At 35.1% G+C, this 72,089-nt stretch overlaps 1 protein-coding gene, 1 long non-coding RNA gene and 1 pseudogene across 5 annotated transcripts; all 3 read right to left on the reverse strand.

Moving 5' to 3' along the window:
• Positions 1-5,503: 5,503 nt before the first annotated feature.
• On the reverse strand, positions 5,504-52,621 carry LOC143236716 (allatostatin-A receptor pseudogene; annotated as a pseudogene). Of its 3 annotated transcripts, none has more exons than XR_013019723.1 (2): positions 52,496-52,621; positions 5,504-8,158 (listed from the first exon to the last, which is right to left on the reverse strand). The product of XR_013019723.1 is annotated as an allatostatin-A receptor pseudogene, transcript variant X1 (transcript). The 3 variants fall into 3 exon arrangements; XR_013019724.1 differs by lacking the exon at positions 5,504-8,158 and adding an exon at positions 21,366-21,804; XR_013019725.1 differs by lacking the exon at positions 5,504-8,158 and adding an exon at positions 47,874-48,211.
• LOC143238179 (uncharacterized) lies at positions 10,358-11,762 on the reverse strand. The gene has a single exon (XM_076478173.1). The coding sequence runs from the start codon at positions 11,573-11,575 to the stop codon at positions 10,943-10,945; it is 633 nt and encodes a 210-aa protein (XP_076334288.1). The 5' UTR covers positions 11,576-11,762; the 3' UTR covers positions 10,358-10,942.
• On the reverse strand, positions 11,757-12,668 carry LOC143238180 (uncharacterized). The gene is made up of 2 exons (XR_013020446.1): positions 12,333-12,668; positions 11,757-11,880 (listed from the first exon to the last, which is right to left on the reverse strand). It is a non-coding gene; the product is annotated as an uncharacterized LOC143238180 (long non-coding RNA).
• Positions 52,622-72,089: the final 19,468 nt, after the last annotated feature.

Here is a 72,089-nt window from a genome sequence, read left to right on the forward strand (position 1 = left end):
TGTTGCGGTTTGGTGGTTGTGCACAGAATCTCCTCTACAGCTTCTTTTTTCATTGCTGAACTGTACGCCAAATCTCTTGCTCTGGATCACATAGAAGCTAAGCAGTACTCAAACTGCACTATTTATACTGACTTGCTTAGTTCTCTACTGGCCCTAGAATCGCTTCACGTTGGTTCACACCCTGTTCTCACCGATATTCAAAACCGACTGGCCCATTTCTCTTTAACATCTACTTCTATCCAGTTTTTCTGGATACCAGGCCATGTTGGTATTCGCGGGAACGAGCTCGCTAACACCGCAGCTAAATCTATCTGCTCTGGCACTCTTACCGCTGTGCCTGTTCCATACATGGACTGTTGTCCTGTATTCAAGGCTCGGTTCCATGCCAGCTGGTAGTCAACTTGGAGCGAGCAACGTGAAAACAAGCTTTTCCAAATAAAACCCTATATTGGACTTTGGCTGTCTTGCTTCTGTAAAGATCGGAAAGAGGAAGTTGTTCTAACTAGACTATGCATTGGTCACAGTTTTTAACTCATCGTTTTATTTTATCCGGAAATGATGCACCAATGTGTAGTCTGTGTGACACTCAAATCACAATAAACTACATACTTTCTTATCGTCATTATGATTCTTAACGACGACACCATTTTAAACATGTTCTTGTCCCAAGGTTTGTCCATAACGTTAGACTGTTATTGGTGATGGTGACACTGTCCACCTTGGTCATGCTTTCAGGTTTTTAAAGGCCGTTCATCTTTTTAATGCCATTTAAGTTCTAAATTTATGAATTAGACATTTTTTTAATGTGATTCCTTTTTAAGAATCACTGTCCATCTAGTTCGATTTGAAATTAGAAAATGGACGTAACATCAAATAACTCAGAACCAGGACTGGAAAGGCCAACTTCAGGTGACTGTCGGTGGTTTTTGAACTTACCTGTTAGTCTTCCTGGCGAGTTATGATAATTAGAGTTATGGTACAGAAAGTCCTTTACAACTTGTATTACCGTAGATTTTTCTCTTGACGTTGTAGACTAGATGTAAACATTGGTTTTATGTAATTTGATTTTCTTAACTTTTTGTTTTATCTTAATTTCCTTTTATGAATTTTACTAAATTAATTTTAACTTTTTACCGGATGTTTGACTCAGATAGCCTAGCTACTTTGTGCCATAAAACACCAAATCAACCAACCAATCTAATACTTTTGTTACTCCATTAAATACTTTATTAACGGTGATACCTCTTTCTTTATATTGTTGTTCCATTAAATACTTTATTAATGGTGATATATATTCTTAGTACTTTGTAGTGCTATTAAGTACTTTAGAAAGATGTATCACCGTTAACACAAGTTTGTTGTTCCATTAAACACTTTTCAATGGTGATACATCTTTCTAGTAGTTTGTTGTTCCATTAAATATTTTACCTACGGTTACACATCTTTCTAATCGTTTCTTGTTACTTTGAATACTTTATTAACGGTGATACATATTTCTAGTATTTGGATGTTCCATTAAATAATTTATTAGCGGTGATGCATATTTCTAATAGTTTGTTGTTCCATTAAATACTTTATTAAACTGGTACATCTTTCTAGTAGTTTGTTGTTCCGTTAAATATTTTATTAATGGTGTTAATATTTCTATTAGTTTTTTCTATTAAGTACTTTATTAACGGTGATACATCTTTCTAGCAGTTTGTTCATTCATTAAATACTTTATTAATGGTGATACATATTTCTAGTAGTTGGATCTTCCATTAAATAATTTATTAATGATGATCCATATTTCTAGTGGTTTGTTGTTGTTTTATTTTCTTTATTAACGGTGATACATATTTTTAGTGGTTTGTTGTTCCATTAAATACTTTATTAATGGCGATACATCTTTCTAGTGGTTTGTATATTTCTGCTCGTTTGTTGTTCCGTGAATTACCATATTAACGATAATGTATTTCAGCTAATTTGTTGTTCCGTTAACTACTTTATTAACTGTAATATATTTGTTCTAGTTTGTTGTTCCGTTAACTACTTTATTAACTGTAATATATTTGTTCTAGTTTGTTGTTCCGTTAACTACTTTATTAACTGTAATATATTTGTTCTAGTTTGTTGTTCCGTTAACTACTTTATTAACTGTAATATATTTGTTCTAGTTTGTTGTTCCGTTAACTACTTTATTAACTGTAATATATTTGTTCTAGTTTGTTGTTCCGTTAACTACTTTATTAACTGTAATATATTTGTTCTAGTTTGTTGTTCCGTTATGTACTTTGTTAACAGTAATATATTTCTGCTAGTAATTGTTCCGTTAAATTCTTATTAAACGGTGATATATTTCTGCTAGTTTGTTCTTCCGTTAACTACCTCATTAAGGGTAATATATTTCAGCTACGTTGTTGTTCAATTAAATACTTTATTAACGGTGGTACATCTTTCTAGTAGTTTGTAGTATCATTAAATACTTTATTAACGGTGATAGATATTTATTGTAGTTTATTGCGCCATTAAATATATTTTTAACAGTGATTCTTTTCTCTAGGTGTTTGTAGTTTCATCGATTGTTAATTAATTTCTTGTTCCACTGAATTCTTTATGAACCGTAATATATATTTCTGCTAGTTTGTTGTTCCGTTAAATACTTTGTTAACGGTGATATACCTTTCTGGCAGGTTGTTGTTGTTCCGTTAAATACTTGTTAACGGTGATATATATTCCTGCTAGTTTATTTCGGCGGCCCGGCAATGATCACGTGGGTTAAGCCGTTCGACTCGTAATCTGAGGGTCGCTGGTTCGAATCCCCGTCGCACCAAACATACTCGCCCTTTCAGCCGTGGGGGCGTTATAATATGACGGTCACTCCCACTATTTGTTGGCAAAAGAGTAGCCCAAGAGTTGGCGGTTGGTGATGATGACTAGCTGCTTTCCCTCCAGTCTTACACTGTTAAATTAGGGACGGCTAGCTTTGCTCGAAATTCAAAAACTTTATTAATGGTGATACATCTTTCTAATAGTTTGTTGTTCCGTTAATTACTTTATTAACGGTCATACATTTTTCAAGTATTTTGTTTTACCATTAAACACTGTATTAACTGTAATGCATATTTCTAGTAGTTTGTTGTTCCATTAAATATTTTTTTTTAACAGCGCTACATCTTTCTAGTAGTTTTTATATTGTTCCGTTAAATAGTTTATTAACGGTGATACATCTTTCTAGTGGTTTGTATATTTCTGCTAGTTTGTTGTTCCGTGAATTACCATATTAACGATAATGTATTTCATCTAATTTATTGTTCTGTTAACTACTTTATTAACGGCAATATATTTGTTCTATTTTGTTGTTCCGTTAAATGTTTTTTTAACGGTGATGCATATTTTTGTTTGTTGCTCCATTAAATATTTTATTAACGGTGATAAATCTTTCTAGTAGTTTGTAGTTCTATTAAATACTTAACTTACGGTTACACATCTTTCTAGTAGTTTGTTGCTCCATTAAATATATTTTTTAACAGTGATTCATTTTTCTAGGTGTTTGTATGTACATCAAATATTACGTAATTTCTTGTTCCACTGAATTCTTTTCAACGGTAACGTAATATATTTCTGATAGTTTGTTGTTGCGTTAACTACCTTATTAATGGTAATACGTCTTTCAAGAAGTTTGTCGTTCTTAATCATTAAAGTCATTTTTTTGTTGCAAGAAATAGTTCCATAGACGTGAAATGTTGAACATCTTATCAAATGTTAATTTTATGTTTTCCCGTAACTACAACCACATAGTATTTCAGATTTAGTTTATCATTCTGAGTCGTAAATGTCGGTTTCTTTAAAAGTCCAGTTTTTTTTGATTTTAAAAAGAAACTTATTTCTTTGTGACGTTTTATTAAATAACGTATGACAGTCAATCTGGTATAAGATGAAACTGAAGAGTTATTTGTTCATTGTTGTCTACTTTCCGAAGTCAAGCGTACAAGTGACAGTGAATAGCTTACAAAATGCAGCCAGTTTTAAAAGACGAACCAAAATGATTTCTTCATGACCTTTGTTTATAGTTCTATACAAGGAGCACAAGCTGTGAATGTTGTTAGAATCGAGCCCTTAATTTTACTGTTATAAGCTGTCAAGGTGACCGTTAAGCTAGTACCGGACGTTTATTAAAAGAATTTATAAATGCAACATTATATTCTAGCTGTATTTGTAACGTTTGTGACTGATCAGCGTTTATTTAGAATACTTATAGAGGGAATAAAAAATGTTTCATAATTATTACTGATGTTTACATGATTGGTAATTAGGGGTGACTGAACCTTGTAGTCATCCCTATTCTAGAACTGTTGACCTTAGAAAGAACAGCCAGCCAGCAACACGACGGGCAACACGACTGTTATTGGCTTAAGAACAAATAGAGCGACAAAGTAATGACACCTTCAAAGCTAAAAATGCTATTTTTTAGCAACATGTCGCTCACCCTCACTTTTAGATCAGCGATAAGTTTAAGGGCCATAACTCTAAAACCAAGGTTTCGGTACCAGTAGTGGGCAAAGCACAGACAGTGCATTTTGTAGATTTGTGCGTAAAAATAAACAAACAGTAGTGTATTGTGGTTCGAAACCTGGAGCATCTGATCTGCTGTCCACACTCTTTCCACTGGGCTACCATATGTTTACAACACTACTAATATAACTAAATATATATTGTTGTTTTTTCCGCTAGTTGTTCACTCCTGTTTCTGTGAAACAAGCAGTAAGTTTTAATGTTGAACAGTATTTTACAAACAGTAATGAAAAATAGTTAGAGTGAAAAACAACAAAAACAAATGAATGTAAGATTGATGTTACGCTTATTTAGATCTAATCAGTTTCAAACTTACAAAAGTTATGCCAACAAAGTAATTTCATTGTATTCAAGAAATAACAACCGTGAAGATTTGTTAAACTGGCCACCAAAATCTATTAAATCAAAAAGATAAGATGGTGTCTTTTACTGGTCAATAATTATCGGTTGATATAATAGTGAATCACTTTGAGAGTAATTAGTAAAAATAATATAATTGGATATGAAAGGAGTAACGAAACGCATGAAATTACACAGTGAACTTTTATTTAAACAAACTCCTTACAAAAACCCACAACGCATGCAAATAACAAGGTACAGAAAACATCTACATGAATATACGTATAGTTCAATACTTCAAGGGTTTTACTACTATCGTTACAAAATTAGATTTCTCTCAGTATCACCTCAGTATATCCCCATACTAACAAGATGGTTATTCTCGTAGTTTCACGTCGGTAAATCCCCATACTAACAAAATAGTGATTCTTGTAGTTTCACTTTAGTAAATCCCCATACTACCAAGATGGTTATTCTCGTAGTTTCACGTCAGTAAATCCCCATACTAACAAAATAGTGATTCTTGTAGTTTCACTTCAGTATATCCCCATACTACCAAGATGGTTATTCTCGTAGTTTCACTTAAGTAAATCCCCAAGTTTCACCCCATGCTACCAAGATGGTGATTCTTGTAGTTTCACTTCAGTAAATCCACATACTAACAAAATAGTAATTCTTGTAGTTTCACTTCAGTAAATCCCCATACTAACAAAATAGTGATTCTTGTAGTTTCACTTTAGTAAATCCCCATACTACCAAGATGGTTATTCTCGTAGTTTCACTTCAGTAAATCCCCATACTAACAAAATAGTGATTCTTGTAGTTTCACTTCAGTAAATCCTCATACTACCAAGATGGTGATTCTTGTAGTTTCACTTCAGTAAATCCCCATACTACCAAGATGGTGATTCTTGTAGTTTCACTTCAGTAAATCCTCATACTACCAAGATGGTGATTCTTGTAGTTTCACTTCAGTAAATCCCCATACTAACAAGATAGTTATTCCCAGATTCCCAGATCTGTCGGCAGGTGAATTGGTTTCCGTCGTAGAGCCCCATTTTCACGAGGAAACCAAGCCAGACCGAACATGTCTGTGCAATGTAGAAAACACAATATTTAACAGTTTTATTCAACAGTGAAATCCTAAAGATATGCCTGTAAAGAACACTACCACCTTTAACACTAACAATATATACATACACACACACACACACACATATTAAGATAACGTAAGATAACAGATTCGCCATCTTTTCATTTCTAGTTTTTCTTGTAGTTTTCGTAATTACACTTGTTTCATTCAAGGAAAAGCCGTTCAGATATTTCCTTGTGCATAACTTTACTTTTCCACGTACGATTTTTAGTTAACCGAAACCGTCTGAACAGAAGAGTCCCTTGTGCAACCAGTTCTTTTTTGTAATCTTTATCTTTAAGCGTATTTTATACATCAAACTTTCGGGTGTTTTATTTGTTGGCATGACTTATAGTTTATTTTCACTGTATTTATCATTGTTAAACGTTGTATAGTATCGTTGTACACACTGAAATAAAACGAATAAAATATACCATTCGTTTTTAGTACACTAAATTTGTTTTCAATCAACAATGTTCTAAGTTTTGTTCTGACACCAACCTGTGGAGAACGTATTATTATCCACTTACGAGTTAAGGTAATTGGCACATTTCAGTCAGTGTCGAACTTTTAATCATTCGTAAAAGAAATGAAACATTGAAGTAAGGGTTACATATTGAATCACGAAGAAATAGTTTTAATTTGTAGCAATCACTCTGGGTGATGAGATGGAATAGAAGCTTTGACGGGTACTAACACGACAAACATTCAACGCTTTGTGAACAGCATGGAACGTTTCTTAAACAATGTCGTTATTTATCTTGGTGGCGAAGGTGTTTCTTGTTCCTGCCGTCTCCTTTTCGGCAAGTTCGTAAGCCTGTCTACTGCTCTTCGACTTTGACTGCTGCTTGGTGGGGACGAACGTAACCACTTTTTGGAAAGCTTTTCGAAAGTTTTCGGACAGGAAGGCGTACAAGATGGGGTTAACACAGGAGTTCATATAAGCTAGAATGTGTGAAGCCACTTGAAAGATAACCCGACTGGGTCGTAACTTCAGTTCGTACTTGTCCAAGCTCTTGAGAAGCAAAACGATCTGGATGGGGCACCAGCACACAGCAAAGATGACCACCACTATCACTACCATCCTGGTGACTCTCTTCTTGGACTTGCGGCTTCTGGCGCTAGACCTGCCCCCTGGAGCCACGTGGAACCACAGTCTGTTCAGCATTACCAGGTACAGGCAGAAGATGAGCACGAGCGGAACCACGTAGGAAGAGAGGAAGAAGGACACCTGGTAAGCAGGATAGCTGTAACCTTCTTGGAGAAACACGCACATGGAGTACTTATGTAACCCCACATCGTAAGACACCTCGCCATGGGCCGGAAGGGCGGGCAAGCAGGCGAGGAGGATCAATGACCACATCACTGTGATGGCAATGCAGGCGTTATTTTCCGTGCGGATGGAGATTGAGCTGACTGGGTGTACGACGGCCATGAAGCGGTCCATAGACATGAGGACGAGGGTATAGATACTAGCGTAAGCACACACAATCACCAGATACTGGACTATGCGACACCAGATGTCTCCGAAAGGCCAGTATGGAAGCGCATAGTCCCAGGCTGTGAATGGCACACAAAAGACGATAAAGAGAAGGTCAGCTACGGCCAAGTTGATGATCAATAGGTTGGTGGTTGATCGCATTGGAGGGTTGAAAATGACCACCACTACCACCAGCAGGTTGCCAATCAATCCAACGATGACTAAGATTCCGAAAAGGATGGGAACCACAATGCTAACAATTCGTTCTAGCTGAGAACTTGGAATACTGGAAAACTCTACACCGGTAACGTTACAGCCAGTAAAATTAACAGTGGTGATGTTACATAGATCAGAGATGATGACTGTTTCCGTTGTAAAATCTATGTCTTCCGTTGGCTGAAGAGTTTCTACTTGTATATCCATGTAATCCATTCTTGATGACGAGAAACCCACTGTTTGTTAACCTAACGGTGACTTAGGAAGGTCGAAACGTTTTTCTCTGCTTCATTAGTAAAAGTGTCGATACCCATACCAGTCGTTCTGAGCTAGATGTAATCCATTGTCATTTCAAGATATAATCAAGTGATAGCAGATCTACAGCGCATGCGCAGTGACTTATCTAGGTTCCACTTCAGTTGAATAACGTCTCAAGCCTATAAAATGCATACAAACAAAAAAGTGTCAATAATCACTTGGAACACTCTTAAAAAGTGTCAGATCTAGAAGCAAATGACCGTGGTTTCATTTGCTTTCAATAAAGAATCTACTGAGAAATACGTGAACAAATAACACAATTCGAATTAAAGGAAGTTACCCTGTAACTAGCACGCTAAGAATAAAAAAAATAACCAAAGTCTCTAGAAATGAAGACGAACTACTCAAAGTGTTGTGATTATAGGAAACAAAAATAAAATCACGAAATGTCGCGTGTTTGTAATTTTGTCCGATGTCACTTACCTTGTGGTGAGACTTCTTCGACTGATTACCAACCTAAACTTTAAATTTGTTTGCTGTTTAGCATGACGTAACTAAAAGGGCACTACAATAAAAAAAAAAGTTTTTCTTTAGGTATCGAATATTAATAGGTTTGGTCGGTGAGTTTGGTTTGTTGTTGTCTTCGGTATTTGCGCATGTCTACTAGTAGGCTGTTTGTATTAGTTGTTTTTAATTTGGAAATAACAGACTAGAAGCAGAGCAGCTATTAACATCACCCATCGTTAAGTCTCTGCCTTTTCTTTCACCAACTAAAAGTTGAATTGTTCGTCGCATAATCATACTTGCACGACTGAAGGGGATAAGTTGTTCAGCGGGGCCTGGCATGGCCAAGCGTGTTAAGGCGTGCGACTCGTAATCTGAGGGTCGCGGGTTCACATCCCCGTCGCGCCAAACATGCTCGCCCTTTCAGCCGTGGGGGCGTTATGATGTTACGGTCAATCCCACTATTCGTTGGTAAGAGAGTAGCCCAAGAGTTGGCGGTGGGTGGTGATGACTAGCTGCCTTCCCTCTAGTCTCACACTGCTAAATTAGGGACGGCTAGCACAGATAGCCCTCGAGTAGCTTTGTGCGAAATTCAAAAACAAACAAACAAATAAAAGTTGTTCAGCGACTTGTTTCGTTTTCGCTACCCACAGACTGCGATCGAGCGCGCTAAGCATGAAGCCATGATTTGCAATTTATTTCTAAATGTCCTTCAGAGGTAAGTGTGCGGACTTGTACTGCTAGAAACCGGGTTTTGAATATCCGTAAGAGGTAGAGCACAGATAGCCCTTTATGTAGCTTTGTGCTTCATTACAAACAACAACATTTTGTAAATAAAAAAATATTGGTTGACGAAATTGTGTTTAGGGCGTTCGACACGTAATCTGAGGGTCTCGAGTTCGGATCCCCGTCACACTAATGTGCTCACCCTTTCAGCCGTGTGGGCGTTATAATGTGACGGTCAATCTCACTATTCGTTGGTAAAAGTGTAGCCCAAGAGTTGGCGGTGGGTGATGATGACTAGCTGCCTTTCCTCTAGTCTTACGCTTCTAAATTAGGGACGGCTAGCGCAGATAGTCCTCGTGTAGCTTTGCGCTAAATTAAGAAAAACAAACAAGTACATGAGAATTTAAACAGTAAACAAGTGTAAGTATTATTTAAACTTCAAAATAATTCGTGTTAAAAACTGAGTATATAAAATAACTTTGCTTGTTGTTTGCTTTAGAGGAAAATCAGATTGGGTTATCTGCTGCGTCCATAACAGATAATAGAACGTTTGATTTTTGTTTTGCAATTCCAAAACCTTACCGGTTTCCCGCTAGGGGCTGATAACTTTGAATTCGAATTTTAATATCAATCTTTATTCCCGTACAACAAAAAACCGAAAATCAACCAGCGCGAGCATGGCTTATTGGTAAACGGTTTTACCTGGACATCTAAGGAATTCATGTTCGAGACGTGTTGCTAGGTGCGTTATAAAATTGACGTTAATATCAGTTAAGACTAGCCTTTTTAGGCGGCGGGTACTGCTAACTGTTTGCCTTCGTTTTAAACCACAGTTTAATACTAGGGATGGTTATACCTGAATTATGGAAATGATTTTTGACATGGAAGTTTAGCCTAATTCGTGGCAAACCTACCACCAGGTTTCTTAATTGAGGGCATAACAATGAAAAATAAAACGGGGCTAAATCTAAAATGAAAGTAAGACATTAGTTTGGAGTAACGACATTTGGGAGATCTGTTCCACTGCTATCACTAGCTCTTTTTTTGTTCACAAAGCGTCGCTCAGACAAAGAAATAAATATCGTGTTTCAAAAATTAAATATTATTCCTTATTAAACCTAGGATCAATATGTGAACTTTCCATATGGTTTCCAGTTATTCATGTCCTCAGCTAGTACAGCGTTAAATCTACGGATTTACAATGCTGAAACCAGGAGTTTAATTCCCCTTTGTGGACTCAGCAGATAGCCCAATGTGGCTTTGACAGAAGAAACACACACATATACTCCACTAAGGTACCGTATTACAGGAACCAGCCATCCTGGTAGAAAGATAATACTAAATCATCAGGACCCTAGTTTGCCTTCTTCCACATCTTAAATTTTATCCTATAGAGATTTTGCGTGAACTTATTAGTGTCACGTGACCACAACAAGGTTTGTAAACATACCGCCATATTGGGTGGCAAGTGTCCCGCATGACTGAACGAGTTAACAACTGCTGTATTCAGTACTATTCACATGTAAATGGCTGTCGCTGGCTTTTCATCACTTGTAGCACACCTGACAGGTGCTGATAAGGCCAGGTATGAGGAAAAAGTGAAGTAACTGGGTGTAGCAGACCCGTATATGCTCCCGCCACGTGTATTTACGCCAGTAATATCCAGCCAAGACAACGTTGCTCAGAGTCAGACTGTTGCCGGAGTCTCCCCCATTTTAATAAATGATTCAATATTATTGTACTACATGTGTACTGACTGTTGAGATAAAAATTATAACTCCTTGCGGAGCAATACCTATGAGGTATTTGGCAGTATTATGGGACTTGTAACTTGAATAGGTGTCTGCTCGTGCCTGGAGGTCTGACGGCCGCTGTATGAATATTTCGAAACAATCAATGATGCAGGCACACTTTGAAAACTTCTCACGAAAACACACGAGCAACGTCATTCTTAGTTCTTCTCTCTTAGGCCAGAAAACAAATGTTGGTACCAGTCGAATATTCACGACACTTATGACCTCCTGAAATATGCGTGATACTGTTGAGGTGTGCAATCCAAATATGTATCCTAAGAGCTGCAGTGGCACATCCAATCGCAGTCTCATGAGTGTCAATATGAATTGTTGAAATTTAGAGACTGACTGTGTATCTCGGAAATATCTGTAAATTTGGTTGAATATGATCATCATCACTGCATATGACGGCAGACCTGTACAGTATTTGACCTTCTCGTCGTCATTTGCAAAAGTAGCATCTTCGAAACAGTTCGCTTTTGCTATAGTTTTATAGTGGAGGACTTCATTCCGCAACTGTTGGCATTCAGATTCAAGTCTAACTAAGTCTGTGAATGATATTTCTGTCTGCATACATGTCTCAGTTGTATATTGTGATGTACACAAGTCACAATTATCACATGTAGCTTCAAGTTCATCAGCAGAATCAGTACAGCTGCTATCAGTGGCAGCAGTGCCAGCAGATTCTATGAAAGCAAGGTCAAGCAGCCCAGCAGCAGCTTCATGTCTCTTTTGTTGTTCTTTTCCCCTTTTGGTCACTTCTTTCCTGTTTTCACATTTACACAATTCAGCAGCTTTCCTTCTCTTCAGGGGAGAACGTGTAAAATGAAATATGGAAGGTACATAGTCAGGTGATAGGGGATCATCACTGTTCGTCCCTGAAACAGAGCACAATAATTGAGTTAAGATATAGATCTACAGGCATCATCAGATAATGTTTATATATATAACAGATACACTGTACACTTTTAACTGAATATATATATATATAACTCAATATGCTGAACATTGTTTAACAACTGAATGTGCAGCCAACAAAGTAATTATTTGCACACTTTTTAACTTGTGCCAGTTGTGGTTTTCTGATGAGTCACTTAAATTGGTTCTTTAAGAGATATTAACATTTTGTCTCAATGTACAAATGGCTATATAACCTATTCATCATGAATGATATTGTTCCTTCAGTAAATTTACTATTGAGTTATTTAAAAGTAAAAGAAAAGTGTGCAAAAACATTTCTTTGACTGGTGCTGCAGTGTGTTCTGCTATACATGTATCATGCATGTAAGTTTCAACTTATTCAGCCTGGCTATAGATGAATTATACATACCTGACACAAAATGTTTACTACAAAGTCTGGTGTGCTCTGTGGGTGTCCAGTTTTTCCTATTGACAGCTGCAATCCATCGTCTTCTTCGGTCGGGATCTTTAGGAAATCTGTAGTATGACACATTTTCCACCTGTCCATGTCGATTTGAACAGTTAAATGCACAACACGAGTGTACCATCGCGCACTTTTAAATATGAATCACCCTTATGTTGGAATATAAACACGCCGAGCGTGCCACCCATCATGGCGGTCAGCAGTAACTAGGTCAAGAGTGACGTCACACGCAAAACCTCTATAGTTCTATTATGTCCAGATTATAACGCAAAATAATCAATATTATATTGTAGTTTCCAATAAGATTACCTCTTACTCTTATCTTTTTAAGAATTTCTTCTGTAAGACAAAGGTAAGTCTAAGGATTTACAACGATAAAATTAGGAGTTCAGTTTCCCTCGCTGGGCTCAGCAGATAACCCGATTTGTCATAAGAAAACACACGTACTTGAATACAAATATTCTTATTTTTTTATTTTATTCCCTCGAAGATTTGGTAAATTTACTTTGTCACAATTATATATGTGTAACTAAAATGCTTTATTTCACGAAGTACAGTTTGCTTTCAAACTACAAGCAATTTATCACGAATTTTCACTACTCTAATATGCTGACAGCTAACTTTATATATGTATATATATTTTTTTCATAAGTTCAAATGTGATAGAAATTTCTGTCGGTAAATTGTATTTATTCGTATCTGAGTATTTATAACTACAAACTGCAAAATTTGTTACGGTTAAAATAGGCTTTGCTCAGGCTTTCTCCTGGATATGTTATATTTCGATGTATAAAATTAAATAAATGACCTTATAGTAAGAAAAATGTGTTATTAATTGATACATGTATTCACAATGCTTGGGCGTGAACAAAATCCATCTTTAACATTCTTGATTGACCAATCAGAAACAACAGCGGGAGAAGAGTTAAATTCTGTTATTTGACAAGCCGACAGATCAATGATCTTATCTGTCGCTAACAGGGAGCTCTTATGTGGTCGCCGACAATCAAGTCTTGTACTCGAAAACACCACGAGAAATAGTTTCAACCGCAAATGGACCCGGGTTTCATTTCCGGTTTTCCAGAAAAAAAACCTTTATGAGAAGGCGAGCACGCCATTCTCACCTCATAGGGAAGATGGAAACCTGCTGGGAACAGATACGGAGATGTACGTTCACACCAAAAATACAAACAAGAAGCGATTATATCGAACTTCCATTCACAGAAAAACATCTAAAACTGGTATTAAACGATGCGGAAAAACAGTAGAATATCCTGGACGGATTCTAAAGATATGTCCAACTGTAAACGGACAGTCAAGATGGAGGATGTCAAATAGGAAAGAAAAAATACAGTTAAAGACAGGAATGTAAGCATCTAAAAAGAGTTAAGCAGCCGTATAATAATGAAACATTGTCATCGAAGAAAGATAAATTACAGAAAAACAGTGCAAGACATAAGGAATGTGTGGAATAAAATAGTAGAAATGCATCAATAATTCTGATTAGGAGATAACATGGAAAAATGGGGTGAGAACATATCTTATTTCATGAATGTTTTCTTTTCTGAATATCAAGGAAGGCTACGCTGTATTATCTGACCCTAATTTAGAAGTAATAGACTAAAGGGAAAACAGCCAACACCACCCAACGCCTACTCTTGGGCAACCCTTTTATTAACGAATAGTAGAATTAATAATCGCAGTATAACTCCTCCAAAAATCAAAGATTTTCATTTGTGACATATTCATTTCCTTGTTATGGAAATAACTCGTGTAAGAGACTCTTTCAGGAAGTAAGTTCTTTGTCATGGACATTTCTCCGGTATAACTCGTGTAGAGACTTTTTCTAGGAGTAACTTCTTTGCCATGGACATTTCTCCGGTATAACTTGTGTAAGAGACTTTTTCTAGGAGTAAGTTCTTTGCCATGGACATCCCCCCTATATAACTCGTGTAAGAGACTCTTTCTAGGAGTAAGTTCTTTGTAATAAACATTTCTCCGGTATAACTCGTGTAAGAGACTCTTTTCTAGGAGTAAGTTCTTTGTCATGGACCTCTCCACGGTATAACTCGTGTGAGAGACTCTCTTTAGAAGTAATTTATTTGTCATGAACATTTCTCCGGTATATCGGTATAACTCGTATAAGAGACTCTTTCTAGGAGTAAGTTCTTCGTAATGAACATTTCCCCGGTATATCGGTATAATTCGTATAAGAGACTCTTTCTATGAGTATGTTTTTTGTAATTAACATTTCTCCGGTATAACTCGTGTAAGAGACTCTTTTTAGGAGTAAGTTCTTTGTCATGGGCATCGCCCCGATATAACTCGTATAAGAGATTCTTTCTAGAAGTAAGTTCTTTGTCATGGATCTCTCCACGGTATAACTCGTGTAAGAGACTTTTTCTAGGAGTAATTTATTTGTCATGAACATCGCCCCGATATAACTCGTACAAGAGATTCTTTCTAGAAGTAAGTTCTTTGTCATGGACATCTCCCCGATATAACTCGTATAAGAGATTCTTTCTAGAAGTAAGTTCTTTGTCATGAATCTCTCCCCGATATAACTCGTATAAGAGATTCTTTCTAGAAGTAAGTTCTTTGTCATGGATCTCTCCACGGTATAACTAGTGTAAGAGACTTTTTCTAGTAGTAATTTATTTGTCATGAACTCTTTCTAGGAGTAACTTTCTAGGAGTAAGTTCTTTGTAATGTTGTTATTATAGGAAACAAAAATAAAATCACGAAAAGACTCGTGTAAGAGACTCTTTTTAGGAGTAAGTTCTTTATCATGGACAATTCCCCGATATAACTCGTATAAGACATTCTTTCTAGAAGTAAGTTCTTTGTCACGGATCTCTCCACGGTATAACTCGTGTAAGAGACATTTTCTAGAAATTTATTTGTCATGAACATTTCCTCTGTATAACTCGTCTAAGAGACTGTTTTGGAGCAGTTCCTAAATTACATCTGCGTGAAATAGCTGGTTTAATAATTTATATCCACGAAGCCTTTTCCTAAAATAAAATTTAAGAGATATTTATTTGGACGAACTCTTTTTAAGATATGTCATTCGGAACAGTTTATGTCCACAAAACAGTTTCTCAATTTTTTTCTAATCTAATAAACTGTGTTTTGGAATACATGTTTTAAGTTGTTTTAGAGAATTTTATCTTGGAAACTTTCTTCATCGCATAATATACAGTAGCTTCACATTTCTTTCCAATCAACTTTAGAGCTGTGTCCGTGTGTTTTTATAATAAACCTTTTTTTTCATTTCAGTCTGTTTTTATTCCTTTTCAGTATAATATTGATAATGTTGTTAATGGAACTATGTGTAAAACCTGACAGAAGGAATTAAATAGTAAACATTTTCAGTCTTACTTTTCCAAAGTAGGTAGGACTTAGAACATTAATGCGTTTTCTCAAATAGAATTATCTAATTGATAAGCAGTACAATATTCAAGTTAGATATGACCAGCATTAAGGAATATTAATCCCATAATAAACAGCAAAGAGGAAGATATATTAAGAAGCAGGAAAAAATAACACGAAAAACAATGACAGGTTGATACTTAGTACAATGGAAGTAAGTTCTATTAACGACTGTGTAAAAACTGTCTTTATATATTAAACGTTCAAGCCACCAGGTGTGACAATTTTGTGGGAAACAGCAGTCGAGGCTTTGTTACTTAAATTCCCGTTTCTAGAATTGTTTCGTTAGTAGTGGTGTGCAGTGCTCGAGGACTGGTGAAGATTTTATTATACTGTTCTAACTAGAAACGTCTAGTATAAAGAGAGTAAAGAGAGATTTAAGTAAAAATACTGTACACGGTTAACATGCTAGGCTGAGGATCAGAAGGTCCAAAGATGGACTCCACGATACACCACTTTTATCAATGGCTACTTTGTAAAAGTGACCAGTTACTTGGCGTAGAGTAGTGGCCAACGGATACTGTTGAATGTTTGCACTTTCTCTGATTATCAATTCTAAATTAGTTACAGTTATGCCTGAATCTTGTGGTCTCTGACCTGATGTGGCTTTTTACACGAGAGACGCTGTATGGTTAAAAAAGTTTAATTTGCTTTAATGCATTCTCTCGCACTAAAACATTTCACTTTTGTGTTACGGTGGGCGGTTCAGATTAAAATATTCTTGAGGTTATGTTGAACTGTACTTCTTCATATTTTGGTATCGAATAATAACCGTTTAATTAACAGATCTGTAACGTATAGCTTAATTTAGCGATATAAAAATAGGAGGAATATTACTGAAATACTAGCAAGTCATATTATCCACTAATAAAATGATGCAAGGCTAGTAGTGTTTGACTTCACCAAAACACTGTCCGAATTGGCTCGTACAGGTTTTAAGTCATAATATTTTTATCAATCCTAAATACAGGTAAGGAAAATGTGTTAATAAATTATTACAGGTGTATTTATGTCTTTGATTTGGCTGTTTTGCATAAATATTTCATACATCATTAACTGATTGCTTAATGCCTACCAAAGCAAACCTATTTGTCTCTAAAATTGATAAAGTAAAAGCCATTAAAGTGTAAAAATTCAAAACATTCTGGTGAGAATAATGATTTTACATCAAGTAAAATATAAAGAAGTTTTATAATAATGATATTCAAAATAACTTGGTGTAATTGTTACTTCATCCTTCGGTCGTGTTTTGTTAGATAACCACATTACTGACCGATAATGCAATGAACGACGAAACCGATCTTAGACCATCCATGAAACATTCTTCATAGAACCCGTATATACTATGTGGACACTGGTTTCCAACACTATATGTAGATTTACCACCATAATATATATTCTATCAAAACTGTACGGAGGAACTTGTGGCTACTTATATATATATATATATATATTATAACACCAAAATTTTATTGCAAAGTAATTTTGTCGTCACACTCTTCAACTGAGGACATTGTTCTGGGTTCACGATGTTAGGAAAACACGTACATTCAAGAAGTCTTGATAAAAATGTACAAAAAATACCAGTTTGTCCCTGAAGAAGAAAGGTCTACCTTTCCTCATTATTCCGGACTCAATAATGTTGCGGTTTCACAGTTCCTACCTTTCTAAAACGTTTTACTATATTAAGTTTCCGGTTTCCTGGAGATGTTTCATCTATGGCTTTAAATCGTTCAGCAGTTTCATTTTACATTCGAAAGCAGCGGGCATCTGCTCCTAAATAGATAATATTTAGATAAAATGTAGAGGGACTAATCACGAAATTTGTAGCGTCACCTTTCGCATCTGCAGCAACACACCATTATTTTAGTACAGCGTATCCCAAACTTTCTCGGTTTACGGCGCTCTTAGTGTCTCAGTGAATTTTCCACTGCCCCCCTAAGCAAAAATAAAAACATAACAGTTCTGTTTATTAAGTAGTTAGGTCCAAATAACTTAATAACTATTTATGTCTTAATAAATTAGTAGCCGTTTCAAAGAAGTCACGTAAATTGAAAGTAAAAACAATATTTTTATTTCATTTTTAAATAACCACAATTACTAATGGATGTGTGCTCCTGTTGGTCACTGCACAACTTCTCAAACCTTGGAATCAGATTGGACACCACTATCCTCATTTCCTGATCCACATTGATTTTCGCGTGGTACTTGCTTTTTATCGCCGAATACCCAGCTTCGCAGAGATATGACGTCACAAATAGAATTATGATTCGCTGAGCTTTAGTTCAGTTAGTTCCATGCTGCCAAATTTTGTTTTTAAGGTCTTATCACACGACAGCTCAATAATATTTTCTTCTTCTGCAGAGGAAAATTCAAATGGGGCCTTAGCTTTGAATTGGTCTTGGATACATGCAAACGACCCCATATTTTTTGGAAAGTAATTTTCAAACCAGTCACTGAGCTGCGTTAGGTTCTCCTCAAAAACAGATTTTAGTTCATGGGTTAAATCAACTTCATTGGATGTAACAAATTGCTGCTACGGAGGAAACATTCTTTGCCACCATCTTTTTTCATTTTTCTTTTCCATAGTAGTAACTTTTTCTGAAGGCTGAAACATTTTCTGCCAGTTTCAGAATGTGCATGTTGCTTTCCCTCAGAGAGAGATTCAACACATTCAATTTTTCGAAGAGATCACACAGATATGTTAATTTTGACAAAAATCAGTATCCAAGATGTTTTTAGCACATTTGTATTCTTCTTCTTTGAGATAAGAGTGTAGTTCCTGTCGTAATTCGAACACATGGGACAATACATTCCTACGGGAGAGCCATCGCGAGCTACAATAGTACAAAAAAGACGTGTGCTCAGATCCCATATCCTCACACATTTTTTTTAAATCTCTCCTTTTGTGGCCGAGTTCTTTTATAAAGTTCACCATTTTGCACACACTTTTCATGACTAGGTTCAGTGAAGAACTGAGGTACTTTGACGCATGGACTTCCTTGTGGATTATGCAGTGGGTCTACAGTGCATCAAGAGCTTTGCTTCGTATGAGTGTCTGCAATCCTTCATAACAGCTGGATATACAGTGACCATCATCGGTACAGACGCCAACGCACTTACTCCAGACTAAGTTGTTTTCACACATAAAAGTGTCTGGGATCTCAAACAAGTCTTGAGCTTTAATTCCTGCAGTAATACTTTTACAAAAGAGAAGGTCTTCCACAATTTTGTCACCATCCACGAAATGTGTGTAGCAAATCAAATGAGCATTCGTGATACTATTAGTTGCCTCATCTAGCTGTAGCCAGAATTCCTTCCCTTTAATTTTTTCAGTTAGCTGATCGTTGAGGTCTTCGGCCTTATGTTGGATTCTACGACTGATAGTATTGCTGGATAAAGGCACCTTTGGAAGCAGTCTTCCTGCAGATTCACCAACTATAACGTTCACCATATCCCACTTCACCTAGTAAAATCAGTTCTTCTGCGATGGTGTGAGGCTTTTTACATTTCACGACTCTATATGCCACCTTGTAGGATGTTGGCAAAGCATTGCTTGGTATTAATGCTTGTTTCACAAATGTTTCTGTTTGTTCTTTCAGTTCTTTTAACTTTCTAATAAAGTAATCACGGGATTTACTACCCATGTTAGGATGATTGGTCTATAAGTATCATTTTTGTTTACATGGAAGCATGCACTCTGGAGTCAAAACATTTAGACATACAACACACTGTAGACACTCTTCGTAATTGACATCTACTGAAGTAAAACCAAAATCTAGATAACTATCGTCATATTTACGTGTCTTCACAACTTTGCCACTGGTCTATGATTCGCTATCCTTTTCTTCACTCCCACACTTCTTAGCAATGTTAAAAAATCTTTCCATTTTTATGAACAAGGACTAAAAATTAACAAAATAATTCACAGAACTTTGCTGGACCTTACAAACACTTGATCACAACACCCTTTAGTAACTTCAGTCACTGACTGACCCAGAGAGTCGACAGGTATTTATATACAAAATATAAGAAACAAGAAAGTTTGAGAAGTTACTGGAGTAACCGAAAATACAAGTAAACAGAAACATGTCTAAAGCATTTGAGAACGTCATCGAAAGGAATGTAGCGCGATCTAATCTTAAAACTGTGAACTACCTCGAGCTAGTAGTTCGAACGGTTTCCGACAGACGTCAATATTCTTCTTCTTTGTGGGTATTTCGGTATGTTGAATTTTTAAATGCCCAGGAGGGTCAAGTGCATAAGACCTCTTCCTCCATCCCTAACTTTCATGTTGGCTACTACTATGTTGTTGTTGTAGTGCTTTTGGGCTTCAGTATCCTACAGTACTCCGGCCCTTTTCAGGGCAAGGTCCATGATTTGTCTTGATTTGCCCCCTTTTTTTAAAAAAACGTCGTTAATGCTGTGTTTCTCTCGAAAATGTGAAATATCCAGCGGTGCCCTGGGGCGCCGAGGCGCACAGTTTGCGAACTACTGCTTTAGTATATGCATATAGTTTCTATAAAGGGTGAATAACTAAGCGTCAGTATGTTAGGTCGTGCTGCGTGTAAGCATTACCCACTTTTAAAGGCAGTAATAAAGCGTGGGCTGAAATATTTGGTTTAAAGATATGAATGTTTACTAATATCGCATATAAAATTAATATGCTCTTCGAGTCCGAGAAAGGAAATATTACGGTGTTATCTGTCAAGGTTTCTCACTGCTAACGCGTGATGCCACATTCCAGTTTTTCAAACTGTCCAAATTACAATGTGGGTTTAGGTTACACACTTGTTGTTTGAATAAAGTTAAGATTCATTCTAGTACAAAATGATATCTGAAATTACTGCTAATAGAAACTATTTTCGTACCTGATAGCACCTTACTTGTTTAACTGGAAACTATTTTTGTAACTGATAGCACCTTACTTATTTAACTGGAAACTATTTTTGTAACTGATAGCACCTTACTTTTTTAACTGGAAACTATTTTTGTACCTGATAGCATCTTAATCTTACTTGTTTAACAAGAAACTACTTTTGTACCTGTTAACACCTTACTTGTGTAACTAGAAACTATTTTTGTACTTGATAGCATCTTACTTGTTTAACTAGAAACTACTTTTCTACTTTATAACACCTTACCTGTTTAACTGGAAACTACTTTTCTACTTTATAACACCTTACTTGTTTAACTAAAAACTATTTCTGTACATCATAACACCTGACTTGTTTAACACGTGAGGAACTTTATTGTTTTAAAGATGAAAGATGACTTAATTCTCTTTCGTTTTAACCTGTTATTGTCTAGTTACCTAGCCGTGGTAACCTTATATTGACGGTATCTCTGCTGTGTTATCTTATGTGTATATTTGGGTACATGCTCGAAACTATTTTAATCGCAAGTCTTACGTTCCACATGTTCTCTGTACAGCAAGTTTATTTTCCTAACTTCAAATTCGAACTTACTGAAGTAAACAGTTAAACTATGTTGAAGTCAACCGTCCAAGAATAAAAGTAAACAATAAGAAAAAGAGACAGAGCCGGTTTTATTTTTGAAATAATCTATAAAACACGGAAAAGAAAATTAAATATGGTCTCAAGACTAAAACCAGCGTCTGTCAGTGGCGATAGGTGTCTCTGTGTACCCTGGTTTCGATCTTTTCTTGCTTACCCTAAATAATCAATAAAAATATATTCCCGGGAGTAATATACTTCGAATAAGATGGTTTTATCCTTTGTGCTGATAACACCGGCCTCCTTGGCGATGTATGTTGTATCCGGAAATGAAGTATGCTCGTACATTACATGTTCTTCAGTTGTTCAGTAAACTTATCATAGGCTGGCCGGATATTACATTAACAAGTCTGTAACGTACACATCGATGAACTCATGGAGAGTTTGTGAGCAACTCATTCTATACTGCTTGATGTTTCAGAAACATATCCTAGTGATCTGTTAGTACAATTTCCGGACACAGCGGATTTCTAAAAAAAAACATTACATAATTTGAGAGATCTTAACACACCAACAGTTTCATTAAAACTGTCATACTCTGTCATTGTATCACTCTTGGAACTGAGGATAGATAATATGATGTTTATCAAGTTCTTCCTACTATAAGATCAACCATGTGATCACTGTACCTAAATAAAGGACCTACCGTGTGATTAGTGTATGTAAACCATGCTCAACCATACGATCGCTGTACATAAACCACGCTTTACTATGTTATTAATGTATGTATGTAAATTTTAATCAACTATGTGATTATTGTACGTAAACCATGTGATCACTACATGTAAACTCAGTTTCAGGTATTCTGCTGTGTTGTATATTACAAGCACTTACACGGTAAAATTCGGAGTTCGATTCTCCGTGACGGACACAGAATGTAGCCTAGTCTGCCTTTGCCATAAAGCAAACAAACAAACAAATAAATTCGAGATATGTAATCAATAACTGCTTGTATAAAAGTGAGGCGAACAAACCAATGTTACGTAGATAAGGGACAACAAAGCCACAGTTATTTAATCATGTGTTTAATATTCTACTTTGTACGATTTTGTTCAAACAACTGTAAAACGTCTGGATCGTATCTTCTGACTTAATACTGTGGTTCGTGTAGTATGTTTCAGCCAAGTGTAAATCACTTGAGACCTCACATTAGACTTGTTATTCCTTTTAAAATTTGTTACACCAGACGATCTATCGTTTAATGTAGGTGAAACTTCTGATATATTCATACATAAACACACACAGACAGACATAGACTACTTAGTAACCGAATTACTGACGTTCAGAAGTATGAAATACGCAAACAATTCAAAAACAAATTATAAGAACAGCAGCGGTAGAGCGAAGAAGCTATACTTTTTTTATATGTTATTTATACATGATGGGGTTGTATACCATGGGAATGATAGACTTTCAAATTTATTATTTCAGTTATTAAGTTTATGTCAGTGTTTGGAGTGAAAGAAATAAAAATATCTCGGCTAGATGAGACTCAGGAAAAATATTTCGTTGTTCCGAGTTTTTTTGTGCTCATTCATAGAATATATCATACTGAATATACATATTGCTGGCACATCTTTCCACCGTAACACATTTATGAGCGATGTCTTGCTACATTTAATTTAAACTGAAGATAATTTATTCAAAAGTAGCGTCCAAACCATATGCCTAATGCTTCGTTAAGCCTCGTACGATGGAAAGAATTTGAAAAAGTTCCATTATTTGAGTGTCGTTTCTCTGGCCGTTTTATGTGGTGTGTATGAAACTCGCCTCACATGTGATCGGAATAAATAAATAGTTTTACTCAGAGATAAATTAGAACGAAATGCATGTTTCCTATATATAAAGAAGTTACATATGTTATTCTTTTACTCCAGAAGTGTCGTTTTATACGTTTATTTCAACGTTTATCGAATCTCTGCAGTATAACTGAACTTGTAGTCTAGCTCGTCAACTGACCAGAGCACTCTACTAGTGCTAGTTATTGACCTTTCTTACCTGATGCTCACCGCTAGTACAATGGTAAGTCTACGGATTTACAACGCTAAAATTGGGGGTTCGATTCCCCTCAATGGGCTCAGCAGATAGCCCGATGTGGCTTTGCTATAAGAAAACACACATTCACACTCTTACCTGATAATCTTGATGTCCATCTGTACGCTCTCCTCTGCTATCAATCCTGGCATTACACGACAAGTTAAGAACAATAATAATATTGGCCAACACGATCTCCAGAAAGAAACCACATCTGTATGTATTTAGGCACATTTTACTTGAAGTTACAAAAATATGAAAACACGTTTAAATCCTCAATAAAATTTGGTATAATTGAAACACCAGAAGATATTGAATGTTTTACAGAATGGAAGAATGGCATTATAAAAATCTCATGCGTTATTTCACACAGGTTTTGGTTTGGTTTGTTTTACACAGGTTATGGTTTGGTTTGTTTTACACAGGTTATGGTTTGGTTTGTTTTACACAGGTTATGGTTTGGTTTGTTTCACACAGGTTATGGTTTGGTTTGTTTCACACAGGTTATGGTTTGGTTTGTTTTACACAGGTTATGGTTTGGTTTGTTTCACACAGGTTATGGTTTGGTTTGTTTCACACAGGTTATGGTTTGGTTTGTTTTACACAAGTTATGGTTTGGTTTGTTTTACACAGGTTATGGTTTGGTTTGTTTCACACAGGTTATGGTTTGGTTTGTTTTACACAGGTTACGGTTTGGTTTGTTTTACACAGGTTATGGTTTGGTTTGTTTTATCAGAGAATTCGATAGAATGTGAAAACAAATGACAGCGTAAAGAAATATCACGGTTTTAATAGTGTGTGACGAAATATGACAGTTATAATAGAAAGTGACGAAACACCTCTGTTTTAATAGAGTGTGACGAAACATTACAGTTTGGACGAGTGTATGACGAACAACAGTTTAAACGTAGTGTAACGAAACACGAAGTCTTCGTGACAGTTTAAACAGGATGTTAGATGTTTAACGTATTTCACACAAAACATCACGGTTCACACAGTGAGTGAAGAAACGTTCGAAGCCTGCTACAGACTGTGGTTTTTGGAATATTCCAGTCGTTTATGGCATTCTTTCTTTCGTCAAGTCCAAAGCACCACCAGCAGCGAGAGTAGCCAATTGATGATCTATGTCAGAGTGGTCATAGAAACTTTTAAGTTGATGTTACTCAAAATCACGACTACATATTCTTGTAATTGTTGCTGTATCATTTACAGCATCCACTTCAGTGTAGTACATAATTTGTATCGAATTATTTTTCTCGATTTTGTGGGTAATACTTTAAACGGATAATGTAAAAACACACCATACAAATGACTTATTGGTATGTCAAACATTTCAATCCTATTGTAACAGTAGAAACAGCTATGGCCAGATATTTTGATTACTTAATCTATTCATCACATTTAATTGTTGTAAGACTTTTTAGTCCTCTTAGGGCATTGACTGAATGAGACACTGAAAGGTCGAGTTAATAGTTAGATAACCCCTTTAAAAATAAAATTATTCAGTAGGTCTTATTCGATCGTATAAAGATTCACACAGAACGTTTTGCCACGTATAATCGTATATTTGTTTTTTTTTATTTCGCGCAAAGCTGCTCGAGGGCTATCTGCGCTAGCCGTTCCTAATTTATCATTGTAAGACTAGAGGGAAGGCAGCTAGTAACCACCACTCACCGCTAACTCTTGGGCTACTCTTTTACCAACGAATAGTGGAATTGACCGTCACATTATAACGCCTCTACGGCTGAAAAGGCGAGTATGCTTGGTAGGACAGGGATTCGAACCCGCGATCCTCAGATTATGAGTCGAACGCCTTAACAAACTTGGCCATGCCGAGCATAATCCTATATGCAAACATGCGTTTCACGAGCAGTCGTTCTTTGGTCGATTGTCGAATTTCTAACCATTCAAAGGCTATCTGCACTACTCATTCCTAACTTAGAAATGGTGGGCGGAAGGAAGGGCAGTTAGTCAACACCATTTACCCCAATTTTTGGGTTACTCTTTACTATCGAAAGGTGGAATTTATCGTCATATTATGACGCTGCCATGGCTGACATGGCGAGCATGTTCAATAATGGGATACAAACCCATGACTGCTGAATTGCAAGCCGAGCAGCCTAACCATACCAAGTTTATTGTAGAAGTAGGTCCTGATATTAAACAGGTTCCATTTTTAATTGCAGAAGTAGACCCTTATTTTAACCAACATATACTGCTTTCCACAATCTTATGGCCAATGAGATTATCCTATATAATAGCTGGTCAAAAGTTTAAGACCATACCAAAAAGATGTCCTAAACAGGGTAGGAAATGCCCAACGAGAGGTACGAGAGGTCTCAGTAGTGAGTTTCACGGCCGTCATTGCGAATAACTGCAATTCGCTTTGGAATAGTCGATACAAGCGTTTGCAGAAGGCTGGCTGGAATGTTATTCCAAGTGGTGAAGATGGCTTCACAAAGATCATGCACTGTTTGGAATTGACGTCAATTTCTATAGACTTCCCTTGCCATCCACCCCCAAACATTTTCAATGGGGTTCAGTTTGGACGAACACGCTGGATGGTCCAAAAGAATCACGTTATTCGCCACGAAAAAGTCCTTTGTCCTGCGGGCATTGTGGATTGCAGCGTTGTCCTGCTGAAAGATCCAGTCATTACCACACAAGCAAGGACCTTCAATCAATAAGGATGCTCTCTCCAACATGCCAATGTAGCTAGCTGCTGTTTGACGCCTCTGTATAACCTGATGCTCCATTGTTCCATGGAAGAAAAAAGCACCCAAGATCACGATGGAACCTCCTCCACTGTGTCGTGTAGAAAATGTCTCCGGTGAGATATCCTTATCGTGCCAGTAACGTTGGAAGCCATCTGGACCATCCAGGTTAAATTTTTTCTCATCAGAGAACAAAACCTTTTTCCACTTTTCTACATCCTATGTTTGGTGCTTCTCAGCAAAGTTTAACCGAGCTGTTTCGTGGTGTGGAAGGAGGCATGACCTTTGAAAACGTTTACGGTTTTTAAAGCCTTTATTTCGTAGATGCCGTCTTATTGTTCTTGAACTGCATTCTGCGTCCAAAAGGGCCTTAATCTGGTTCGACGATCGGCTGGTGTCTTGCCGGACAACCCTTCGAATCCTTCTGCTCAACGCCGGCGAAATTTTCTTGAGCCGACCACTTGAAATTCTTGTTCCGTATCCCTTAGGATGTTTTAAGAAATTGGCAACAGCAGTTTTACTACGTCTAATCTCACCAGCGATGGCACGTTGAGAGAGACCATGCTTTTGCAACTCGACAATTCTGCCACGTTCAAACATTGTCAACTTTTAAGCCTTTACCATGTTTTTACCCAATGTAACACAGGAGATGTTGACAACGCTAATGCTTGAACACAAATGACTTAATTTCGTTAAGTGTTTACCGATTAACGTTTCGTTTCAGTATGGTCTTATAAACTTTTGACCAGCTATTATATTTCAAAGCTCTACTCGAATAAGTGGTTGAGTCTAACAACACGAAATGTATATTTTTTTTTTATGTTCATCGGCCTTAAGATTTTGGCCAGCAGTGTATTTCTATAAGCATAACAAGTTCCATTTCTTAGTTTCCTAGATTTATAACATAAGAGACTGACTTTATTGTTTCTTAGTGGCAAACTTAAGGTTTATAACGTTAAAAATAAGACTTCGATACCCGCGGTAGGCACAGCGCAAATAAGCCAGTAGTGTAGTTTTATGCTTAACATGAAAGAAACAAACCAGTTTTACCGTTGCACAAAAAAAAAAAAAAAAAAAAACACTCAGACTTAACTGTAGCGTTCCTCATACTGCCTGGTAATCTACCAGAGAGAATTTGACGTAAATTGGTGAAGACAAGTTACAAAGACTGGATATGACGGGGCAATGTAACTCAATTTTTTGTATGTACACATTCTCGGTGCAGTTAGCGAGAGAGAAATATAAAATAAATTAACATATATCTTATTTTTGGGACTTCACATTGATTATACAAGGAAATACTGAATATCTCCTAAAGCTAAAATGAAACTTTATTTGAACAGGAACACTGAAAGGTCTTATTGAGTTGAGGTAAAAAAGATTTACTGTTGCTGTTTGTTTGTTTGTTCTTGTTTTTTCTCAGTGTACTACGGTAAGAAAGTACAGAACTTGGGGAGGGGACAGTTGTTATTTTATTGAGTTTTCGCTACTCAAGGGCTATCTGCACATTACTTTTGAAGCAATAGGAAAGAAAGGAGATGGCCAGTCAACACCGCCCTCTACCACCCTTTTGTTTTTAAAATTTGCCAAATGTGCGGTGATGAGATTGTCACATTATTACGCCTTCATTATTGAAAGGGTAAGCATGCTTGGTGACGATTTTTGACCCCATAAGTCAGTGGTTCCCAACCTTTTTTTATGCTCCGCACCCCTAAAAAAATTTAATATGTTCTCACACCCCTCACAGTAATTATTTATTTAAGAATAAAGGTGAAGGTGACCAAAACAAATTTTATCTCGCACCCCTAGTTGGGAACCACTGCCATAAGTCAAGCACTATGAGCAGGCTATACGAGGTCGGCCTGGCACAGTTAAGGCACTCGACTCGTAATCCAAGGGTCGCGTATTCGAATCCCCGTCACACCAAACATGCTCATTCTTTTGGCCTTGGGGTGTTATTATGTTACGGTTAATCCCATTTTTCTTTGGTTAAAGAGTACCACAAGAGTTGGCAGTGATAACTAGCTGCCTTCTCTCTAGTATTACACTGCTAAATTAGGGATGGCTAGCGCAGATAGTCCTCGTGTAGCTTTGCGCGAAATTCAAAACAAACAAAACCAAACTATGCGAGGTTCACGGGAGCAATTATCTAAACCTTTACATTTTAGAAGATCCTAGCAGTGAGGTATCAGATCTCTGAATCTACTTATATTCCACTGACAGGTCACACATGTATTATCCAACTGTGGACCCTGACCTCCAATTATGACCTCCAAGTCCTTCAAATTAAATCCCAGATGACGTTGCTTACAGTATGCTTTGTTTTGTTTTTGAATTTCGCACAAAGTTACTCGAGGGCTATCTGTGCTAGCCGTCCCTAAATTAGCAGTGTAAGATTTGAGGGAAGGCAGCTAGTCATCACCACATACCGCCAACTCTTGGGCTACTCTTTTACCACCGAATAGTAAAATTGACCGTAACACTATGATACCCCTTCGGCTGGAAGGGCGAGCATGTTTGGTGTGACGGGGATTCGAACCCGCGACCCTCAGATTACGAGTCGAGAGCCTTAACCACCTGGCTATGCCGAGCCTTTTACTGTATGTGAATCAAAGTTTGAATTTAAAGCGAAAACAATTGTGTAGTGATTTTACTCTTCAAGAAATATAAATACCGGTTATAAGTTATCAGTATAAAGTGGCTATACGAAAAAAGTCAAAACATGTGGATTCGATAAAATTCTTATAATTAATTAATAATAACACACTGGAATTACAGAAAGTGAAACGTGCTTTCTCAGCTTATATGCAAGGTTGAGTATGTTATATTGAAATAATTTTGAATATGCAAATTATCAAGCCACGTGACAATCACAGTTAGTTAAAGTCACCGAGGAACAGCATACATCAGAACTACGTTTTAATGTTGCTTGGCATTACGTTGGTAGTTTGATGCTACTGGGAACTAACTGCTTTTGGTAAGGGTGTGTAATAGCTTTCTTCATCCCGAAATATTCATACATTCAGATGGGTTCAGGTCGGGGATTGTAATTTCCAAGATTGGAATATCCCTTATATGTAATGACAGTGGAGGAAAAAAAAGGAATGTGGATTAAGTGCGGGTACAAGGACCAACCACAAACAGACTTGAATCAAGTCATTTATCAAGTGTGGTAGGCATCAAGCAGCGTCTTGTAAAAATACGTGAATACAAAGATTAGTGTCAAAACCCGTCCCCAGACAACAGTACGAAATATAATAATGAAGTATTCCCGGCTGAAAATATTTCATTATTATAGGTTTCCAGTTATACCCCTCGTTCAACCGTTGCATACCACAAGCAGTTAAAGAATTAAACATGCAGTCATGCTATGCTATATGAAACATACAGGTGAAATCCCCTATGGATTTCTTTGTGATTGGACTGTTGAAATGATCTCTGGGAGTCATAGCCCTCTTACATTAGATAGATTATGGAAAGCAACAGGGTTAGTGGTGTTGAACTGCTATCAAGATTCACGATATTCAGTACCGGTATTGGTACTGGTTTATAATATATCATATGTTGAGATTTTTCTATCTTCATTTATATTCTTCGATCTTATGTAGCTAAAGAACAATCAATGAAAATTTAGAAACCACTTTCACGCCCAGTTCTGACATGCTCTAATTTACAATTTCTGCTAGATTTCTCTGAGGCCAACTCCCATTAAATTTATAACGAAAAGAAAAAAACTAATTTCACGTGAATCATTTCTATAGTTGTCTTACCACATGAACTCACAGATAATTGGCAGTTTCGTTTGTTCTGGAAAAGGTTCTCCCACGAGAACACACAGGGAAAGGTATTTGAATCTGTTAATTCTCAAGTCACATGATGAGAGACGCTTGAATACAGGAATCGTTAGTACTGCTGCAAACCATGGCAAAACGTGTATCCGAGAAATCAGAAGAGATATGTGGAAGACACTGTACGAAGTAGGTTTGAAATACGGGGTAAGCTAAATAATTCCGATGTCAAGTTTCCATTTGACAGTCGATATATACTGCTCGAAGCTAGCTTGTTTAACTGTAAGCTATAAAAAACACCTAACAAAGATCTGCAACAATGTTATCATAAAACGAGACAAAAGCACGTCATGTAATTATAAAAATCATCAAACAGAGAATGTCTCAAGATTATTAGAAAACACGAAGCAGAACATAGCATTACGTTATAAAAAAACAAACTCGGAAAACATGTCACAGAATTACGAGAAAAGCACACCCAAGAAAAACGTGTCACAACACTCTGAAAAGCCATCAAATAATATAATCTAAGAACATCAAGAAACAGTTAATGCATACAGACCTATTCTCTTGTTACTTATATAGCGTAAAGTCAAGGAAGGTAAGATGAATTGATATTGTCACCATGTACTGTTTGTTTTTGAATTTCGTGCAAAGCTACACGAGGGCTATCTGCGCTAGCCGTCCTTAATTGAGCAGTGTAAAACTAGAAGGAAGGCAGCTAGTCATCACCATCCACCGCTAACTCTTGGGCTACACTTTTACCAATGAATAGTGGGATTGACCGTAACATTATAACGCCCCATAGCTGAAAGGGCGAGCATGTTCGGTGCGACGGGGATTAGAACCCGCGACCTTCAGATAACGTGTCGAACGCCTTAACCCACCTGTTCATGCCGGGCATTACCATGTACTGACGAAACCCAGATATTTATAAAAAACTTTGTCACGAAATTTTGTGGTGAACAATTATTTTTAAATAAACGAATTTCTAACACAGAACAACTTAATTGTTACTTCAAAATAAAACAAAAACAAGAGCTAAACGTTTTGCGGATATTTACGCAATCAAACACCTATCTCAGTTCATTTTTTAGAATAACTGTGTTTGGTTTACTTTGAAAGATTGTTTAGGGAAAGTATTTGTGATGAAACTTTGTAGAATGGACGAAAGACGGAAGACTTTCGAAACGTCGTCCTCTACACTTGTGTCTCCACAGCAGGCAGTTGGCGTCCATTCTACAAATATGTCTGTTTTCTTATAGAAAAGCCACATCGGACTGTCTGTTGTGTTCATTGAAGGGAATCGAACTCATGATTATAGCATTGTAACCCCGAAGACTTCTTATTGCCCGAACGTGGGACTAGAATAACTGACCAGTAAAGTTAGGATTCACTATGTCTTCAAATGCAATTTTATCAAACGGTTTGTTACGTTGGTTTAGCTTGGTGACGTGTCCATTGACCGACTGTTCAGGGCAATAGAGTTCCTTTCATTTCTGATAGCCAGAGCTGTAATGTATTCAGGTACTGTACCGGAGCCCGGCATGGCCAGGTGGGTTAAGGCATTCGACTCGCAATCTGAGGGTCGCGGGTTCGAATCCCGGTCGCACCAAACATACTCCCTTTCAGCCATGGGGCGTTATAATGTGACGGTCAATCCCACTATTCGTTTGTAAAAGAGTTGGCGGTGGGTGATGATGACTAGCTACCTTCCCTCTAGTCTTACACTGCTAAATTATGGACGGCTAGCACAGATAGCCCTCGAGAAGCTTTGTGCGAAATTCAAAAACAAGCAAAAAAAAAAGGTACTGTACCTTTTAATTTGCGGGAACCTGCACTCACTAACTATTCTTGTGTCGATCAGGGAACTGAAACAGTAAATATCTCCAACATATATTAAACACAAGTGTTTACCTTTATAAAATGAATAGAGCAAAGGTCAAATTATCGCAAATACTTTTTATTTTGAAAATATTATGAAAGAACGAAAAAAATGAAAAAAAAGATGACGGAAATCATACTTCAAGCCAACGGTTTTTCTGTAACTGATATTAACTACGGATACCTAAACAAATCAGAATTTAAAACTAGCCAAGTAATTAAATATACTGTCTTTACTTACGTTAATTATAATTTTCGGCCGTAAACCCAAGTTCGGGAGTAATTCCTCAAGAAAAACACACGAGGCAAATCTTAGAAGCGTATGTATATTTATGAACGTCGAATTGCATGTTTTTTGTTCTTTGTTTTTGAAGGTATTTTCCTTCATCAATCGAGAAGTTAGGAAGTTTGTATCAAATAAAGAACAGGTCATATTTCTCAATAAAAGGAAATACTTAAGACAAGAACACTGAAGTTTTGTTTCTAAGTGCACGTGCCGGCGAGAGAGCTCAAAATGGAGTAAAGTTATATACGTGTAATGCATATTTTACTAGACGTAAAGTCAGTTAATGTGTGAAACCAAACATCACGAAAGTAAGTAAACTACGGAAACTGTGTTTCTCCAATTTGTAGACGGAACTGTTTATTAATGCAGTATGTTTATGAAATTAATTTCAAGCTAACAGCTCAAAGATTAGGAAGAGAACCATACAGTACCTAACTATGTACGCGTATACATAATATAAATAAATGTCTTGATAATCCATGTTTGCTATTTACATGTTGTATACTATCATTTTATAACTATATAGAAGTTAGAACTTTATGACCTTTATACCGCTGCCACTTGGACCATGAAAACATGTAAATAATTTTATCACACTACAGTATTCTATGTAAGAGTACGGTGGAGATAAACATATGTAAATAATGTTATCACACTACAATATTCTATGTAAGAGTACGGTGGAGACAAACATATGTTAAATTGGTACTGTGAGGCTCTCTTATATTTATATTATTCTGAATTGATAATACCTTAAAGTTAGTTGTTTTTGATTATTGGTAAATCGAATATTACGGAGAATCGAACCCCGCATTTTAGCGTTTTGTCTTCGTACATTTACAATAATCAAGATTCCAAGAGCCGTTAATGTATTCCAAGCAATAGTATTCAAAAAGTTGTTCTATCTGTAAAAAGAACAAATGGGGTATGGATTGAACAAAATAAGGCTTCCAGTCATACCTTTATTTCAACTGTTGCATACCCTAAGTAACTGAAAAGTTAAATATGTTGTCATGTTATACTATAGGAAGACATACCGGACAGATCGCTTTTGGAAATTTTAGTACACTCACATTAAATGTATTATGGTATGTTTTTGACAAGACAACCATGAAAACTACGCTGTAAAGCATTTACCAAGATTCATGGTCAGATAAAACATGAGAAGGCATAGCGAAAAGGGCTCTAACAACGCCGTGAGGCTCCAAACTAGTTTTAATATAAGGTATTTATCCATATTTATACGAAAGGCCACGCGTTAACTTATTCATAACAAAAAGTTGATTTTGTTTGTTTGGAATTAAGCACAGAGCTACACAATGGGCATCCTGTTCTCTGCCCATCACGGGTATGGAAACCCGGTTCTTTAGCGGTGTGAGTCCCCAGACATACCACTGTGCCACTGGGAGGCGATAAAGAGTTGAAAAATATAACGCAGTAGAACATATGTTCACATGCAGATAAGTGGCTTTAGTTAATTTGCTCGACATATTCTGAGGTGAGACCATAAAATGATAGAGGGAGGAGGAATTTTAAACACAACAGATACATGTTAAAAAACTACAAACTTCTATAAATCTCTAATACAAATTAATGCACAGGTTATTTGAAATGAGACTTTGTGGCTGAGTATTCATTTTCATTTTAAATTTCTCAAACAGTTGAAGTTGGCCTGGCATGGCCAAGCGTGTTAAGGCGTGCGACTCGTAATCTGAGGGTCGTTGGTTCGCATCCCCGTCGCGCCACACATGCTCGCCCCTTCAGCCGTGGGGGCGTTATAATGTTACCGTCAATTCCACTGTTCGTTGGTAAAAGAATAGCTCAAGAGTTGGCGGTGGGTGGTGATGACTATCTGCCTTCCCTCTAGTCTTACACTACTAAATTAGGGACGGATAGCACTGATAGCCCTCGAGTAGCTTTGTGGAAATTCAAAAACAAACAGTTGAAGTTCCTAAGCCATGTAGCTTTACCTATAAAAAATTTGGTGACGATAAAATTACATTTTTCAATCACGGTAGCCCACACGTGGCGGTGGAGTCTGTCAGTTCAAAATTAGGGATGACTAACACAGGTGATTCTTGTGTAGCTTTGACGTGTTTCCAAACAGATCAAGAGTTAGCTATTTTTACCATCAAACACTGATTAATAAAAAGCGTTCCAATGTACTGACCGATGTTTCTTGTTTGGTTAGTTCAGAAGATGAATGTATCGTTGTTGTTCTGAAGTAAGCACAAAGCTACACAATAGGCTATCTGTGCTCTGCCCACCACGGATATCGAAGCCTGAGTTTTAGCGTTGTAAGTCCACAGACATACCGCTGAGCCACTAGGGGGCGAAGATGAAAGTAATCTTATAACATGAACTAATCTGAGTTCGAGATGTCTGCTGTTTTAAGTTATTTTGAGAGAGAAATCTTATTACAGTTTCTGGTTTAGCCAACTCGGAAACAGATGTTATTTCTTCTCTACATCTCATTTAATATTTTCATTTTGGACTAACGTGGAAATTTAAGTTCAAAAATGAATGTTGTAACATGATACAAGTTAAACAACAGATGCTATATCCCTGATATCTCTGTATCTTAAGATACAGACTGCTAATAATTTAGTGAGAGACAAAGGCAAAAAATGACAAATAAGAGAAACTTTTAAGGTAAAAGCAACCCTCGGGATGAAAGTTAGAGCGAGGATTAATTATTCACATTGCTTGGACACTTGCATGATGTACAGCTATAACCTAAGAAACGTGAAAAGCTCCAGCAACTGAATACAAAAGGTATATTTTTCCCTAAAAGTGGGTTTTCTCGTCATCACGGATGAATACAAAAAGCATTACGTAAATTAAACGTCAATATAAGGTAAATCATTTTCCATATAAACAAAAAACAATTACTTTTATTCTATACTTATACATGATTGAACTACTGTGTTAAAATACTTATACTTCGTTGGAGCACTGTATTAAAATACTTATACACGTATTGCCTGATTGGAGGTTTAATAAAATTTAAAAGTGTATTGATATAACAAAACTAAAGTTTTTGCAAACTTCCACAGTAGAACGGTCTTAGTTTAGCAATTTAAAACTTAATTAGAAGACGTATTAGTTACAAGCCAATAAGAGTTTTTGTTCTGTTAAGACGAAGTAGTCTGTTTCGTTGTGTTTGCTACTTTCTTATTCTGTTTTTTTCGGTCTGAAAAAATTGAAATAAAATAACGATAGCTCTTAAGATATGGACAAGTTATTGACAAGCTGAACAAATCCATGTTAATTTCGCTTTCTCCCAATGGCTCAGCAATGTCTGAGGTTTTCACAATATATTAAAATAATTTATAAGTAGAACATTAGTAATATATTTTTATCGTGAAGAGTTTAAGTCATAGTTCGCTATTAGAAGAGCTGTTTAGGACAAACACATTTCAGTGAGATCACATATCACAATAGTTTAAAGTCGTAAGTAATGTAAACATTTAACATGTAGTTTCAATAAAGTGTAGAATGTTAATAAATCCGCTTCCTCAAACGCTATGAAAAACCAAACAGATTAAGGTTCGTTCCAAAGGTAGTGACTTCCAAAGACTCGCTTATGATTAAAACTTGTATAAATTAAATTATTCATAAAACAGCTTATTAACAAGTCTGAAGGTATTAATTAACACAAAACGTGTGGTCTAATCACATAATAAGTGCAGAAAATACACTGTAAATTATTTTATCTCAGTTTGTTCTGTGTAGTGTAGAAACCTAGACAGAGTGTTTCGTTGGGTATAGAGATCTATACAGTTTTCTGTTGGGTGTAAAAACCTAGACAGATTGTTCTATGTGGTTATAAACCGAGACAAATTGTTTTGTTTGGTGTTGTAGAAATCTATAAAGATTGTTTTGTTTGGTGTTGTAGAAATCTAAACAGATTGTTTTGTTTGGTGTTGTAGAAATCTAGACAGGTTGTTTTGTTTGGTGTTGTAGAAACCTAGACAGATTGTTCTGTTCGGTGTATAAAAGTCGACTGATTGTTTTATTGGGTCCGAAATCAACAGATTTAAAGTTCACTGGCATATTTTCAAGATTACAATCAGGATTATTTCAAATTAACCGTCATGGTTAAATGTAGATGATTCTGATGACAGAACTTTCTTTGTACTACAAGGTTAAAAGGTTCTTTAACAGAGATAGAGTTCTAAATAGGGGTTGGTTTTATTTGTAAAATGTAAGTTACATTCTGTTAAAGTTGATGTAAAGTTTTATTTGTAAAATGTGAGTTACATCCTGTTAAAGTTAATGTAAAGTTCTATTTGTAAAATGTGAGTTACATCCTGTTAAAGTTAATGTAAAGTTTTATTTGTAAAATGTGAGTTACATCCTGTTAAAGTTGATGATATCAAAAAAAGTAGGAAGGAAATTGAGTCCATTTGGGTTTTATGTGGTAGTTTGTTACAGATAACTAAGTGATACTGTGGAATTAGTGAGAAACTTTACAATTAGATTAAGGCATATAGATAAGGAAATACTAGAATCAAATCATGATGGAGAAAGGGTTTTTTGAAAACTGTTGAGAATGAATTTATTCAACAATTGGCCAAGGAACCTGCGAGAAATAATGATAATTTAGACTTATTACTAACTTCAACTACAGAAATGATCAAAAGGGTGGAGATCGGGGCTCATTTTTGTGCAAGTGTTCATTGTTCTGTCAGATTCAATGTTTATTCGATGATGAACTAAAGAATAATTATGTTTTGGATACAAATTTCAAACGTTCTGAAAAAGCATTTAATACGATGCCACATAAAATGCATACAACAAACATTATATGTATGAGGGATAAGTTAGCAAGTTGGATAGAAGAGTGGCTGAATGGATGAAAGCAGATGGTTGTTACAGATGGCGTTTAATCAAACTGGATTAATGTCACAAGTGTGGTACCTCAGGGCTCAATCTCAGGACCTGTGCTATTTTTGACTTACATTAATGGCATAGATGAAGGAATGGTCAATAAATTACTTACATTTATAGATGATGTTAAGGTCTTGAGTGTTGTTGGCTGTGAAGAGGATGCTGGTGATTTACAAAAGGATTTAGATCATTTATTGAGTTAGGAAAATAAATGGTAGATGGATTTAATTATAATAAATACAAGATAATGTATGTGGGTTATCATAATTTGAATTATACGTATAATATGGATGTGAATAACCTTAACAATGGTATGAAAGAAAGGAATCTTGGTTGGATGACTTCAGAGACTGGTCAACTATTACACTATAATCCCTTTCTTTCATACCACTTTCATATTCACTTCCATATTATACTTATAATTTAAATTATGATAACCCACATACATTTATTGTAATTAAAACCTATCTGCCTCTTTAGACTTATAACACTATGTAACACAAATTTTGTTCCTTGATTGTATGTGTTATTTCTTAATTGCTTATGTTGTAAGGTACAGAAAATGGCCATTATTCCCTTCAAACTTTGTTTTTGTGGCCTGGATAATGAACTTTAGAAATTAACCTATTTTCTATGTAAAAAACGGGCAAATTTGCACATTTTCATTTACATAATGTCTGAATAAAACAACATATGAATCATGATTTGCATGTATTTATACTAAAGTTACACAAAAACGAACAAAAATGTTTAGAAGTGAGTAGTTTTTCGAGATTTGCGACTATAATGTAAATCACTTTCACGTATCAGCCCCCATGTTTTCATTATACGCTCTCAGGTCACAAAAGCAAAGTTTGAAGAAAAAAATAGGTCTTTTCCATTTACTTTAGGCATAAGCAATTGGGAACTAACACTTTCTGCTCAGGAACAAGAAAAAGTAAAAAAAATTTTACATAGTGTAACCAGTATTTCTGTAGATACAATTTAAAATCTTATTTGTCCTACCAGCACAAATAATAATTTAGGTTGTATCTACAGAAATACTGATTATAAGTCTAAAGAGGTTGTACTTTCATTGTACAGGTTAGGCCACATTTGGAATACTGTGTTAAGTTTTGGACTTCTTATCTTAGGAAGAATATTGTTGAAAAGAGTTCACTAAGAGTTACTAGAATAGTGCCTGGGTTGTTATATGAAGACAGGGTGAAATCTTTCGAATTGTTTTCTCTTCAAAAGAAGAGTGAGAAGAGGTATGATTGAGGTGTTTAATATTATAAAAGGAATAGATAATGTTGATGCACCATCTTTTATAATATTTAACAATGGGATCAGTACAGTTAGGGGACACAAGTATACATTTTGGTAGAGCAGGAGCCATCTTTAGCAAAGACAGATTTATTTTTCTAACAGGATGGTTGGCCTTTAAAATGGGTTGTTGTGGGACAGTAAATTTAAGTTTAAGAGAAAGTGTGATAACTGTACGAATGATAAGGGCGGACTTTCATTGTATTTATTTAATAGGTTTAGTTTCGTTTAGAAAAGCTGAAATGAATCAATAGCTCCCTTGTTGTCCCTAAACATTATGTTATTTTATGATACGTACGTCATTCGGCTGATGGTTTTATTTTAAATTTGCGTGAGTATTTTATGACCATAATCCGAGCTGAAAAAGGATTTCCATAGTTTGTTTTCAAGGCCTGCGTACGTTTTTCTTAAGTTTCTCAACATTTGGTAGTAATTTAGCGAATAAATCTATTTTAACGTCTTAAACCCATGAATAGAGCGACAACAGTTAAAAGACTTGGAGTTGAAAAGTTTAGTTTTTAGACATTTCTATGAAACTCTTCAGGCAAAGAAGCTTATGGAATAAAATCAAACAATTATAGTTTGGAGAAGATTGGGTCTCATCACAAGACCTTATGTGATTATGAAATAAGCTGAATAGTATGTTTAAAAATACGTACTTTTAGCCATCTGCAGGAGCGAGAGGAGGGGACTACAAATGTTAAATTTCATTTGAAATTATAGTGATAAAATTAGAAATATTTCGGAAAAGCAATTTGTTTATATAAATTATTAATCCTATAATCTTGTCTATTCCCATTAGAGACACTGAATACAGTGGAACATTTGGAAAAAAATATCAGCTATTCAAGAACTTTGTCAAATGAAATTAATTACAAACATATATAGATGTGTAGTAATGGACTAAACCAAACAGAATTAACGTAAATTAACTAAACTAGTAACCTGTTACTAGAGTATAATACACTCACCTGACTGACTTCATGCTATGTACTTTCTGAAGTAGTTGTTCCATAAGTTATCACGTGACAAAACTATTTAGGTGGCAGTGTACACAGTCTTTTTTTTTCGTTTGTTTGTTGCATTGGGCTATCTGTGCTATGCCTACCGCGGGTGTCGAACACAGGTTTCTAGTGGTATAAGCTCTTAGGCTAAGATATTATCAGTGAGTCACTTGTAGGAGGGGTCGATATATATTATCACTTTCACAAGCACTTTGAAAGTAAAAAAAAAAAACTAATCAAAATACTTAGTTATTTTGAAACTCTGTCTAATGCTAATATGGCCTGGCATGGCCTAGCTCGTTAAGGCGTGCGCTTCGTAATCTGAGGGTCGCGGGTTCGCGCCCGAGTCGCGCCAAAACATGCTCGCCCTCCCAGCCGTGGGGGCGTTATAATGTGACGGTCAGTCCCACTTTTCGTTGGTAAAAGAGTAGCCCAAGAGTTGGCGGTGGGTGATGATGACTAGCTGCCTTCCCTCTAGTCTTACACTGCTAAATTAGGGACGGCTAGCACAGATAGCCCTCGAGTTGCTTTGTGCGAAATTCCAAAAAAACAAACAAAACAAACTAATGCTAATATACTAAAGAGATAAACTCTAATACAATTAAATTAATATTTTACTCAGAACTAAAAATAAATTGATATTAGATGTTTAAAATCACTGTAACTTTTCATCAGAGTAGGCTACCTACACAGATGAGAAGTACATTAGCCTTCTGATAAAACAGTCACAAGCTACCTACACAGAGCAGAAGTAGGCCAACTTTGTAATAAAACAGTCACAAGCTACCTACATAGATCACAAGTGGACTAGACTTCTGATAAAACAGTCACAAGCTACCTACATAGATCAGAACAAGGCCAGCCTTGTGATAAAACAGTCACAAGCTACCTACATAGATCTATATTATCTGTATAAAGTACACTTTATAGTAGGATGTTTATTGTGTTGAAAGGGGTATATTACATCCTATAGTACAGTCTACATCTACTGGACTTCTGATAAAACAGTTACAAGCTACCTACACAGAGCAGAAGTAGGTCAGCCTTGTGATAAAACAGTCACAAGCTACCTACACAGATCAAAACTAGGCTAGCTTTGTGATAAAACAGTCAAAAGCTACCTACATTGAACAGAAGAAGGCCAGCCTTCTGATAAAACAGTCACAACTACATCATAGGATGTTTACATGTAAGTACACTTTATGTTAGGATGTTTTATTGTATTTAAAGGGTATAGTACATCTTCATAAATGTACACTTTACAGTAGGGTGCTTTATTGTGTTAAAAGGGTATAGTACACCCTCATAGATGTATTCTTTATAGTAGGATGTTTTATTGTGTTTAAAGGGTAGAGTACATACTCATAAATGTACACTTTACACTAGGGTGTTTTATTGTGTTAAAATGGTATAGTACACACTCATATATGTATTCTTTATAGTAGGATGTTTTATTATGTTTAAAGGAGTACAGTACATTCGTAGGAATGCACACTTTACAGTAGAATGTTTCATTGTGTTTAAAGAAGTATAATAGTACATCCTCATCAATGAACACTTTATATTAGGATGTTTTGTTGTCTTTAAAGAATACAGTACATCCTCACAGAAGTACACTTTATAGTAGGATGTTTTATTGTGTTTACAGAGTATATTACATTTTCATGAATGTGCACTTTATAGTCGAACGTTTTATTGTGTTTAAAGGGGTATGGTACAACGTCATGAATGAACACTTTATAGTAGAATATTTAATTCTGTTTAAAGGGTACAGTACATCTTCCTCAATTTCTTTATACCAGGATGTTTTATTGTGTTCAAAGGGGTATAGTACATCCTCATGAATGTACACTTTATGGTAAAATGTTTTATTGTTTTTGAAGGGTACAGTACATCCTCTTGGAACTACTATATTAGAGTGTTTTATTGTGTTTAAAGGGTGTAGTACATCCTCGTGGAAGTACACTTTATAGTAGTGTGTTTTATTATGTTTAAAGGGTATAGTACATCCTCGTGAAAGTACACTTTATTGTAGGATGTTTATTGTGTTCAAAGGGGTATAGTACATCATCATGAATGTACACTTTATTGTAGGACGTTTTATTGTGTTTAAAGGGTATAGTACATTCTCCTAAATGTATACTTTATACCAGGGGGTTTTAGTATTTAAAGGGTATAGTACATCCTCACAGAAGTACAATTTATAGTTGGATGTTTTATTGTGTTTAAAGGGGTATAGTACATCCTCATGAATGTACACTTTATGGTATAATGTTTTATTATTTTGAAAGGTATAGTACATTCTCGTGGAAGTACAGTTTATAGTAGGATGTTTTATTGTGTTTACAGAGTATAGTACATCCTCCTCAATGTATACTTTATATCAGGATGTTTTATTATGTTTGAAGGCTGTAGTATATTCTCGTGGAAGTATACTTTATGATAGGATGTTTCATTGTTTTTGAAGGGTATAGTACATCCTCATGAATGTACGCTTTGTAGTAGGATGTTTTATTGTGTTTGAAGGGTGTAGTACATCTTCGTGGAAGTACTATATTAGGATGTTTTATTGTTTTTAAAGGGTGTAGTACATCCTCATGAATGTACACTTTCTAGTAGGATGTGTATTGTGTTTAAAGGGGTATTGTACATTCTCACAGAAGTACAATTTATGGTAGAATGTTTTATTAATTTTGAAGGGTATAGTACAATCTCGTGGAAGTACACTTTATAGCAAGATGTTTTACTGTGTTTACAGATATAGTACATCCTCATGTATGTACACTTTATGATAGGACGGTTTATTGTGTTCAAAGGGTATAGTACATACTGATGAATGTACGCTTTATAGTAGGGTTTTTGTTGTGTTTGTAGGGTATAGTACATCCTCATGGAAATACACTTTGTAGCAAAATGTTTTGTCGTGTTCAAAGGGGTATAGTACGTCCTCATGGAACTCAATAAACGCATTAAATGCTGAGAATGTTATAATATGGAAGGAATTCATGGTTCCTTAGTGAATTAGCACTCCTTTCAAACAGAGATCTGTTCATTCAAAATAAGCATTAGTTGAAAAGCATTAATATCTAAGATGAGTGGCTTATGGACTAAAGCCTCTTAGTTAGGTTTAGCAGCATAAAATTCCATGTACACAGTTAATGTAATCTCCAGGCTAATGTTCAGTTGTCTTTCTTCTTTTCACTTCATCACTTACACTAGATTTTATGTAAACTAAAATGTTTCAGACATTCGTATAACAACAGCCACTCATCTGTCAGATGTCTTTCAGTCTCTGTCCATCTGTAGTCAATCTGACTGTAAGTGAACCTATAATTATTAATTGAAGAGGTACTGTCCAAATATAATTGTACTTTTTATAAAATAAGAAACAATAGAAAGCCCACTTCGTTGACACATTGTTACAACTTTTTCAATTACTAGCTCTACAAGTTTGCTGAACGACAATTTGCTTACAAATAATAGACGCTAACAGAACAGATTTAGTTACTTTCTACATATGGTTATCAGAATGCGCAGTATTTTCTTATATCCCTATTTCATAAAACGCAAACGTTATATTCACAAACTTGAACTAGGTAGCTGACAGTAACAAACTGACTAAAAACTCGGTAAACAAACATGCACAGTGAAAAATTCGAAAATCAGAAATAATGTGCTCTGGTCTGATTCAAATTTATAAACTATCAAGAACGTTGAAGTTATTTTGCCATTTTTATTAACCTACGTCAAAACTCCCTCTGTCTAAGCAACAACACGTGTCTGAATAACTGGATAAATATTATATATGCACAATTTAATAAGTTCATAAAAACGTGTCATTTCCTTGAACAATGGCTTAACTTTAAGAGTATAAAATATTCAAAACTTATGAAACTGATTAGAAAAACAATACACACTACTTTGTTGTATTAATACAAAAACACATTTTCTCTTGCATATTCCAACACTTATAATTCCTTATCCAAAAAAAAAACTTTGTCAAATAGTAATATGGGCGGGAAGCAGGAATATCCTTTCTAACATTCTCGGCGGCAGGTTCAAAAACTGAAAATGAAAAATTCGGGGTTCGACTTCCTCGAGGGAAGAATCCACTGTGTAACTTATAACAGCGATACATATATTACGACATTACCCATCTCTAGATAACAACATACTCTGTCTGATAGGTTGTGTTACTTTGAGCATTTCTTTTGTACCACGCAAGAAACAACTAATTGACACAAACTACAAATGTACCACGAGATGTATATAGATGTATTCACTAAACATGGTGAGCGTGAAAATAAATTTACACGAAAGAGATATTTATCTATTCTAACTTCATGGAGCTTCGTCAACAACAGATTATAATTACTCGTACATCAATTCCAGGATTCTGATACCTTTACATTACCTGAATTTATATCTTACGGAAAAGTATCCATATTCTAAAACCGAACTTAGTAACAAATATGTACATTATGTCACTGTACTTTATGACAAATATCTACCTTACGTTACTGTGGTTAGTGACAAATATTGACATTATGTTACTCTACCTTATTACAAATATCTACATTATGTCACTGTACTTTGTGACAAATATCTTTATTATGTCACTGTACTTTGTGACAAATATCTACATTATGTTACTGTACTTTGTGACAAATATCTACCTTACATTACTGTGGTTAGTGACAAATATTGACATTATGTTACTCTACCTTATTACAAATATCTACATTATGTCACTGTACTTTGTGACAAATATCTTTATTATGTCACTGTACTTTGTGACAAATATCTTCATTATGTCACTGTACTTTATGACAAATATCTACCTTACGTTACTGTGGTTAGTGACAAATATTGACATTATGTTACTCTACCTTATTACAAATATCTACATTATGTCACTGTACTTTTGTGACAAATATTGACATTATGTTACTCTACCTTATTACAAATATCTACATTATGTCACTGTACTTTGTGACAAATATCTTCATTATGTCACTGTACTTTGTGACAAATATCTTCATTATGTCACTGTGCTTTATGACAAATATCTACCTTACGTTACTGTGGTTAGTGACAAATATTGACATTATGTTACTCTACCTTATTACAAATATCTACATTATGTCACTGTACTTTGTGACAAATATTGACATTATGTTACTCTACCTTATTACAAATATCTACATTATGTCACTGTACTTTGTGACAAATATCTTCATTATGTCACTGTACTTTGTGACAAATATCTTCATTATGTCACTGTGCTTTATGACAAATATCTACCTTACGTTACTGTGGTTAGTGACAAATATTGACATTTTGTTACTCTACCTTATTACAAATATCTACATTATGTCACTGTACTTTGTGACAAATATCTTCATTATGTCACTGTACTTTATGACAAATATCTACCTTACGTTACTGTGGTTAGTGACAAATATTGACATTATGTTACTCTACCTTATTACAAATATCTACATTATGTCACTGTACTTTGTGACAAATATTGACATTATGTTACTCTACCTTATTACAAATATCTACATTATGTTACTCTACCTTATTACAAATATCTACATTATGTCACTGTACTTTGTGACAAATATCTACATTATGTCACTGTACTTTGTGACAAATATCTTCATTATGTCACTGTAGTTAATGACGTAACAGTCCGTATAAACGTAACTTTATACTAGATTCCGAACTACAAATTGGTTTGATATTAGTTTTTAATATATGTTTTTCCAAATTCTTTATTATCATTGATAATACGGTATTCTAAAATTGTTTAATGACAGTTTTGTGTCTGCTTTGTTTTTCTACGTGCCACGGAAGTGTGACTTTTGATGGAAGAAATGTACCCCTCGTAGTCTTTTAAATTACGCTTGCGACGTAGAGGGGGCCAGACCCCGTGTGAGCCGTGAAGGACATTGCAATTCGATCGTCAAGATTGTTTGTGTTTGAATTTCGCGCAAAGCTACTCTATCCGTCCTTAATTTAGCAGTGTAAGACTAGAGGGAAGGCAGCTAGTTATCACCACTCACCGCCAACTGTTGGGCTACTCTTTTACCAACGAATAGTGGGATTGACCGTAACATTATAACGCACCCACGGCTGAGAGGACGAGCATGTTTGGTGCGACGGGGATGCGAACCCGCGACCCTCAGATTACGCGTCGTACGCCTTAACCCACCTGATCATGCCGAGCCCGATCGTCAAGAAACAATACTGTGTGGATATTTGGTTTTACCAAAAGATCCACTTTTTAAAGTGATAAATTGTTTAATCTAAAAGTGTATACTGTTAAGGTTCAGGTTTCGACATCCGTGATGGGCACAGAACAGCTAGCCCATTTTGTATCTTTACAAATTATTCAGACAATTTTGATAACTTATTGGCCAATAGAACAATTTTTAATACGACATCCATTATGGATGTTCCTACTTATTCCGTTCCCTACAGCATTGAGAAATGATAGGGACGTTTGTGGGTAATACGGGTTTAATTAGAACCGAACATGATAAGGTACTTATCGCCACATTGATATACGTACTAAAATAAAATTTAAAAGTACTAAAATAACCTCTTGCTAAGAGAGAAACATTAAAGCATTTATCTGGTTTTCGTCGAACAGTTTTATTATCATAAAAAGTCGATTTGCTTTACAATTTACAAAGCTAGTTGCTATCTCTAAACAACAACCACGGTTAGTACTTACGTCATTGAACTCGCATGATGCGTCGGGAAAGCAGAGTTGCTATGGGAACGATAAGTTTTAACTTTTAAGCCAAGTGGAATTTTTTGTCACAATTGAATAATATGTGGAAGGAAATAAAATACTGGCGAATCCAGAAATTAGGAAAATAGTGTGTAAATGTACACAGGATGCGCATATTAAGTTTACTACAGGTTTTATAACTTTTACATTAATTTTCTCGTGTAATACTGACATAAACTTTCACGTACCAACAGAAATCCTAGTTACATCTTATGTTGTCATCTCTTAACGGTGGTTATACCCGTAATTACTAGTTGCATCTCATGACGTCAAGCGAAGCCAGGTTATTGATTCTTTCATTTATACAAATTAGTTTTGACAGTATATTTAGAATCACCAAATGATGTAAATACAATCATTACTTGAATAAGTAATTAATAATTGTAATACACGAATAAGCTGTGTTCTCGGCTGGATTCTCTACTTATCCATTGCCACAGAAATACTTAGGGATAGTCGACACATTATACAGTCATTATTACGGTGGCACTTTCTTGGTTTGTAAGAATCGTGAATTGAATATTGCTGAAGACAAATACAGCAGGAATTCAGATGGTTTGATTTACAGCTTTCTCTGTCATTTGATATATAGACTCTGTTAATCTCTGTAATATTTTAGTTTCAAACCGTGATGTAACATTTCTGTATGAATTTTATCCTAAACCAGGAGATGTCAAAATGTCTTTACATATCTGTGTGAGGATTCATCAGCGAATCTTTGTTATAAACATCGAACCAAATCGCAATAATTTCGACATTTCGATAAATTAAAAATAGAGTAATAAAGGTATAATTAAAACTGGAACTTCTAGTGTTTCCAGATGTAGAATGTTTTATTTTTTATCTATTTTTATGTGTCGAACTAAGAAGATACACCATTTATTTATATACAGTTGGTGATTTCGGAGATACAATAAGGAGATCTATATAAACAGGATACATTCAGAGGTAGAATTGAGCATTCTTTGGTAACAGACATGAGTTTTCGTGTTGTAGACACCAGTTACTGTTACTCATTACTTAAATCCAGTTGTTAATGAACGTAGGAAACTAGTAACACCTCATGGGTTTGTTCTTCCTCTGATTGTTGCAATTCTATATTTCTTGCTCTTAGCTTGTCATACTAGTAAACGAGTATACTGTAATTATAGCCATGAAATATGTTCCTCATATTTCAAGTACAAATCTTCCATCTAATCTTATGGCTTTCCTAATAGGAATAAATCACTTTTACAACAACGAACTGGTTGCCTCCTTTGGAACAAAGAACTAGCTGCCTTGTTTCCAGCACTGAATGTAGTTGCTTCTTTTACAAGAACGAACTGGTCGCCTCCTTTGAAATAAGGAATCTTATTGTTTCTTGATAATATAGAGAAAATATTGGGTAAATATTCTGTCACATAACCAGAAAGCAGGAACTTGGACGACAGAAATGGCATATTATTAATTAGATATCTTGATTCCAGCATCCAAACGTTGATTCGTATTCAAAATTAAGATGCTAAGTAAGTTTAATTTTGCTTTCAACTAACCTTCTTGATTCTTCAACTTTTAACTTTGTAATCAAGTAAAGAATGAATATATACTATCTTAAACTTCAAATAGTTGAAAAACAACTAATTTTACGTTTTCTGTTTCGTTTTATTTATAAAAAACTAAACATTTCTTTAGATATCCCGAATGTTGTACCTAACGTCGTATTGTTTTTGTTTTCCTTTCATGTGTAAAGAAGAGAAATATTTTGTTCTACTAGATTAAAAACAAATAGCTTTATACTGCAATATATGAGAAATAAAAAACATCTGTAACACATGAGACAATTTTAAACTTATAGTTTAAACAGATACATTCAGATTATTTGAAGACGGACCCATGCAGGATATTACTTAGCAAGTATAAAGGTTTTCATCGCTAATGGGCCTGGCATGGTCAGGTGGACAGAGATTCCACTTCCAAGCTGCGTGTCGCGGGTTCGAATTCCCGCTCCACCAAACATGCTCACCCTTTCAGCCGTGAAGGCATTATAATGTGACGATCAGTCCAACTATTCGTTGGTAAGAGTAGCCCCAGATTTGGCGATGGACGGTGATGACAAGCTGCCTTCCCTCTATTGTTTCACTGCTAAATTAGGAACGGCTAGGGCAGATATCCCACGTTTAGCTTTCTGCGAAATTCAAAACAAACAAACAAACATCGTGAATGTATTCGATTCGTGCCAACGAAAATGCGCATTTAAATCACAAGCTGGACGAGTGAAATTTCAAATGATTGACAAGAATATAACACACAAAAACGAAACTTATAAACACTTTTTGGTATCGTTCAATGAACGTGTGTCAACAGTAAAAGTTTACGAATTAAACGTTATCTGCAAGTGAGGCACAAAAAGCTAAATTATTCTCTCTCAGCATTGACTTAAAATGTATAATATCTAAAATAAATTAGGAAAATATTAAATCGTTTTACAGACGTCTTAGTTTAAACCTATGCAAAAAAGTGATGATTTTTTTTAAAAAATAAAATGGCACCACCTATAAAAAATCACATTTTTTCAAATGACAACTTTGAGTTTATACAAGCGAAAACATTTAGGTACAGAAACAGACAAAAATATATGTTAGTGTCGAAACAAGTTAAAACAGTAAATTGTTGAAAGAATTAAAACTGTATTATTTTTATTTTTAAATACACAATATGTATAAAGATATCTAAAGAATAGGGCAAATTAATTTCGAGGTATAAAAGTCATCGTTAAATTTAAACCTTGAATTTAGTCTTAACATCAAGTTTGTGGTAGACATCTTGTTTTCTCCATTTCTGTCTATCTTCTATCTAACGAATGTTTATTCGTTAAACAAACCTTACACACATTCAAAAGTGTTGGACAGTGGACGATGTGAAAGGTGAACCTGATCAGAGAAGAAGTAGCAGAAAAGTTGATATGATGGTGGGTGATATTAGCTTTCTTCCTTTGTTAGCTTTGTGTGAATATTAGCTATCTTCTCATGTATAGCTTTGTGTAAATGTGATTAGCTGCATTCCTTTGAATATCATTGTGTGAATATAATTATCTGCTTTTCCTTGTATAGGTTTGGGTGAATATGATTAGCTGCATTCCCTTAAATAGCTTTGTGTGAATATATTTATCTGCCTTCTCTTGCATACCTTTGTGTGAATAATAGCTGCCTTCCCTTGTATAGTTTAGTGTAAATATTATTAGATTCCTTCATTTGTATAGGTTTGTGTGAATACCCAAAATAATAATTAATAGGTTAAATTGATAACACAGTGGATAACTGTGAAACTCAGGACCTTAAATGTGACCATAAACTGAAACTGAAATTAATATGGCAAATCACTAATGGTGATTGAAGGAGCGAAAGGGAATAAGTAAATAAGTACGTTACGACACAAACGAAGACATAACAAATAAATATCTTACGTATAAAGTGTAAAGATGCAGGGAATAAAAGAACAGTGGGGTTAATAATAAAACATGTGCGGGCTATTTTTCTTAAAATCTGTTAAATGATCCCGAGTACAAGCACGTGAACTTCAGTTTGTCAAAGTGTTACGTCACGATAACAACGGAATGGCCCAATTGTAAATATTATTTTGTTAGTTCTCTATCGTTAACATAGTTCCTATTTTAATGGTGGACAACAGAGCGGCGGTGACAACAACGTGTTTGTACAATAACAAGTAATTAATTCTTGAAAGTTTCGGAAAAACAAATTCCATTTTCCGCAAGCTATACTGAACATGGTTAATAATTAATTTAGATACAAAAATTTATAGACGTATAATAAGTAATTAAAATAAGATAACTAAAACCCAGACCCACCACCTCGTTTTAATTAATAATTTCAAAGTCATCTCATCTAGATGATCCAATATTGAACTTTTAGTTAAAGAAACTTTCTGTTATTAATGAACTCTCAACATTAAATAATAACAACAGTTAATTATGTTCTAAACACTTGTATAATATTATTGGATATCCTGTTAGTTGTTTATATGGTTGTCTTTTAATCCACTTCATTCTCTTATTCTGTATTTTAAATTTATAAATGTTTGCACTTAATAACTTGCTGGTGATTAAATGTGTAAACTCCGAAACATCTAATAATTAAATGTTTGTAATTGAACGCACACGTGTTAAACATTCGTTATTAAATTCGTTCTGTGTTATTAAAATCTTGTTTCTCGTTCCTGTTTTATAATTAAATACTTATGAAAGTTCATAATGAGATATTATTAGTCTTAAACGTTATTATAACTTATACTGAGGTGCTTTTTATATTTTTAAGAATTCTCAACATTAACAAGTTAACCGTTGTTTCACACCTAACACGCTCACTCCTTCAGTCGTGTTAGTCAATAACACTATTTGTCGATAAACCAGTTGTCCAAGAGTTGGTTGAGATAAATACTGACAAGCTGTCATCCCTCTAGTTTTACACTGTAAAGTAGTGACTGATAGCACTCGTTTAGATTTGCGCAAAATTCAGATCAAATCAAAACAACCGTTGCATTCGTTATGTTTGACATAGATCTGTAGAGATGTGTGTGAAAATATATCAAAATATGTTACATATTTCATCACAGGTAGAGACAGACTTTCATTCTCACCAGCTTAAGATATTGCGAAAAAGAACCTTACACACATTCTCAAGACAAATGTTGGACAGTGGACGATGTGAAAGTTCAATCACACTATTTGATAAGAGCAAAAGTAGCTGGAGGGATGACATAACAGTGGGTCATATTTATTACCTGCCTTCCTTTGTTAGCTTTGTGTGAATACGATAAATTGTTCACCCTTGTTAGCTTTGTGTGATTATTAGCTGTCTTCCTTTGTATTGCTTTGTATGAATATTATTATCTACCTTCCATTATACAGCTTTGTGTGAATATAATTGTCTTTCCTTGTATAGCTCAGTGTGAATATGATTAGCTTCCTTCATTTGTATTGGTTTGTGTGAATACCCAAAATAATAATTAACAGATTAAATTGATAACACAGTGGATAACTGTGAAACTCGGAACCTAAAAGGAAATTAAAAGGGTCCAGAAAGAACTCAGGCTCTTAAAGTAAGTTACATAGGCCATGAGAGAACTCATACCCTTAAAAGAAGCTACCAAGCCCTTAAAGAAACTGCGCAGACCCTGAAATAACTTGGTCCCTTAAAGAAAGCTAAACAGACCATGAAACAACAAGTTCGCTCATTAAAACTTCACAGACTTACAGGAGGAACTCGTGTAAAAGGAAGTTTCACAGGTCTAGAATAGTACCAGAAGCAATAGATGATTTTGAATTAAATCAGAGCTTAGATATTAAAGTTGTTGAAAGAATTGCATTACCCAAGATAACTGATTTTAAATTTAGACAACACAAGAAACAAGCGCAAGAAATATTCTCGTAAAACTGTGACTTCACGTGTTTAGACTGAGACAGGTAGAATAAAAACAACGAAGATTAAATATAATTATTGAACTTTTAAAGTGGTAACACTCAGGTTTTGAAGGAAATGAAATTACAACTAAATTTTAATTTGAGAAAACAATAAATTAATTGTTGATTTTTTAAAATACAATTGCGCCACCTACAAAGAATCACATTTTCTCAAATGACAACTTTCGAGTCCATACCAACGAAAACATAGGTACAGAGGCAGACAAAAATATATGCTAGTGTCGAAACAAGTTAAAACACTAAATTGTTGAAAGAATTAAAACTGTATTATTTTTATTTTTAAATACACAATATATTTATATAAAGATATCTAAAGAGTAGGGAAAATTATTTTCGAGGTATGAAAGTCATCGTTAAATTTAACCCTTGAATTTAGTCTTAACATCAAGTTAGTGGTAGGCATCTTGTTTTCTCCATTTCTATCTATTATCTATCTAACGAATTTTTATCCCAAGTCTATCTACAACAGGTGTTGACTATATATGTGCGCTAGTACACGGTTCATACTTTTAATGTTAAAACAAAGGAAAATTACTGTTGATCAGAGGTAAATTAGATCAGTCTTTCCTGATCATGGGCAATTAATAAATCTGTCTTCTTCAGAATTAAACTAGATATACATTTCTTGATCAGGGATAAACTAAGTAAAACTGGGTACAGCTCTCGTTGAATGAAACTATACTAAATCAATCATTCTTGATCGATAAATAATGATTTTAATTTTCGTCAGTTTTAGTAGTTAATTCGATCGATAAGGCCACAGACATTCGGTATATTAAGTCCGACGTATTTATATTTCTCTACGTTAGACTTACTTACGTTATTACGTCGTTACCCAAACAGATACTTGTTGATAGGTAAACTCTTAACGCACTATTTGTTACAGATCGTTACATTTCAGTATTTAAATCCCTCAGTTTATTAGTAACTAAACTATTATTCGTGACAAAAGTAGTACAAACTTCTACTTACCTGAGATATTCTACCCCTGTCGCTCCGATGAAACAGGACTCATACAAGAAGCGAACCTTCCTCTTTCCTAACGTAAGCTACAAGACACAAATACCTTCAGCTAGCTCCTGGTTAGGTGTACTAGCAGACGATTCTACTTCTCAGCCAACGAAACCCGTCATGCAATGTGTGTGAGATCCAATGAGATTTCTCGTGTATATTCTTCGCTATATGATATGACACGTGCCACAAATATTTTTATACGAGTTATTAAAGATAATAAGCGGGTGTTGAAGGAAAGGAACAAAAAAAGAAAATTAAATCTATGGTTTGAAGAACTGAATCTGTAATCCCTAAAAAGTGTGACGAAACTTATTACAGAAAATGTTGATTCACAAGTGATTTTTGTGTGTGAAACGACTTCTATGTTACATTAGTGTTATATTATAGCAATATTTGTTAGAAGTACCTTTCCATGGTCATCCAAAGCGTTGTGTTTCAAGAATAAACAAAACCAAAACTAATAGTAACAAATATTTTTATTTCTTGCTTTTGAACTTCATATATCAAGTTCTGTTGGAGCCTACAGGAATCATAATTCTTCTCATGATTCATGGCATGCGTACTATTTCCTGACGTCACGACAATACAAATTCCAGCGTTGAACGTTCTTTATGCGATGTCATTTTAGTGGCGTAATTATCCGATAGTACCTGTTAATTACTAAAATAATTACGTAACACCGCCTGTGAAACAATGGTTTAATTATGTGTTAAAAGTTGTAAACTGTATTCACAGACGACATTTACTTATGCCTTTGTTAGAGTTAAACGTGGTTTCTTGTTCCAACATTAAAAATCTGTGTCACGCCGATATCCACCATTATCTGGGTACTGATAATTTGAACGGATATGAAACATGTATGTGTGTAGAAGAGATAAAACATCAGTTAATCGATACATTTCATTGGCTAAAGCTTTTTTGTAGAAAAACAAAATGCATTCCCAATTTGTCGGTTTTTTAGACAGTCCATAAAATTCTAATTGTTTCGGTGCATGCATGATGTTAGAAAGAAACGTAGGTTCACGAAGTCTTGAGAGAAATAAACAAAAATAGTGGAACTCTAGCGCTGTGGAAATATGGACCTTTTGAAAGCGGTTGGATTTTAGGGTTTATATTCGTTTCTACGTTTCACAGTATGTAAACAAAATATTTTAAATTTTTGTTAAAAACCAAGATAAACTTATTTCCCAGTTCCTTTTTGACGGATTCCCAAGTTTTATAAGACAGGTTTTTAATGGACACATATTTCTCCTCACTTTGTACCTTTTTCTTAAGTGTGATATTTTTTAACTCTGAAAGATTTAGAGAAAACAACGGTGTGTTTCTAGCTCCTGTGTTTTTCTCGAGGGCACCTATGTGTTTATAGCTCCCATGTTACACTCATAGGAACTCGGTGTGCTTTTAGCTTTTGTGTTATACCAACAGGAAGCGTGTGTGTTTTTCAATGATAACTATTTATCTCACTTCACAAACTGTTACTGTTGGTGTGTTTATGTACATAATAACCGTCATATTGTTACTGTTGGTATGTTTATGTACATAATAACCGACATATTGTTACTGTTGGTGTGTTTATGTACATAATAACCGACATATTGTTACTGTTGGTATGTTTATGTACATAATAACCGACATATTGTTACTGTTGGTGTGTTTATGTACATAATAACCGACATATTGTTACTGTTGGTGTCTTTGCCTATATTATAACCAGCAGATTGTTACTGTTTGTGTTTTTACCTACATAATAACCGACATATTGTTACTGTTTGTGTGTTTATGTACATAATAACCGACATATTGTTACTGTTGGTGTCTTTGCCTATATTATAACCAGCAGATTGTTACTGTTTGTGTTTTTACCTACATAATAACCGACATATTGTTACTGTTTGTGTCTTTACCTACATAATAACCGACATATTGTTACTGTTGGTGTCTTTACCTACATAATAACCGACATATTGTTACTGTTTGTGTCTTTACCTACATAATAACCGACATATTGTTACTGTTGGTGTCTTTACCTACATAATAACCGACAGATTGTTATTGTTGGTGTGTTTATGTGCGTAGTAACCCGTAGATTGTAACTGTTGGTGTGTTTATGTACATAATAACCCTGAAATTCTTACTGTTTGTGTTTTTATATACCTCATGACCTACAGATTGTTATTGTTAGTCTCTCTATGTAGTATACATAATAACCGATAGATAGTTACTGTTGGTTTTATTATGTACATAATAACCGTAGATAGTTACTGTTGGTGTTTTTATGTACATAATAATTGTCAGGTTGTTATTGTTTTAACTACAGAAGATATTTAAGACGTTACATTTCACGTAACTTAAACTATAACATTTATAAAACAAGTCATTATTAATACAGCCATGGTTTTATCCGACCGGAATGTTTCTTGTCACTTGGACACCATCACGCTTTAATGATATACTAACATGCCCCATCAAACGTTTTTATTGTTTCCACAAAGCGCTATCTGAAAACTGAAAATTATTTTTACTATGTTGTAAGAAAAGGAGTCATTGAAATATTGGTATTATATCCCTGGGTGGAAACTGAAAGCATTAGAAGTAGTGTCTCTTTAGGGAAATAGTACTGTTTAGATATCATATAAAGTTTCTAGAGTATAGACAAAAGCAAATATATATATATATATATATATGTACCTTAAGTAATAAACATAGTAGGGTGAAAAACACAAAATTAAATTACCGACCCTGGTTATTCGTCATTATTCTGAAGTGGCCTGTATGAATTTTGTAAATGTGTCCTACATTAAACATTGGAAGGTGATCTTCATTAAACGTCTATATCTATATAAAACGTGTCCCACACTAAGATAGGAAAGGTTGTTGTTGTTTTGAATTAAGCACAAAGCTACACAATGGGCTATCTGTGCTCTGCCCACTACGGGTATTGAAACCCGGTTTTTAGCGTTGGAAGCCCGCAGACAGACCGCTGAGCCACTGGGGGGCGATAGGAAAGGTGTCCTACATTAAACTTAGAAAGGTGGCTTATATTGAATTTGGAAAAGTGACCTGTATTAAACATGGAAAGGTGTACTACAAAAAACTTGGAAAGTGACCAATATGAAAGTTGGGAAGGTGTACTACATTAATCATGGGAAGGTGATCTATGTTAAATGTCAAAATGTGCCCCACATTAAAATAGAATAGGTTTTTACATTAAATTTGGAAAGGTAGCCTATATTAAGAGTCAAAAGTTGTCCTACCTTAATCGTAGAAATATGCCTACATAAACATGGAAAGGTGACCTACATAAATATGGAAACGTGTCCTACATTAAACTTGGAAAAATGACCTACATAACAAGTTGAAAGGTGACCAATATTAAAATTGAAAAAAAGTGATGTACATTAAACGTGGAGAGGCGTTCGAGATTAAACTTCGAAAGACGTTCTACGTTACACTTGGAAAATGTGACCTACATAACAAGTGGAAATGTAATTAGAATTAAAATTTGCAAAGCTAACCTATATTAAACTTGGAAAGGTGCCCTACATTATTTCTAACATGCGATTTAGGCATTACTAACATATGGTTTTAACAATTCTAACACACGGTTTGAACACGAGTAACATACGGTGTCATCACTACGAACACATTGTTTCAACATTAATACCTCATTGTTTCAAAACTTCTAAGACGTTGTTAGAACACTGCTAACCAATGGTTTCAACACTGGTAATATACGATTTCAACACACTAAACACATGGTTTCAGCACTATAAACATACGGTTTCAACATCCTAACATATAATTTCAGCACTAGTAATACTCGGTTTCAACACTAGTAATGGAAAAGTACCAAACATAAAACTATATTGTATTTCTGTCTTCAAACAAGTGGACGCGAACAGCTTGAAGTTCCATTTTAAACCATGTTCGATCAATTCTTGTTTGTAGTTAATCGTTCAAACAACTGTAGTTGAACTTTTAAAGTGAAAACATTCAGCTTTTGAAAGAAATGAAATTGTAACTAAATTTTAATTTAAGAAAACAATGAATAAATTGTTTGATTTTTTAAAATACCATTGCGCCACCTATAAAGAATCACATTTTCTCAAGTGACAACTTTCGAGTCCATACCAACGAAAACATAGGTACAGAGGCAGATAAAAATATATTTAGTCTTAACATCAAGTTTGTGGTAGACATCTTGTTTTCTCCATTTCTGTCTATTATCTATCTAACGAATGTTTATCCCAAGTCTATCTACAACAGGTGTTGACTATATATGTGCGCTAGTACACGGTTCATACTTTAAACGTCAACAGAAAGGAAAATTACTGTTGATCAGAGGTATATTAGATCAGTCTTTTCTGATCATGGGCAAATTAATAAACCTGTCTTCATCAGAATTGAACTAGACATACATTTCTTAATCAGGGATAAACTAAGTAAAACTGGGTACAGCTCTCGTTGAATGAAACTATATTAAATCAAACATTCTTGATCGATAAATAATTATTTTATTTTTTGTCAGTTTTAGTAGTTAATTCGATCGATAAGGCAACAAACACTCAGTATATTAGGTCAGACGTATTGATATTTCTCTACGTTAGACTTACTTACGTTATTTATGTCGTTACCAAAACAGATACTTGTTGATAGGTAAACTCTTAACGCACTATTTGTTACAGATCGTTACATTTCAATTTCTTTTATGTAAATCCCTCAGTTTATTAGTCACTAAATTATTATTCGTGCCAAAAGTAGTACAAACACGAGACTTCTACTTACCTGAGATATTCTACACCTGTCGCTCAGATGAAACAGGACTCATACAAGAAGCGAACCTTCCTCTTTCCTAACGTAAGCTACAAGACACAAATACCTTCAGCTTGCTCCTGGTTAAATGTACTAGCAGACGATTCTAATTCTCAGCCAACGAAACCCGTCATGCAATGTATGTGAGATCCAATGAGATTTCTGGTGTATAAAACTTCGCTATATGATATGAGACGTGCCACAAATATTTGTAGACGAGTTCTTAAAGATAATAAGCAGATGTTGAAGGAAACGAACGAAGAAAGAAAATTAAATTTATGGTTTAAAGAACTGAATCTGTGATCCCTAAAAGGTGTGACGAAACTTATTACAGAAAATGTTGATTCACAAGAGATTTTCTTTGTGTGAAACGACTTCTATGTTACATTACTGTTATATTCTACCAATATTTATTAGAAGTACCTTTCCAGGGTAATCGAAAGTGTTCTGTTTCAAGAGTAAACAAAACCAAAACTAATAGTAACAAACATTTTTATTTCTTCCTTTTGAAGTTCATATATCAAGTTCTGTTGGAGCCTACAGGATACATAATTCTTCTCATGATTCATGGCATGCGTACTATTTCCTGACGTCACGACAATACAAATTCCAGCGTTGAACGTTCTTTATGCGATGTCATTTTAGTGGCGTAATTATTCGCTAGTACCTGTTAATTACTAAAATAATTACGTGATACCGCCTGCGAAGCAATGGTATAATTATGCGTTAATCGTTCAAAGAACTGTAGTTTACATTTTATAAACCAATAAGATATTCCTGGTAGTAAAACAAAAACTAGACATTTATTTCTTTACACATTTCATAAGTCTTAGTTGTTTCCCACGTGACCATCAACTGAAACTGAAATTAATATGACAAATCACTAATGGTGATTGAAGGAGCGAAAGGGAATAAGTACGTTACGACACAAACGAAGACATAACAGATAAATATCTTACGTATAAAGTGTAAAGATGCAGCGAATAAAAGAACAGTGGGGTTAATAATAAAACATGTGCGGGCTGTTTTTCTTAAAATCTGTTAAATGATCCTGAGTACAAGCACGTGAACTTCAGTTTGTCAAAGTGTTACGTCACAATAACAACGGAATGGCCCAACTGTAAATATTATTTTGTTAGTTCTCTGTCGTTAACATAGTTCCTATTTCAATGGTCCACACAACAGAGCGGCGGTGACAACAACGTGTTTGTACAATAACAAGTAATTAATTCTTGAAAGTTTCGGAAAAACAAATTCCATTTTCCGCAAGCTATACTGAACATGGTTAATAATTAATTTAGGTACAAAAATGTATAGATGTATAATAAGTAATTAAAATAAGATAACTAAAACCCAGACCCACCACCTCGTCTTAATTAATAATTTCAAAGTCATCTCATCTAGATGATCCAATATTGAACTTTTAGTTAAAGAAACTTTCTGTTATTAATGAACTCTCAACATTAAATAATAACAACAGTTAATTCTGTTCTGAATACTTGTATAATATTATTGGATATCCTGTTAGTTGTTTATATGGTTGTCTTTTAATCCACTTCATTCTCTTATTCTGTATTTCAAATTTATAAATGTTTGCACTTAATAACTTGCTGGTGATTAAATGTGTAAACTCCGAAACATCTAATAATTAAATGTTTGTAATTGAACGCACACGTGTTAAACATTCGTTATTAAATTCGTTCTGTGTTATTAAAATCTTGTTTCTCGTTCCTGTTTTATAATTAAATACTTATGAAAGTTCATAATGAGATATTATTAGTCTTAAACGTTATTATAACTTATACTGAGGTGCTTTTTATATTTTTAAGAATTCTCAACATAAACATGTTGACCGTTGTTTCACACCTAACTCGCTCACTCCTTCAGTCGTGTTAGTCAATACCGCTATTCGTCAATAAAACAGTAGTCCAAGATGACTAGCTGCCATCCGTTTCGTTTTACACTGTAAAGTAGCGACTGCTAGCACGGGTAGCACTCGTGTAGCTTTGTGCAAATTTCAGATCAAACCAAAACAACCGTTGCATTCGTTATGTTTGAGATAGATCTACAGGAATATGTGTGGAAATATGTCAAAATTCGTTACATATTTCATCACAAGTAAAGGCCAATCTTCATTCTTACTAGTTTAAGTTTATACGAAAACAAACCTTACACACATTCTTGACACAATTGTTGAACAGTGGACGATGTGAAAGGTGAATCTGATTAGAGAAGAAGTAACAGAAGAGTTGACATGATGGTGGGTAATATTAGCTTCCTTCCCTTGTATAGCTTTGTGTGAATATGATTAGCTGCATTCCCTTAAATAGCTTTGTGTGAATATATTTATTTGCCTTCTCTTGCATACCTTTGAGTGAGAAATAGCTGCCTTCTCTTGTATAGCTTAGTGTGAATATGATTAGCTTCCTTCATTTGTATTGGTTTGTTTGAATACCCCAAATAATAATTGATAGATTAAATTGATAACACAGTGGATAACCGTGAAACTCAGAACCTTAAATGAAACTAAAAGGTTCCAGACAGAACTCAGGCACATAAAGTAACCTTCACAGACCCTGAGAGAACTCATACCCTTAAAAGAAGGTACCAAGCCCTTAGAGAAACTGCGCAGACCCTGAAATAACTAGGACCCTTAAAGAAAGCTAAACAGACCATGAAGCAACAAGTTCGCTCATTAAAACTTCACAGACTTACAGGAGGAACTCGTGTAAAAGGAAGTTTCACAGGTCTAGAATAGTACCAGAAACAATAGATGATTTTGAATTAAATCAGAGCTTAGATATTAAAGTTGTTGAAAAAATTGCATTACCCAAGATAACTGATTTTAAATTTAGACAACACAAGAAACAAGCGCAAGAAATATTCTCGTAAAACTGTGACTTCACGTGTTTAGACTGAGACAGGTAGAATAAAAACAATGAAGATTAAAGATAATTATTGAACTTTTAAAGTGGTAACATACAGGTTTTGAAGGAAATGAAATTATAACTAAATTTGGATTTATGAAAACAATGAATTAATTGTTTGATTTTTTAAAATACAATTGCGCCACCTACAAAGAATCACTTTTCTCAAATGACAACTTTCGAGTCCATACCAACGAAAACATAGGTACAGAGGCAGACAAAAATATATGCTAGTGTCGAAACAAGTTAAAACACTAAATTGTTGAAAGAATTAAAACTGTATTATTTTTATTTTTAAATACACAATATGTATATTAAGATATCTAAAGAGTAGGGGAAATTATTTTTGAGGTATAAAAGTCATCGTTAAATTTAAACCTTGAATTTAGTCTTAACATCAAGTTAGTGGTAGGCATCTTGTTTTCTCCATTTCTGTTTATTTTCTATCTAACGAATGTTTATCCCAAGTCTATCTACAACAGTTGTTGACTATATATGTGCGCTAGTACACGGTTCATACTTTAAACGTCAACACAAAGGAAAATTACTGTTGATCAGAGGTATATCAGATCAGTCTTTTCTGATCATGGGCAAATTAATAAACCTGTCTTCATCAGAATTAAACTAGATATACATTTCTTGATCAGGATAAACTAAGTAAAACTGGGTACAGCTCTCATTGAATGAAACTATATTAAATCAAACATTCTTGATCGATAAATAATTATTTTATTTTTTGTCAGTTTTAGTAGTTAATTCGATCGATAAGGCAACAAACACTCAGTATAATAGGTCAGACGTATTGATATTTCTCTACGTTAGACTTACTTACGTTATTTATGTCGTTACCAAAACAGATACTTGTTGATAGGTAAACTCTTAACGCACTATTTGTTACAGATCGTTACATTTCATCATGTAAATCCCTCAGTTTATTAGTCACTAAACTATTATTCGTGACAAAAGTAGTACAAACTTCTACTTACCTGAGATATTCTACCCCTGTCGCTCCGATGAAACAGGACTCATACAAGAAGCGAACCTTCCTCTTTCCTAACGTAAGCTACAAGACACAAATACCTTCAGCTAGCTCCTGGTTAAGTGTACTAGCAGACGATTCTACTTCTCAGCCAACGAAACCCGTCATGCAATGTGTGTGAGATCCAATGAGATTTCTCGTGTATATTCTTCGCTATATGATATGACACGTGCCACAAATTGTTTTATACGAGTTATTAAAGATAATAAGCGGATGTTGAAGGAAACGAACGAAGAAAGAATATTAAATCTATGGTTTGAAGAACTGAATCTGTGATGCCTAAAAAAGTGTGAAGAAACTTATTACAGAAAATGTTGATTCACAAGTGATTTTTTTTGTGAAACGACTTCTATGTTACATTAGTGTTATATTACACCAATATTTATTAGAAGTACCTTTCCAGGATCATCGAAGGTGTTGTGTTTCAAGAGTAAACAAAACCAAAACTAAGAATAATAAATATTTTTATTTCTTACTTTTGAACTTCATATATCATGTTCTGTTGGAGCCTACAGGATACATAATTCTTATCATGATTCATGGAATGCGTACCATTTACTGACGTCACGACAATATAAATTCTAGCGTTAAACGTTCTTTATGCGATGTCATTTTAGTGGCGTAATTATCCGATAGTACCTGTTAATTACTAAAATAATTACGTAACACCGCCTGTGAAACAATGGTTTAATTATGTGTTAAAAGTTGTAAACTGTATTCATAGACGACATTTACTTATGCCTTTGTTAGAGTTAAACGTGGTTTCTTGTTCCAACATTAAAAATCTATGTCACGCCGACCTCCGCCACTATCTGGGGACTGATAATAAAGCTTTTTTTGTGGAAAAACAAAGTGCATTCCCAATTTGTCGGTTTTTAGAGAGTCCATCAAATTCTAATTGTTTCGGTGCATGCATGATGTTAGAAAAAAACGTAGGTTCACGAAGTCTTGAGAGAAATAAACAAAAAACAGTATTACTCTAGCGCTGTCGAAATGTGGATCCTTTGAAAGCGGTTGGATTATAGGGTTTATATTCGTTTCTAAGTTTCACAGTATAATTTCAATTTCTATCTTAGGTTTTTCGGAGTATGTGAATGAATATGTTCTTAAATGTACCGCAAGTATTTTAAATTTCTTTTAAGAATTCATGAAAACTTTTTTACCACTTCTCTTCTGACGGATTCCCAAGTTTTATAAGACAGGTTTTTAATGGACACGTATTTCTCCTCACTTTGTATCTTTTTCTTAAGCATGATATTTCTTAACTCTGAAAGATTTAGAGAAAACAACGGTGTGTTTATAGCTCCTGTTATTTTCTTGATTACACCGATGTGTTTATTGCTCCCATGTTAAACCTATAGGAACTCTGTGTGTTTGTAGCTTTTGTATTATACCAACAGGAAACCTGCGTGTTTTATTTCTTCTATTATACCAACAGGAGTCTTACGTGGTTTTCAAAGATCACTATTGATCTGATTTCCCAAACTGTTACTGTCAGTGCCCCTATGTACATAATACTCAGTAGATTGCTAGTACTGGTGTCTTCATGAACATAATAACCCGTAGATTGTTACTATTGATGTTTTTATCTCCACTACAACCAGTAGATTGCTCGTACTGGTGTCTTCATGTACATAATAACCCGTAGATTGTTACTGTTGGTGTCTTTATGTACATAATAGCCCGTAAATTGTTATTGTTGGTGTATTTATGTACATAATAGCCGACAGGTCTTTACTGCTGGTGTCTTTACCTACATATTAACCTAGTGATATTCAGAAGGGGACAATATTTTGCAGCATTCATGTTTTTACAATAGGACAATTTGTTAAGTGCAGTGAAACCATATAGAAGGTGTCAGAATATTGACTGCATTGATTTTAAGTTACTTTTGTTTTTACAAGGTCCTCTGACCTTAAACTATTTTACAATAGGCATAAACATAATAATACTTCACCTTCTTTTAATACAACAATGTATATTAGCACCTAACTTGTCTCCCGTCTGAAGGTTTATAACGCAAAAATTTGGTTTCGATACTGGGAGTAGGCAGAGGAGAGATCGCCTATTGTTTATATTTTCACTTACACTGTTCTTATAAAGCGGAATTATCTTCATCACATGAACCAAAAAAATAAACTTGGAATACTGTTGTTATGAAGTGGAATTAACCACAGTACCCAAACTTACATGTGCTGGGAAAGTAATACGGATTTTATTTACTCTATTATAAGTTTGAAATCTTGAAGTAGTAAACGATGCTATCAAATCTATCAATGAATGTAATTAGAAATTTAATCAAAAGATTGAAACTGTTTATTTTGGATATTCTATATGTTGTTGTTGTGCACTGCTAAAGAATTGGCTGTGTCGATGCTGTTACAACAGAACCACATGTAAGTTACCATTCAGGCCCCTTTACAGTAAAAACAAACAAACACACAAAAACAACATATAGTTCTCCGCAGTTTGGGGACGTGGAAACGTTATAAGGGTGACAGATTAGCTAGGAGAGAGATAGTCCATAGTTTTACTTTTTGGGCTACTCTTGTCTGGCAGAATAAGCGGGTTCAACCGTCATTCTTACAACTAAAGTCATTCAACAGTATCGGGATTTAAAAGTGGGACTCGTCAGTCATTGCGCTATGCTCGATAAACATAGCTTTCCAAATATTTTTCTTATATATTTCTCGCTGCTGACTTGGCAGTAGTTCTAATTTAAATATGGCTATGCTTGAACCTTAAGACCTCTGACCTGGCCTTGAAACCCAAGTATCGTATATAAAGTTCCATTCTGGTCGAACACCAGCTTCCAAAATTGTACTCAGTTTCGTTCATTTGTCTGGAGACTCAATAAAGAACGTAAGTTCAAGTGATAAATTCGTCCAGTTTATTTTAAGGAAAGGTTAACTCCACACAAGAATATAGTGGTTTGTAGACTCTGTAATACAGGAATGTTCGGAACGTGATTTTCACTTATCTTGTCCAACTGAACTAAACCTTTCGAATTCCCTTGAAAAGTTTACTATTCTCTTTGTTCTAGTTGTCTTACATTATTCCAGATATCCATGTCATATTCCAACCTGTTTGGTTCAAAAAATTGTGAAATAATACGTAATTCATGTGGATATCTGCCATTGTGAATTAAGCAACTGTGGAGGTGGGGGTTAGAATGAAAAATAATTATTGCTTAGAAGAAAATACATCGTAAATTGTTTTGAAAAGACGCTAAGAATCTTTACTCTCGTTAACCGACGAGAAGAGAAGGCCGTGTTTGGTTAACGTATAAGGTCTCTCGTTTCGTGTTTCGGAGACAATTATCTTAATAACAACCAAAAACAAGACAGCTAAATAGGGATTGCTCTAATTTGTTGTCAGCAAAGAAATTCATGTATAGGATGTCTTTATGAAGAGATTCTAAATACAATAACTGGTTTAATAAGACCTTGAATACAACCCACAACGCAAATGTGAGCTTAATAATACGAAATGATTCGAATAATTAGGTCAAACGAAGGCTGACTTAGTTCTTATATCTCGTACAAAGAAATATAACAAATAACAATAAAATATAGGTAATAACTACTTGTAGGAACCTGGATGTCTAACGTTGTTAAATTATAATAAGTTAGGTAGATAGCACAAGAATAGAAGTTGGATATTTTTAGCTTTCCAAAGGACGTATTGATTCTTTAGACCTCTTATGGAATCAGCTTATATGAAGTTTGCTTATCAAAGTGAATATTAAGTTTCATGCAACCCTTATATATGCATGCAAGAAATCAAATGTGAACGGTACGTGAGATGACGACCACGCAGTAAGTTCTGCCTAATATAATAGCACGCAGTCGTCACCCTCCCAAAAAAATCTAATGAAACAGCTGTATTTAGGTAAATCCAGATGCTAACGCATTACTCGCCACGAGGGAGAGTTTTGTCATTTCAACAGACTAAATTACACTTTTGTGAATTTTGCTTAAGTTTTCTTATTTTCTGTCTCTTGAGGCTAAACACATCTCCAGGCTGGGCTGTGCTGGATCGAAATGCATACATTTTATTTGCCACGTTATTTGCGATGCATAGTTATAAGAAAACGTATTTCATCACTTCTACTCGAAACAAATAAAGTTACGGTACTTCCTTTACTACACCAAAGTACGGAGATTCTTTTGAAACACATTTTTTTAAGACTATAAAAATGATTTATATGAACCTAGGTATTTGTAAGATAAATGACCATGTTAGGCCTGTAAGTTTCGTTTGTTTTCAGTCTTATCCGACGCTACACGAGGGCTATCTGCGTTAACCGTCCATAATTTAGCAGTGTATGCTTAGAGGGAAGGCAGCTACTCATCATCATCTACCGCCAACTCTTGAGCTACTCTTTTTGCTAACAAATAGTAAGATTGACCGCAACATTATAAAGTTGGGACGGTGAAAATGGCAAGCATATTTGGTGTGACAGGGATTCGAACGCGCTACCCTCAAGTTGCGAGTCCAGCTGCTTAACCTCCTGGCCATGCCAGACCCAGACCTGTAAGGTATGCTCTCAGCGGAACAGCGATATGTCTGTGGACTTGCAACCCGAGAAACCGGGTTTCTATACCCGTGGTAGGCAGTGAATAGATAGCCCACTGTGTCGCTTTGTACTTAACTTCAAACTAACAAAAATTGTATAAAGTTCAGAGATGGCTTAAGACTAGTAACCATAACGTGGCCAAATATTCAACAGCACTCGCCGCCTTACGACTACTCTACAATAACAGTTTGATAAACACTAAAACCCTGGTGTAATTATTTTTAAGCTTGATCCACTACTAGGTATTATCCCCTCCCCTCAGTGACACAGTGGTATGTCTGCGTACTACAACACTAAAAACCGTGTTTATTTACCCTTGGTGGGCACAGCACAGATAGCCCATTGTGTAGCTTTGTGCTTAATTCAAAACAACAACAACAACGTTTGTTTTGGAATTTCGCACAAAGCTACTCGAGGGCTATCTGTGCTAGCCGTCCCTAATTTAGCAGTGTAAGACTAGAGGGAAGGCAACTAGTCATCACCACCCACCGCCAACTCTTGGACTACTTTTTTACCAACGAATAGTGGGATTGATCGTAACATTATAACGCCCCCACGGCTGAAAGGGCGAGCATGTTTGGCGCGATCGGGATGCGAACCCGCGACCCTCAGATTACGAATCGCACGCCTTAACACGCTTGGCCATGCCGGGCCAACAACAAAGTTTTGTAGTGTTTGTGCACGTTACACGAATAAACTTAAACTATTGGAGAATTGGGGGGTCGTTCAGTAGATTCTTCCGTCCATGACTTTAAAGTGAGTTTTCCTGATGCAACTTAAATACTCTGAGGTAACTTGTGTGTATTCAGCGAGGTCTAGGTGAATCGCTATGGTACCGAATAAGTCACAGAGAACCTGATTCACGAAGCGCTAAAAAACTGTTTGTTAGTCTGTATTCGAACGAAACCTTGACAGGGGTTTAGTTTAGAGAGAGAAAAGTCTGAGGAATTATCTCCCAAACAGGGGTGTTGAGGAACGTTATAGTTCTTCTTCGACCCCTCCCGTGGAAGAATATTTATTTATCTGTGCGTGGGGGTTTTCCTATATTTTAATTTGGTTTGTTTGATAGTATGAAGTGAAGTGAAGCAGTCTGGACCTGTCAAGTGAGAATACCGAGCGAGACGAAGGTAGCACAAAGGAAGTAGGCTAGGCCGTAGCCTGTAGTCCAGAAAGCTTGACGGCAGGCGAGACGAAACGGCACGAAACAGGGCCGGGTAAGGATGTTGCCTTGGCCGGGAACTAAAGATCCAATGCCTCACATTTGGGTGTGGGGGGAAACGGGAGAACCCGAGAAAACCCACTTTCACCCCCAGGGCGCCGAGTCTGTATTCACGTTCGTACCAAGTGTTTTAAGGCCAGTTGAAGATGGAACATAACTTCAATTTAAAAACAAATTACCAATCATATCCGTTTAACCCGTTTCCAAGACAACCGACTGCTTGCATGCTGTGAGTAATCGTGTCCAAAAGTTGTGAACGAGGAAAACAGATGTGTTGAGACATGTTCATCAGATTTACTAGTACAGGTTTTGTGTTTCAAACATCTTATTATGCTTTAGAGATATTGTTATACAGTTTAAATTTTTTTAAAAAAAAAGATCCTTTCAGTGAAACCTTTCTTTGAAAGTACTCACTTTGTTCATGGTCAAAGGTGACCCAGTGTTTAAGGTGTCAAATAGTGAATTTAAGGTCATGTGTTCAAAGTCCCGTTTTCATGAAAAAACAAGGTACTTTGAGGCCCATGAATGTGTTATAAGAGTGACGATCAAATCGGCCTAAGGCCTGGGGCCGAAAGTTGACAGAGCGTATGGTTAACTAGCTGTCCTTACTCCAAATTATGGAGGATTAGCGCAGACTGTTCTATTGCATCTTCACGTAAACTCCAATAAAAGAAGCATTCTGTCTATTAAACTGTCCTTCTAACATGGCTGAGTGTTAAACACGTAAATGAGCTTAGGCCTAAGTAGATATAGCTCTACTATTTGGCTGAATGTTTAAACACGATACAATAAATATATTCTTCCAAAAATACTTACATAAACACAACAAAATGAACCTATACTTCGAAATTACCTGCACAAACACGACACAACGAATCATTACTTTCAAAAAATACCTGCACAAACATAGCAAATCAAACCTGTGCTTCAAAAAGTACCTGCACAACCAGGACACAAAGAATCTCAACTTCTGAAAATACTTCCACACACAACCAAACCATAATGAATCTTTATTCCAAAAATACCTTCACGTAGCACAACTAACAGATTCTTTCAAAAATGTATCTACAGCCAGGACACAACGAACTCAGACTTCCAACAAAATCCTAGATAACTGTTTATCGGAAGAATTGTATTGTTTATCTCCCAGTAACAATAGCAAGTTAGTTATACCCTGTGCTTTCTTCAAGATGACTTTTATTAATAGTATCGTTAAATATAAATCATCACACTTATTTTCATTTTTTATCATTTTAAAAATTATTTCATATTACTATCCTAATTTAATGATTTAGGACTAACCTTAGTCTACTAAGTCATTAATATTAGCACAACATTAATGTCATCCTTCCTTGCCATTAGACTAGGAGCGAGGATAAGACTGCAACCACTCAGGAAATAATTAACTCCTGAGGAAGTCTTGCATCAGTTAAACAATAAACATTCATGCATTTTCATTGTATAATCTCTATATTTCTGTCCATATGAGGAAAACAATCTATCACTACTTTCATCTTTCTTCAATATCGAAGTATAATTCTGAAATAACGTAGAAAAGGTAACAAGAAATCTTACGTAATTAACACAAACCCACAGGCGTCCTTAGGAGAAGCATTTTATTATATATATATTTTCCCTCTTTGACGATAATTTAGTTGTTAGACTTCAAAGATTCCTTAATATCTAAGAGGTTTATATTCCAGACATATAAACAGCACACCAGTCCTTTCATATACTTCAGTATTTTAGCAATATTTTCTTAAAATCTAACTACCAAGATAAGATGAAAGGATTGCCATATTTACTTTGCTTTCTTGGCCAAGTTAAACTCTCGCACCAAGCAACACACTTCGTAACTTATTTGTTTTTAAATACTATCCATCTGCATTGCGCCCCCCAGCGGTACCTTTGCAGACTTACAACACTCTAAACTACTGTGTCGTTTTGTGATCAACTACAAATAAACAAACCGGTACGAAATATTTTATTAAACTTAATTGTTCATTGTTTTACTCATATCAAATATTAGGTATTAATATCTTAAGTTCCGGGATTATGATAATAATATCTTCAAAAAGTCCGTGAAGTTTTTTAAAGGTACTTTGGTGTATAAATACAATTTGCTTTCTTTTCCACAAAACGAACACTGTTCTTAGTACTTTACTATGTTTTATCAGCAGCAATTATGTCAAATATACGAACTATAACGCTGTTTTTTCCCTTTAACATTTTTTTTTACCATCTTAACCCAAGATTTACTCCTTATTTATGGGTTGGAGGGTGAAGGACAATAAACTTTATATTCTTGTCGTATACATTGACGTAAAGTACACAGCCCGCTGTATTCAAATATGGAGACTTTATGGTAATTGTAAACGTCTGTCCGGAGTCATGAGCTGCCCAAAAGACACATGTTTTCGAAGTGGACCCCACCCCTTACTAGCAATGGTCACACACAGGAATTGATTAGCTCTCTGTTTTTTATTCTCAAAACAAATCACGTGACTTCTCTCCGTTGTCTGTTTGTAGACCTTACTCCGACAAAAGGTCGTTGCTACTTCTTAGAACCAAACCTATTTCTGCCGCATCGTTGGTTTTCGCAGAATAACCTGTCTCAAAAAAGTCATGTGATCACATCCCCAGCAGCTCTGCTGGTCAAACATTTCGAAACCTTGAACTTTCAGATGATCGAGGTAATGACTGTGATTGATGGAGGTATGTCGAACAGTCGGTCAGGGGGACTTGGATCAAACTGTATTTGTTGAGGATCTATTGGGGTCTGATGTAACGATTGGTAAAAATGGAGTGTCACCATGGGATACACAACACGTACTGTCATTAACTATGGTGTTTGTGCTGACTACATGCCAGTCATAACTGGGTCAATATTTTACCGATATGCAAATTGTAATAGTCATATCTGGTTATATGTTACGTCTTATATATGTCTATCAAAATCAGATAAATCCCACATTCTTTTACGTCTGATCTCTGCCACCGAAATCCCTGTGATTGATGGACAGGTCCTATTTTAAATCTTATTTGTAGGATTATCCCACTGACGTAAATCTGTAGTGAGAGGAATATTCCTCTAATGATGTGTTGCAAAAGTAATACTTTCAACAATCCATAGGTCCAGAACCATTCTCTGGTAATCCAAGATTACATCTCTTACCAACATTTCTCTTTGAAGGGTTATTTTTATAACAGAATTCTTTTCACAGGATTGTTCTAATAATCTAATCTGTGTTTTAAATATTATCCTTCTAATCTGAACCTGTGTTTGAAGGATTATGCCACTAATCTAATCTGTATTTCAAATATTATCCTTCCAATCTGAACCAGTGATTCAAAGATTATGTCTCTAATCTGAATCTGTGTTTTAAATATTATCCTTCTAATTTGAACCTGTGTTTGAAGGATTATGTCTCTAATCTAAATCTGTGTTTTAAATATTATCATTCTAACCTGAACCGGAGTTTGAAGAATTATGTCTCTAATCCAAATCTGTGTTTCAAATATTATTCTTCTAATCTGAACCTGTGTTTGAAGGATTATGTCTCTAATCTGAATCTGTGTTTTAAATATTATCCTTCCAATCTGAACCTGTTTTTGAAGGATTATATCTCTAATATAAATCTGTGTTTTAAATATTATTCTTCTAATCTGAACCCATGACTCAAGGATTATGTCTCTAATCTAAATCTGTGTTTTAAATATTATCCTTCTAATCTGAACCCATGTTTGAAGAATTATGTCTCTAATCTAAATCTGAGTTTCAAATATTATTCTTCTAATCTGAACCTGTGTTTGAAAGATTATGTCTCTAATCTAAATCTGTATTTTAAATATTATCCTTCTAATCTGAACCAATGTTTGAAGCATTATGTCTCTACATATGTGTTTTAAATATTATCCTTCAAATCTGAACCCGTGTTTGAAGGATTATGTCTCTAATCAGAATCTGTGTTTTAAATATTATCATTTTAATCTGAAGCTGTGATTCAAAGTTTATGTCTCTAATTTAAATCTGTGTTTTAAATATTATCCTTCTAATCTGAACCTGTGTTTGAATGATTATGTCTCTAATATAAATCTGTGACTTAAATATTATCCTTCTAATCTGAACCAGTGTTTGAAAGGTTGTGTCTTTAATCTAAATCTGTGTTTTAAATATTATCCTTCTACTCTGAACCTGTGTTTGAAGGATTATGACTGTAATTTAAATCTTAGTTTTAAATATTATCCTTCTAATCTGAACCTGTGTTTGAAGGATTATGTCTCTAATCTAAGTCTGTGTTTTAAATATTATCCATGTAATCTGAACCTGTGTTTGAAGGATTATGACTCTAATTTAAATCTTAGTTTTAAATATTATCCTTCTAATCTGAACCTGTATTTGAAGGATTATGTCTCTAATCTAAGTCTGTGTTTAAATATTATCCTTGTAATCTGAACCTGTGTTTGAAGGGTTGTGTTTCTAATTTAAATCTGTGTTTTAAATATTATCCTTCTAATCTGAACCTGTGTTAGGAGGATTATGTCTTTAATCTCTATTTCTAGAATTACCGTTAATTTCCAATTTTCCGTCATTGTACCAACAGATATATATATTATATACGTATGTAGTCAAGTCTTTTTAAACGTTGACTTAAATATTGTTACTTCTTTTTAGCTTTCTTTGCTTTTGTTCTATCATATCACAAAACAGAATAACTGTAACAATAATGATTAACATATAGCCATCTATGAGATTGAAACTTTGTAGAATAAACAGCAACTGCCTGTTGTGGAGACACAAGTATAGAGGTCGACGTTTCGAAAGTCTTTCGCCTTTCGTCTTCAGGTCAGTGTGTGTTGGAAACGCAAACAAACTTGGCAGGGGTTTAATTTAGAGAGAGAAAGGTCTGAAGAATTCTCTCCCCAACAGGGGTGGTCACGAACGTTGTGGTTCCTCTTCGTCTTCTCTCGTAAAA

Source organism: Tachypleus tridentatus, chromosome 13, assembly GCF_004210375.1.
Source record: "Tachypleus tridentatus isolate NWPU-2018 chromosome 13, ASM421037v1, whole genome shotgun sequence".
Lineage (NCBI taxonomy): Eukaryota > Metazoa > Arthropoda > Merostomata > Xiphosura > Limulidae > Tachypleus > Tachypleus tridentatus.

Excerpts from the sequence above, each read along its gene's own strand:
- LOC143238179 (XM_076478173.1), bottom strand. The coding sequence starts at position 11,575 with ATGCAGACAGAAATATCATTCACAGACTTAGTTAGACTTGAATCTGAA.